The sequence below is a fragment of the Poecilia mexicana genome, unplaced genomic scaffold (assembly GCF_051168715.1).
Source record: "Poecilia mexicana isolate PSO_F unplaced genomic scaffold, ASM5116871v1 scaffold_21, whole genome shotgun sequence".
Classification (NCBI taxonomy): Eukaryota; Metazoa; Chordata; class Actinopteri; order Cyprinodontiformes; family Poeciliidae; genus Poecilia; species Poecilia mexicana.
In genome coordinates this window covers 23665181-23726128 of record NW_028263390.1, presented here as the reverse complement: position 1 = coordinate 23726128, position 60948 = coordinate 23665181, and the positions used below count along the sequence as shown (strand labels likewise).

At 40.8% G+C, this 60948-nt stretch overlaps 1 long non-coding RNA gene and 1 pseudogene across 1 annotated transcript; one reads left to right on the top strand and one right to left on the bottom strand.

The window, feature by feature from the left end:
- Positions 1-11974: 11974 nt before the first annotated feature.
- LOC148153164 (uncharacterized) lies at positions 11975-13749 on the bottom strand (annotated as a pseudogene).
- A 9227-nt stretch (positions 13750-22976) lies between these two features.
- LOC148153163 (uncharacterized) lies at positions 22977-25159 on the top strand. Its single transcript, XR_015761791.1, has 2 exons — positions 22977-24099; positions 24613-25159. It is a non-coding gene; the product is annotated as an uncharacterized LOC148153163 (long non-coding RNA).
- The last annotated feature ends 35789 nt before the right edge of the window (positions 25160-60948 follow it).

The window sequence follows — 60948 nt, the reverse complement described above, 5'->3', positions numbered from 1 at the left end:
CGGGAGATGAAACGGGCGCGCCGATGCCACACCCCAAACACCGCTCCAATCAGGGCGGATAACGCCGCCACCAACTTGAGAACAATTGTGCAGAAATCCGGGAGATTTACGTAGCCGGTGCAGAACAAAGCCGAACAGATCCGGGAAACAAACGCAGACAGAGCAGCAATGGTTCAACTGTGGGGAACCTGCTGATCCACAAAACATGCACACACACTCGCAGACCGAGGAAGAGAAGGAACGCAGCGCAGTGGCGTTTTACCACCAAAACATCAGCGCAACATGCACCAGCCAGCGATTTGTTGCTTTCTGCTGCCAGAGTCCACCGGACGCAAGCCGCACAGTGGGAGAACAAAGACGACCAGGCACGTGCAGATGGGGGGTGCTGGGGGTGCTTGAGCACCTGCCCTTTTTGCTCCTTGCCCCAAAGTGCCCTTTTGGTCAATTTGTTGTTGTTTTTTTTTTGGTATTATAATTGTCAAAGCCCTCTTCTGACACATAATAACATGCACTAAAATTATTATTTTTTGTTTTGTTTTGGTTTTTTGTAGAACATGATAAGCCTTCCGGTCACCTTGTTACCTTTGACCTTTTGCCCGTGATGCATGACGTAGTTGTCTCTCGCGCAGTGAGATAAGGCGGCTAACTGGAGCTCAACGTAGCAAACGTTCCAGATTACAGAACAGTTTTTGGTGAATTATATATAAAAAAATGTTTTTGGTGAATAAAGTGGATTAGACTTGCTATTTGTCAGATGACGGAAAACGTTGTAGTATCGCTTCTGCTTCAGCACGGAGTCGCGGTTTAAGCAGAGAGGTAATGAAATACAACAGACACTGACAGGCCTCTGCATCTGGCTTACTCTGAAGAACTACTGAGGGGAGGAGACAACCAGGTGAGGAAAAACTGTTATCTATCGATTCAGTATTTTTATCATACAGACATTAGGCTGCTGTTGTTGTGCTATTAGCTAGCTGCTAGCTAATGACTTTGCTAGCAAAGCTAGATAAATAAAAAGCTTCTTCCCTGTATATGAGGCACAAGCCCGTCCAAAACCGATCATCTCCATAATAGATATATGTCCGATCTTCTAATTTCCTTTGCTGCATAATGTACATTGCATTTATTGTGGCGTTAGGTAAATGTATCTTGAAGGAGAATAGCACTTAAATAAAAGTCCAACAAGGATATTCATTTAGAATTAAAAATAACTCACCCTGAATTACCATGATAGATATAATGTATGTCATTAATGAAGGGGAAAAAAACTCAACCCAGACTTTAAGTTTAGGGTCTGGTTCGCAGAGTATGTAGTTAAATGTTTTCCCCCAATTATTCAATGGGAAAAAATAAACTAACCTCAGTTAAGTAAAATAAAATTGTAATCAAAACTTTTGGAATTGTAATGATTTCTTTTTTAAAAACAAATTGTTTTGTTTAAAAAACTTTTTTTTAATTAAATAACTTGATGGGTATTTTTCCTTTTTAATCTACATAAAAGAACCACAGACAACGTATATGAATTTTATGGCAAAGCTTTTGCAAAAGGAGAAAAACTCCGTCAACTGCTCCTCCGAGCTGTTCACAGAGCGTTCTGCTCTCCTTCCATGTGAGCCCCTGTTTTATTGTCAAGGGGGCAGTCAGGAAAAACAACAGAGGTCGTAAAACCTCTAACCCAAACAACTAGCAACCCAGTTCCAGGTGTGATATCTGATCTATGGTCTGAGCCCGGTTCAAATCTCGGTCAAACTGTCAATAAAGAAGAGGGAAGATAAACATAAGACAACCTAAGTTAGGAAGTATTCCGGTTGATAAGAATTTAAGGTCTGAGAAACACAGAGTTAACTGTTTCACATGAAGATGAACAGACAGTCCTGACCTCCAGGTCAGTTCATACACATAAGGAAGAGAACACTTTAAACAGAAAATCACAATAATCTATAGACTGAATGTGAACTAAAGTAATAACAAAATGATAATACCAAAAAATCTCTAACATAACTAATTTTTGTCTTGTGAACTTTAAAAGTTATTTGCCAAACATAAACTTTTATTTGCACACATCAGAAATCTTTTGTTGCGATTTTGGGTCCTGCCCATGACGTCATGTGAGAATCACAAGCAAAACTTTGAGTCAAACAAAAACTTAGAATATCAAGAAAAGATTTCTGACATGCACAAATAAGTTTGTTTTGCAAAAAAATTTCCCTTCATGAGACAAATGTGTGATTTAAATGTTTAAAAAAGTTGTAAGCAAAACTCAGTAGGCTTTTCCCATAAATTGAATTCACAATTCAATTTTTGCTTTTGTTTTTTTCTTTTTTTCTGCAGTTCCACCTTAAAGTTTGATGCAGCTCTGCTTTCCTGAATGGACCATCTTCATCTCCACTGCAGCAAACAGGCAGCTCTTTTTTTATAGATTACAGTCACTAAAAGGTTGCATTGTGCCCTTGTTTATATTTTTAATAGTGTAATTCTGTAAAGACAAAATATGTCTGGTCTAGCTCTGATTTACATATCTTGCTAAATTGCGGGTTTGAATATTGCAATACTTTCCTATAACAAAATAGACCTGCAGAAAGAAATTACTAATAAAATATCTTACATATGCATAGTTGTATGCTCTGTATAGAGATTTACCTTAGCTTTGATTGTATATTTCACAATTTTGTAATTTATCATTGTTTATTAAACTCTGAAAGCTGTGTGGCTTTGTTAATATTCTGTCCTAGAATGCAGTAAGATGTACCCTTTTTTTTTTTTTTTTTTTTTGAGCACCTGTCCTTTTAGTGGTCTCTGCACCGCCCTGTTTAAAATATTAGTTGCCTCTGTTAGTCACTGCCGCTCAGCTATTTTTCTGTCCATGAAAACCCGCCTACTCCTGCCTGGGGTCCAATCAGAAACTGAAATTTTAAGTTAACTTCTGTTGCAATCAAATTCTGTCAGAAAGTTTGATAGTACCTGTAAGAGAGTTTGACTGTGAATGTAAGAGTTTGATAGTACGTGTAAGAGAGTTTGTAAGTTTTGGCCCATGGGGCCTCTCATATTAACCAATTCAACTGGAGAGCCGACACACGTAACAATAACTGACATTAGACAAGGACCCGACAAGAGACAAAGGACACAGGTGGATTTAAATACACAGGGAGAGTAATCAGGAAAACTAGACGCAGCTGGGATCAATCAACAGGGAGGACAGGGCATTACAGAGACTCACAGGGGAACAAGGATACAGAAAAAACCAAGAAATAAATACACAAAAACACAGATTGTCACATAAACAGCTTTACATACACATTAATATTCAAATGTTTCTATGAAAGAATTGAATATTAAATGTGGTGGGGGGGTTTTCTCACATGACTATATACAAACCAGACCAAAGATAATTACAAAAATTACAAGCAGCTCTTTGTAACAAAAAACAACTCTGCAAGGGATAATCATAAAACTGTAAATTAATTGAAAACAATTTTGACAATTATTAATGGACAGTTACATACTTTATTTTATATCTTTACTAGTATTAGGTGGTATCAGATGCTGTTTCAGGCATTTACAGAAACCATTTTGGATGTTGTTCTTCTTTTTTAATATTGTTTACTTTATCATAAATAAAAAAAGTCACGACGCTCCATTCAGCATCTGAAGAAATGACTGCTTGAATTGTTATAAAGAGGACTCTACAGATGATGTGAAGGAAAGATAAAGATGAAACAGAGATAAATTGGTAACTACAGCTGAGCAGTTTGAAATGTATTGCCAGTTATTGTTCTTAGCTCAAATGTTTAACAAGAAACTGGCAAACACAGGGAAAGATAAATTGAGATTTTAGGACAGTCACTGGGGCACTGAGACGAAATGACAGAGGAGAACACTTTTTACCTCTTGCAGAGAGCTGTATTGATTGGCAGCACTGCTCCTGATAGTGCATTTGTAGAAGATTTTCTATCACAGCGCAGATGAAGGAAAAAAGAACGATAATCCTAACAGCAACCTCACAAGCTGTGCTGAACACATCCTTCTTAAACCTACAGGAGCTGCCCCCTTTAGTTCCAGTGGCAGCCCCAGGAAAATGGTAAAGTACTCTGCAATGTGACAGCCACTCTCAATTGGACATGCTTAAGGACAGCTGCAGTGCAAACAACAAGGTTATCAACATCTTGCACAGACAGCCACAGGCATTTTGGCTCCTTAAAAGGCTGCCACTCTGACCTTGCCCTGACCACAATCCTATTTTTTTAGATGATCAGAAATGAGGAAGCAGGCTAATGGGTCCTCCACAGTGGTGAGATGTCTCCCTGTCACACTTCATCTAGAGTGATGCTTTAGGATTGTTTCACCGCTCAGGCCGAGCAATTACTGCCCAATTCCAATCTACTCCTCAGCACAGCTATAATGAAAAATAATTAAGAGGCTGAAAATGAGTTTTCGCATGAAATGGCTTCGGTGGTTGGAGACAATTGTAGTTGGCAGACAGCTACAACATAAGTGTGGTTTAATACAGTGAAGACACGTCATTATACCAGGTGCATTTGGCAACCTTCTGTGTCATTCCAGTCAACAGGACTGAACGCCAATACTTCATGGAGTAAAAACAAGATGTTGACATATGCCTTACCTAAAAACACATTTAATCATACTACTAGACCTTTCTTGTTTTAGGGAAGTTAGGCTTATATATTTTTTTCTTGCTGAATACAAAAGTAATAAACCATGTATTTTTAAGATACGCTTTTCTCATACTTTTTGCTCAAACTTGTGAGTTTACATTAATTTCCCTTGTATTTGGAAAGATTACCTTTCAAACTGTTTGACTTGGGTCATGTTTGGTATCCCTCCAGTTGCTTCTCACAAAAGTTTTCTGGAATTTTGGTTCCTTCTTACTGAACTTGAGGAACTGAGTCAGGTTTGTATGCAAACACCTTTTCAACTGTACACGCTAAAACTCCTCAAAGAATGAGTTTGAGGGAAGGGTTTTGCTTTCACTGAAACATTGATATGCTTTCATTAAACTACATTATGGCTAATCTGTGGCATGGTTAGGGTCATTGTTCCTTTGTAAGACTGTTTTATACTTTCTTGGCAGATGTTTTGAGGTGCTGCTTCAATATTTACATATGATATTGTTTCCTTGTGATGTAATCTATTTTGTGAAATACAGCAGTCCTTTTTGCAACAAAGACCGCACATCATGCTGACACTATGGTTCAGAGATGGGACGGTGTCCTCAGGCTCCTAAGCTTACTCCTTTATTTCTATAAATGTAACAATAATCATTATGTCCAAACTTCAGTGTTATCTCTAGCAATGACCTATAGTCAGTGTATGTAAATATTGAAATTGAAGAAAAATATAAATCTACTTTAAACATTACTCTAATCTCCTTATCTCATTATTTTTGTCAGACAGTGAGAAAAAATTATCTTTTATACAAAGCACATAAATATCAGTTTTAATTGTATAATTTGGGTTGTGCATGCAGCACAACTGTACTGTCTCATTAAATGCACACACACACACACACACATATATATATATATATATATATATATATATATATATATATATATATATATATATATATATATATATAATTCCCTTCTCACCCTCTGCGGGTGGTCTCTCCCTCTCATCCTCTGAGCTCGGGTCCTCTACCAGAGGCCTGGGAGCTTGAGGGTTCCTCCAGTATCTTGGCTGTGCCTAGAACTGCACATTTCTGGACTGAGATGTCTGATGTTGTTCCTGGGATTTGTTTTAGCCACTGCTCCAGTTTGGGGGTGACTGCCCCAAGGGCCCCGATGACCACCACTGTGGTCTTCACCTTCCAGGTCTTTTCCAGTTCCTCTCTGAGGCCCTGGTATTTCTCCAGTTTCTCATGCTCCTTTTTCCTGATGTTGTAGTCACTTGGTATTGCTACATCCACCACAACGGCTTTCCTCTGTTCTTTATCCACCACCACAATGTCCGGTTGGTTCTCCATTACCATCTTGTCTTTCTGGATCTGGAAGTCCCACAGGATCTTAGCTCGGTCATTCTCCACCACCTTTGGGGGTGTTCCCCACTTTGATCTCGGGGCTTCCAGTCCATATTCTGCACAGATGTTCCTGTACACTATGTCCGCTTCTTGGTTATGTCGTTCCATGTACGCTTTCCCTGCCAGCATCTTGCACCCTGCTGTTATGTGATGGACTGTCTCAGGGGCCTCCTTGCACAACCTACACCTTGGGTCTTGTCTGGTGTGGTAGATCTGAGCCTCTATTGCTCTGGTGTTTATGTCTATATATATATATATATATATATAAATAATCGGTGACATGCGGTGAGGTTCATTGCTGGTGAGGCACTGACATACGACTTACAGACACCTTGAATGTTATTGGACGCTGGGGGACAAAAAGACTAATCTTTTACATGTCATCCATAGCTGCGTTAACTCAGTGAAACTTAGAAATGTAGGTTTTAATTTCGTGCTATGATCCACAGCAAATCCGCCAACCTACACGCAGACTCATTGCCATAGCAACTGACAACAATGCTGCTTCATATTTTAGGATTTAACACCAAAAGAACATTCAAGAATTTTGCACACAGAACAGAACATTCAGTCTGTTGTAGTACGTTTTAGGTTTAATGTTTTATTAATAAATAATTGCTGTGGTAGATTAGCTACCGCTTCTACTTTACTGAATTACAGACATACAAACTGTAGCCCACAAAACGCACATTTCATTAAAAAAAAACTAAACGAAAACATCTTATTGCTGTCTTACCTTTACTTATCAATGAAATCTATGCACTGCTAATTCTGCACAAAAATATCCGTTCAACCAAAGCCAAGTCTATCCTCGGCATGTCTTTTCTGCTCCGTTTAAGAATCATCAAACTGTCTCGAAGCAAAACTTTCAGCTCCGGTGTTGGTCTTCCTTTAGTTATTATCTCCTGCTTCAATTGAAAATCCACTTTAGAAAACTGTTTAAGTGTAGAAATGTGGTCTTTCATGTTGACGTCGGAAGAGAGGAGAAAACAAATGTATCGCTGCACTTTACTTATTTACTGAATGGCTAGCTCCATGGCTAGCTCACTGTGTCTTACTCTGCAGTTGTGCAGTCACAATGTCTGGGATCATGAGCGCCCCCTGCCATGAGGCAAGAGAACTGCCTGCCTCACCTCAAGTCTTTTCTCTGCCGTTTCTTATCCGCTCCTCTGCACACAAAACACGATACACACACAGTTGGAGACAAAAAAACACTGTACATTATAGACATAAACTAGATTATGGAAAATCAGTCCATATATTAAATGTTTTTAGCCATTTTATTGCTGGCGTACACAGGGGCAGCTCTAGAAAAATATTTATGGGGTGTCAAGAGGGGGACAGGGATATTTTCAGTGGTGGCACCATATATATATATATATATATATATATATATGGTAACACTTTATTTGAAGGGGGTTGAATAAGACTGACATGACACTGTCATAAACACATGTCATGAACATGAATAAGCCTTCATGAATATTTATGACTGTTGTCATAAAGCGTCATTTGGTAAATTATGACACTTTTAATACAAAGTTGACATTATTCAAAATGTCTTTGTTATGACAACTTGACATTAACCAAGAAATCATTACTGATATAAATTTGTTATAAAATAATTACTGATTGTACTTTAAAAATTAGGTAACTTTATGTTATTAAAGATAAAGTTTAAACAGTAATGATTTCTTGGTTAATGTCAAGTTGTCATAACAAAGACATTTTGAATAATGTCAACTTTGTATTAAAAGTGTCATAATTTACCCAGTGGTGGAGAAAGTACTCAAAAAATGTACTTAAGTAAAAGTCAAAGTACCACATTAACATTTTACTTAAGTAAAAGTCAAAGTACCACATTAACATTTTACTTAAGTAAAAGTAAAAAAGTACTGGTTTTTAAAAATACTTAAGTATTAAAAGTAAAAGTACTTGCTGAATACATAACCTAATTGCTAATATCATTAAGTGAACTGATCGTATTTAATTTTAATACATAAGAAATGTGCCATTTTAATGAACAATGCCACAGATTAAACATGTTCTTATTGTGTTTATTCTCTGTAACAGTTTATACTTATGTGATTCTATTAATCATAATTTCAGGGATGGAAACATCTTGTCTCTTGTCCTAACATAGCATGAACTTCATTAGTGACATTTATTTATAAAGAAATGCAACAGAAAGGGGATGGAAAGAAGGTGGGTGAGGGAGAACATGCAACCAAGGAGCCACATAGCAGAGTTGTAGTCAAGACCACCGAACCCGAGACCAAGACCAGCGCCCTGCGCTACATGACACAATAAAATTAAGTGCACCTATCAAAATTGGTTCTCAGATTGATCTGAAAGATCCACATTCCCATAAAAACACCTAGATGTTAAATACTTAGAGCTGAAATTTATTTAACCAGTATCAATTAAAACTCATTTCATTCTGTTTTGCTTTTATCGCTATGCTACAATCCGCAGAGGTCTCCTGCTATCCCTAGAAAAATAACACCCCGGACGGTTGCCCATATTGCCCATGTCAGAAACCACAACTGAAACATCGCAATTAACGGTAAATAACGTTCAACTATGAACACTGTCCAACGGCGCAACAAGAAACCAAGCAGAAGGAGCACCGTGACTGTTCTCACCCTCCCTCCCACTGCGATGTTTGCCACCATGACAGGAGACGAAATCAATCAATGAGCATGCTCTGTGTTCGTTCAACTTTTACTTATTCGGCGATTAAATAAACGTGTGTATGTGTTAGCTACTGCAGTGTACACAAGAACAAAGAACGGCTCTCAGTGAGGCTTCAGTCCTTAGGACTTAGTAAAGATCCGTCCAGAAGAATCGGATCGTTCCTGAATGTCATATTACTATATTGCACTTTGGTCACAGCGTTGTCCCATATATGCGACACCTCAGTCAACACACAATGGCATGAGTGACAACTTTTTTTCATCGCAGATGCAACATGTGTCTCAGTCAGTACAGCTAGCTTTGCTAGCATCACGTCCACAGATCTTACCTTTCTGATTACATCAGTTTTTGTCGCTTGTATTTAGGAATTGCAGTGGCTGCAGTGCGCCACAATAAAGCTGATAAACAGGTGAAGAACCAAACTAGACAGAACACTTCTGATTGTTTGCCAAGCCAAACATCCAATAAAAGTTCCACCAAGCCACTACTGAGGCACTGGGGTCATGTTTCTCGACACGGGCAAAAGAAGGTTCAATGTCTTATTATTGATGTTCAATGTCTTAAACTTATTGATTGTCCTTGGTGATTTATTTTCCTCTTTTATAAGAGGAAAATAAAACAATTACAGAGATCAAACTTTCATTTGTTCTCATGCTACCTCTCTTGCTCTGGTAAAAACCATCGGCCCCAAACCCAAATGCCTGCTGGTGCTTCACCAGGCCCCTGCACTTATAGAAAGTGGACTGACCCACATAACTTCCTGTCTAAATTTAGAAAATAAATAAGAAAAATAATAAAACAAAAAATAAATAAAATCAACTTTTATCAACCTACAAATAAACTCTGTAAATAATACAAAAAATAGAAATTTAAGAATAAAGTAACAAAATTCAAATGGATAAAGAAAAAATAGCTCCAACAACTTCTATTCCTCCTTTTCTCGCTCTGTATGTCGGCATTACGCACGACCTGTTGCCATGGCAACCGACAAACCAGCTCAACGAGCAGATAGAGCAGAGATTACCGATCAGGGGAATCAACACCCAAAAGCAAACATTTCCCACACAAAAACGTAGCAAAAACACTAAAACATTACATCTAGTCTGTTACATTATGTTGTCGGGCTTAATGTCTATATTGTGATTATTAATAAGTTTTTGTTGGTACTTCTTCACCGGATCTCCTATTATTTCCACGAGAGTCTCCGGACCCTTCGTCATCATTTGTACCTCGTGAATACATCTTTGTATTAACTTACTTATGAAAATAAACAGGAGACAGGAGACATTATCAATTCAACTGGTAGCCCCGCTGCCTTGCTCTGCTACCGAATACACAGAACGAAAAGAAACAAGGAGGCTCCGCCTTTATTGTCTTTTTATAAGTGCGTAACCTTCCGCTTCACAAAGTAGTGCCAATACAAATACAATAGTGGCAAGCATCATATTCAACACCCCCACTCGATGATGCCACACATTCTAGCCCAGGGGTATTCAAGAAAACTGTGAGGAGGTCCAGTTCAAAGAAATTTCCTCAAGCAGAGGTCCGCAATATCGTCTATTTGCAGTATGACAATATCGGAATACATGGTGTTAAAAAAAATAATAATACAGGTTAAAATAATTTCAAAGAAGTTTATTAGCACTGAAACACAGGATAACATTGTGTGGCTGCAGTTTAAATTAAAAATAACTAAATTATGTATTCAAAAATAAAGTGCTTAAGATAAAATAGCAGCTTCAGTTTCCTTTTGATTGAACAATCTCAATATTTCTGCTCAACAAAACAACTCTCAAAACACCTGAACTATTTCTCTTACATCTGTCTTCCCCCAATTTCCCTTGCTCAGTGTGAGAATTGAGCTTTGGCTTGCCCTGCCAACATTTTAAATCTGGGCTTGAAGGAGGTCAGGGCCATTCTCATGCAGATACTTAGTCCCTTGTAAGTATCTGTACACATGCTTTAAAGCTGTCATATGTTTTTCTCTGGGATCAGACATATGTTGTGACAGTCTGCTTACAATCCAGCTGATATCAGGCCTAGTACAGGTCATGATGTAGATGAGGCTGCCTAGCATTTCTCTGTATCTTCTTTGATCAGTTTGTTCTCCTTCTGGAACCAGATCACATTTGATTTCACTAGGAGTGGCTCTGGGTTTACGCTCAGCCATACCAAACCTCTCCAGTATCTTCTCAATGTATTTGGATTGGCTCATTTTGATAGAACCTTTGTTTTGTGTGAAATCGATCCCAATAAAATGTGTGAGGTGGCCAAGACCTTTCATTTTAAACTTACTTTTCAGTTTCTCTTTGACCTCTCTTAGACACGTCTCATTGCTTGCAGCCACAACTATATCATCGACCCACACTAACAAAATCACTTTTCCTTCATCAGAAAACTTTGTGTAGATACAATGATCAGCTTGGCTCTGTACAAACTCATTCGACATCAGGAACTCATGGAGCATCATATTCCAGTTCCTCCCAGATTGTTGGAGCCCATAGATAGATTTGTTTAACTTACACACAAGTGGCTCACCATTTTTTGATTTAACCTGAAAACCTTCGGGTTGATCCATGTATATTTCATGGTCAATGGGTGCATGTAAGTATGCGGGTTTAACGTCCATCTGGTTCAGTGTAAGGTCATGTTGTGCAGCTAGCTGCATCAACACACATAGTGAAGTCAAGTTTGCAGTTGGGGAGAATGTCTCTGAATAGTCAAGTCCTTCTACCTGACTGTATCCCTTTGCTACATACCTAGCTTTATATGTCTCATTCCCCTTGTCATCCTTCTTGAGAGCATATACCCACCTTCCCCCCACTGTCTGCCTACCCTCTGGTAATGGTACCAGTGAGAAGGTGTTGTTCTCTTTAAATGAAGTAATTTCATCTTTCATTGCCTTTTTCCACATATTAGATTTAGGCAATGCCAAAGCCTCTTTATAGGTCTGTGGCAGCCCAACTGTAGCTCTGTAACAGTAGTCAATGGTTATGTTACTGCTCTGCACTGTGCACTCATAGTCCTCCAAGTATTTAGGTTTCTTTCTGACTCTACCTGTAGTACATGGAGTCTGTGCGCCAGTAGTTGGACCTGTGTCCATTTCTGTGTCTTTCTCGATGTCTGCGACCCCCTGTCCTGTTTCTTCAGTCAATGGTCGACTACTTTGATTAGGTGTAATTACCCACTCTATGTAGTGGTCCTCTGGTCGGTCCCAGTCAGTCTGTGTATGCCTCTCAGTCACATTCTTTTCAATGAAGTGGACCAGTCTGTGTTTCTGAACCTTGTTTGTTTCTAAAAAATAAACCAAATAAGCAGGTGAATGATGATCAAAACCAACAAAAATTCCCGTTTTGCCTTTTAGGATCAAGCTTCTTTTTGTTTTGTTCATACACCATACATTTGGAACCAAACTTTTTCATCTTTGACAGATCTGGTCTCTTTCCAGTGAAAAGGAAATAGGGTGTTTCCCCTGTTCTCTTACAGTAACACCTGTTCCTTATGACTGTAGCTGTCCTGGCTGCATAAGGCCATAGCTCTTTGGGTAAACCTGACTCAATCAGCATGCATCGGACCATTTCAAATAATCTGCGCCAATTTCTCTCTGCAGTCCCATTTTGATGGGGAGAGTAGGGCGCTGACCTCTCATGCTTTATAGCATTGTCCCTCAACAATGACTGGTACTCCTCTGACACAAATTCTGTCCAGTTGTCAGATCTCAGGCGTTTTACTTTACCATAAGGCGCTGTGTCTGCCAAGAACTGTTTGGTTGCCTCAACTGCCTTGTTTTTGTTCCTAAGAAAGTACACATAGGTGGCACCAGAAAAGTCATCAGTAAAAGTGATGGCATACTTGTACCCTTCAAATGACTCTGGTGAAATAGGTCCACCCAGGTCTGTATGTACTAGCTCTAATGGCTCTTTGGCCCTCACATCACTTTGTTTCTGCTTTGTGAAAATTTACCCTCTAGACAAATTTCACATTGGTTGGGTCTGGAAGTTTTGTCTTTGATTTTCATACCATTTACAACTGTTTCAAGTTTTACAATATCATCATAGTTGCAATGACCCATTATTTCATGCCATGTTTTTAGATCCAAAGATACATTGCAGGAATCCTCACCGTTTACATTTTTCTCTGTGACAATGTCCAAGTAGTACAATCTGTCTTTTACCTTCATTTTACATGTTGTGCCATCAGGAAAGATCATTTTGTTGTTATTCTTCTCAAAGTTGAATCTTGCTCCTTTCGAAGTTGCTGCATCGACCGATAGGATGTTTTGTGGGTATCCTGGAATCAGGAGTGCATTCGTGAGTTTTACACTCACAACTTTTCCCTCGCAGTTGGTCATCTTGATCTGCGCATCTCCTTTCCTCAGGACACTGCTGGTGATCCGTGTTCCATCTGCCAGCTGCATGATGTGGTTCTTGGGCTGGAAAGTCTCATCAAATTTGATGAAAGCACTCTCGTCAGTCATGATGTGGGCAGAGGCACCGCTGTCCACAAGTAGACCTTGCTGCTGTGTGCTGTGGGGTTGCCATTCACTCAACCGAAGCATAAGCGTCTCTACTTCAACCGTGGTTTTATGCCTGTCCTTAACACATACAGTTCCTTGTCCAGTGTCTGTAATGGCGGCCACCTTTTAACTGTTTTGAGTGTTGGTTCCTCTGCGCTGGGTTTTCTTCTCCTTGTTTCTGCAGTCTTTTCCTTTATGCCCCATTTTCTCACAAATAAAGCATTCTCCATTGAAATATTTCTTCTCTTTAAACTTAGGTTTCGACGATCTGTAATTTGCAGTCATTACTTGGTCTGTTTGTGGCCTGCTACGGTAGCGCAGTGTGCATTCAAAGCTCCTCAGTCTTGCCTTGAACTAGTTGAAGGTTAGCGTTTCTTTTGTCTGAGTGACATGCACAGAAAATGGGTTGTATTCATCCGTGAGACCTTTTAACACCATCGCCGTCAGAAGTGCATCACTAAGGGTCTCTTTAGCTCTGTTTAATGCGGCCACTATCTTTTCAACACAGGCTAGATAGTCCACTAAGGCTTCCTCTTCACCCATTAGCACATTGGTTAGCTCTGTGTATAGCCCGACAATTCGCGGTTTTTCTTCGGACTCAAAATGGTGTCTCAATATTTCTAGGCTTTTCTTGCCGTCATCTGGCGCTTCGTAGAGGATTAGCATTAGCGTCTGATCATCCGAACAACCACACAGTTCTGCATCTGCCAGTTCGTATTTCCTACCGATCTCCATAGCTTATTGTACATCAGCTCCTGTTGGTAGCTCACTTCCAAGGATAACTTCTTTGAGACCGATGGTTTTTAAGTACGCTAAAAACCTTGCTTCCCAGATGTGGTAGCGGGCTTCGTCTCCGTCAAACCGTGGCAGCAATCCCCTTCCGTGCACTGCCATACTCGGGACTTGCCTGGGCCCATAACCTGTTGGTACTTCTTCAGCGGATCTCCTATTATTTCCACGAGAGTCTCCGGACTCTTCGTCATCATTTGTACCTCGTGAATACATCTTTGCAGAAGTATTAACTTACTTATGAAAATAAACAGGAGACAGGAGACATTATCAATTTAACTGGTAGCCCCGCTTCCTTGCTCTGTTACCGAATACACAGAACGAAAAGAAGCAAGGAGGCTCCGCCTTTATTGTCTTTTTATAAGTGCGTAACCTTCCGCTTCACAAAGTAGTGCCAATACAAATACAATAGTGGCAAGCATCGTATTCAACAGTTTTCGCCTGAACACAGCGGTGGTTGATTAGCTGATTTAAACAGCTGCTCTAATGATGACTTGGTGGGCGGGTTGTTTAGTGCTAACTGAACCAAAACACACCGAATTGCACAGCACATGCTAAAGGTTATCAATGTCAATAGCAGGCCAGCAGCAGTTAGGCTAGTATAACTGACCCACTGCTGACTTGTTCAATGTTTTCTTTAAATTAAAACGTTTTCCTCACCTGTGAAATCTGAAGCCCTTATTACCGTTATCTATGGTTGACTTAACTGCTAAACATTGCGTCCGTTGTTCTGATTCTTTGCGTGATTGTAGTATTTTCCTGACCACCGATATTCCTGACTCAATGGACAGCAATGGCGCATGTGTGACTTACAATAAATCACGTAATGTCCAGTCCAGTAATATATATCAATGCTGCTGGGCTCTGTCCTTCTCTCGCACTTCCCGCTACTTAGCAGTGGGTGTCAGGTTACATTGTGTTGCATTCAATGTTGTCGGAAAAAAGAGTTTCATGCGCTTAATGTCCGATTTGCCATAGCTATTTATTGAATTCATTGTCGTTAGCTGGGGTGGCAACAAGGGTGGCAAGGCTCTCGTTTGGGGTGGCAACTGCCACCCCATGCCACCCCAGTAGATCCGCCCCTGGGCGTACAGACAGGACGAACATGTCCCCATAGAATGGCAGACAGCGCAGTTAGTGAGAGGTTGCACAATCCCAGGTGAGGCTCAGCTCGCTGCTGCCTCACCGGCTTCGCTTCTGAGCATTTGAATAGGAAAATGCGAAAATCCAGTGATTTTGAAGAAAAAAATAATCAGAATTGGTTAAGCTAAGTAAAAAATAGTACAAACCACAGGGTGAAAATAGCAATGTAAATGATGATGACAGGTGAGGCAGAGTCTCACCTGTCATCTTGGAAAAATATTATATAATAATAAAATCATTTATATTGCTATTTTAAAAAGAGGGCTACTGTTTTATATATATATATATATATATATATATATATATATATATATATATATATATATATATATATATATATTAATCAGCAATAAAGTAACTAGCAAAAGCTATCAGACCCATAAATGTTTGGTTTCTTTTTCCAATGGACCATTCCCTGCATGGGTGATGTGTTGGTGATGCAAATTAGCCATGAGTTCTGTTCAAATTTTCAGCTTATTGGCTGAAACCAATAATAGAAACATCTGCCCTTATTTTGAAACACTTATTGATTGAAAATGGCTTCTTGGACATACAGTATAAGTCCATCAATGAAGGGGGAGAAAAAAAATCAAATATTAAGTAAGTATCACACATATTGGCAGCCATGCTGTTAATACTTTGAAGCTTCATTTGAATGTAGGACTGACTCCAAGTTTTCCCCTGTGACACTTAAATGGGATACAGATGGAGGTGAAGAAGGAGGCGGAGACAGTCTAGAATCAGTCTATGAATTTAACAAGTTTCCATTCCACCATTCTTATGGTTTAAAGTAATTTTAACAAAAGGTTAACAGGAGTTTCTTCCAGCTGTTCAGAACATTGCTGGTCTAGTTGCCTTTCCACACTGGTTGCTGTGAGTTGCCAGTGTTTTGCTTCTCCCTTGAAGAAAGACAAATTCATCTGTTTGGGAATATTTTAGGTTGTGCAGACATAGTGACGACCCTTAAGGAGAGCCCACTTTCAGAAATACAAAGGTATTTTTATTTTAAACTTTTTAAGGCAAACTACAAGCCGTACATTTGTTTTGCAACCAAATGCAGGCATGCCTCATAAAACAGCTTGTGCTAAATTCCTGAGTAGACAACCAACTTTGTAACTAGCTAAAGTCAGCTTGTTTTTCTCTTGGTGTTTCTTAGTTGGTCTTCTATAAGAGCAGATTGACCAAAAAAAAAAGGAAAATATATGACTTAACGAAAACAGATTACTGTTTTCTTCCTGAACAGTGTGATGGTTGGACTTTCCAGGCTGTTCACACTTGCACATAGAAAATTCTAAAAGCCAGTAGTCATTAGCTGAGGTTTCCCTGGTAATCTTATAATCTTACAAGCTTTTAAACTTAAAGAAGGAAAAAAAAATCTTTATAAATTCTCTCTTTTATTTAGTGAATAAACATAATTTTGCTAATCCTAACTGACCGAAAAGGTTTAGTCTGATTTAATGTAATGACGTAAAAGGTAATGTCCGTTATAAGGCAGTGTATGTAAATATTTGGTTTTAACTGTTCATTCTTCAGTGATGGCTCTCACTGATAATACTCTTGATACTCAACAAAACAGTATTTTTAAACATTCCTGCCGTGGATTTATGGACATTTATTTGAACTCAATTCATTTGAAATCAATTCAACTCAACATTTACTTTACCCAGAGAGAAATTGGTTTTGCTGCAATACATCAGAAACAGACATTGAAAACATAAGACTATGTATCCTGTGTCCACATTGGAGGGGAGGGGGCTAACCAGCTGTCAAGAAAAAAAGTCAGAGAAATTTTTCCTTCTGAAAACTGACAGCATTGTATGAAATATGAAAGGAGGTGTTGTTTCTCTCAGAAAGAAAACACACAGCTTCAGGTTCTCCCATTCAGCGCAAAAAACTGGTGGTGGCGTTAATTAGCTCCTAAAAACTAATACAAACATTGTTCCTGATATTACTTCCTTATTTGGTGCTGTTTCAATTCTTTTTCTCTTTCTTTAATGTTGTATTTCATATTCATTAGCATTTTTTTGTAAATGAAGTAAAACTAAATCAATGTATTATTATTATGTGTTCTATAGATCATGCATTAAGAAGACACAGTATTTCTTTTGGTTCTACCGCAGATTAGTGTGAAAATCATTAAATACTTTAAGGAAAAACCTAAATAGATAAAAAGACAAACAATCTGTTGTCAAACTGGTTTGATAAGCCAATGTGCAAAATCATTAGAGCATTTCAGCTTTTAAAAACCTATTCCAGAAAGCTGAAGTTCTGATTTTGATGTGGTACCGTTTGCCTGACAGCAGCACCTCAGAACGCTCTGGAGACTTTCTCCATGAGTGTCAGAGTCATGAGTGTGTGGAGTGTCAGATAATATTCAGATACTTGTTTCTGCAGCAGCTCAGCAGCTGTTAGTACAACACACATTAGATGTGTTGTGCTGTTTTTTTTCTATGAAGATTTTATTTAATCTTAATTTTAGAAACATCTCACATTACTGAATTGTTAGTCAGTAATGTGGTGAGTTGAAATTACTCCACATTTGAACTGTGAACACAAAATTATTTAAAGGAGCACAAACAGCCAACATGCCATGGACACTCCTCTTTTTAAACATTTTGGAATAGAATTTCTCATGTCTGTTTGCTTTTTGCAATTTTCAAAACTTCACACAAGAATGAGAAAGAATACTGTTTTTAGTTTACTTCCTATTTTCTATTTTTTTGAACAATAATCTTTAAAAAAAAAAAGAAAATATGATTAAGACTAATAGAACCAAGGACAGAAAATGTGTAAAAAGGGAGGAAGTCACTTTATGTGGCGACTGACTGGGCATCAACTAAAGGAAATATTAGGTCCTCTTTTCATCTGTCACACCTTTGACATCTCTCCTTGAGATAAATGGACACCTTGACTTGAGGGAGAGTAAATTGTGTGCTGTTCTCAGCGGGCAGAGAGCGAGACAAACAGGAAGTGGTCTGCTGACAGAGCTGACAGCCACATCACTCCTCACCCTGGGCTCTCCCTGCAGCCCACAGGTGAAGATGTAACAACCTCTTTCTTAAAAATGGCACAGCAAAACCTGTTTGATGTAGAAACTCAGGACAGGAGAAAGATTTTCTTATTTAGTGACTTTTTTGAACCTTCAGGACACCAGACATAAATACTGCATCACAGAAGAATTCAAGATAACACTGTCTGCAAACAGAAAAGCAACAACTGATTTGTTCCCTTCCACATTGCAAAACCATAGCATCTGTGTTTATTTATGACAAGAAGGTTGTTCTGCTTTTCTTCAGACTGCAGCAATCACTCAGAGCTCTGCGGCATAGAGACGAGGATCCATCTGAAGCTGCTGGATTAATGTTTCCTTCACTTCCAGCAGATCAGCAGAACCCTGCCTTGTGCCCTCATTTTGAACAAAATGCTCCAAGGCCATGGGCTAAACAAACCTGTGTGTGTCTGTCTAACTGCTGTGACCTGGGTTTAACCTGAATTGACTTGAGCACAGAAAACTTGCTCCTGTCAGGCTAGTTTAGCTACATGAGCATGGTGGTCAGAGAGATATTGTTAATAAGGTCACACCAGGATCAGCATGTACATTACAAGCTTCTGGACTCAGCAGGCTACACATATTGACATATGTGATCTGTTATTAACAAAAGAAATAAACTAATACAAAACTTTATTATTTTTGTTATTAAAATAATTTTACTGCAAAAACAATATAATTTATTACTGGATCTAAACAGAAAATAAAAGCACTAATGCTGTGGAATTTCACCATTTCAGTTGTGATACTGACTGATGCCATTTTAGACATTAGTTAAGATTAGAATGTTGGGTAACACTTTATTTGAAGGGGGTTGAATAAGACTGTCATGACACTGTCATAAACATGACATAACACCTGTCATGAACATCAATAAGTCTTCATGAATAGTTATGACTGTTGTCATAAAGCGTCATTCGGTAAATAATGACACTTTTAATACAAAGTTGACGTTATTTGAAATGTCTCCATTATGACAACTTGTCATTAACCAAGAAATCATGATCTGACATAAATTTGTTATAAAAGCCTTACCGATTAAACTTTAAAAATTAGCTTTATGTAGTAATATTATAAAGCTCTGCCATGTTGTTTAGTCTTAATTTTCTTAATTTAATCAATCCAAAAGTTTTACAGCAAGATGTCTACAAAGCACTTATGAACTTAGCATTTGAAACATTATTTAAGGCTGTTTTAACCCTTATGCGTGCGAGGACTGAGGCAAACGTAGAGAACTGTGGCAAATGATAAAAGTTTTACGTGTGTGGGGTCGGTTGGTACGGAGCCCCCCAGGGGACATGGGGAATTTTTTTTCTTTTGCGTTCCCTCGCAATACTTTTGCGTTCCCTCGCAAAAGGTTTTGCGTTCCCTCGCAATAATCTACTGATCAGTTCATGCGGCATAATTGATACTGTAAGCCTTTTTTACGGTGGCCGCCGTACTTTCTGCTTTAATATAAGCTTATGAGGTTTTTCCATGGACTATTGAGTTATTATCGCGGGGTAATAAGTCATCTGATTGTGTCTCTATTGTGTTCGTGTCTGAATGGTTTAAAGCAGGGGTGTCAAACTCAATTTCACCGAGGGCCACTTCAGCATATTGGCCACCCTCAAAGGGCCACATTGACGGTACAAATCAGGAGTGCCCAGCTGCAGTCCTCCAGACTGCAACTTTTAGATGCATCCCTGCTAAAACACACCCCAGGCAAAAGGTTGACTTCCCTCATTAGCAGCAACTCAGTTCTGTAGAGCCTTATAATGAGTAAATGATCCAGGTGTGTTAGAGAAGGAATGCATCTAAAGTTGCAGATGGTAGCTCTGGAAAACTAGACTTGGGCACCCCTAGCATAAAATGTATGAAAATACAATGTTAAAAATAAATTGAACACCTCATATTGTTTGTTAAACAACTCTTTGGAGCTTCTGGTTAGGAAGCGCATTCAAAACCTTTGTTTGAAATGGCGCGTTAAATTCAAGTCTCCATTACAGACCAGAGAAAACTAAAGAGAATGCAACTTTGTGTTAATCCATTTGAGGAGCCGGCAGTTTATCTTGAGGAAATAAATGACGATGCAAAAGTTAATTAGATTGTAACATGCGCAGTGCGCTGCTCAACCACTGCGGAGGCAGTTACGTTACGCCACTGCGAAGAATTAAAAACTGCTGGGAGTAACTCATCCAGCGGATTTAACAAATGGAGCCTTCTGGGTTCACATTACCCAGGAGAGCTGCGTTCTGGAGGAGCTGCAGACGTAACATCTGTCCGTTTCGGAGAAGCGAAAAAAAAAAAAAAAAAATCCTTAAAGCGCACACCGGACCCCGCAGGGTAAAACACTCAGAGTTCAGTTGATCTGTTTGGATCAGACAGATCCAACTGACTGATGAATTAGCGCAGATTTTTCTGCAGATGGGAACCAGGAGGAAGTGCGTTCAGACCCCAGCGGGTGAAGTGATGCTAATTTAAGTGAAGTCGCTTAATTTAATTTATTAAAAGTTATTGGGGCCTCAGTTAGTGGTTTTTTTGTCACTACGGAGAAAAATGTAGATGCATTTATCTGCTTAATTTGTGATGGGATCAGGATTCACGGTGAATATTCACTAAACCGCATAAAATGCGGCTAAATAGCCGATGTTAATATGATTATAATTTCACGGATAAAAATAGTACAGGGCCAATTTTTTTTTTTTTTTTTTTTTATGTTGTCGGTCAAGATAACGGATAACAAAAAAAGTCTAGCGCGACCTGCCGCCCTGACACCAACTCACACACATCTTCATTCACAGTCTTACTTGTAAATCGATTTTTCTTTTCTTGGACGTTTTGATGTTAGCTTGTCGAAGTCTCAGTTTTATTCGCTGGTAAAATCAATAAGCAGCTTAAGGTGACTCTGCTGCTCTCTAGTGGCGAGAAGCCGTAATGTTGGCTGGTAACAATCAGAATGCATTATGGGAGATGTAGTTTGTCGTCAATTCGTGCTCAAAACCTATTTTAAGTCAATCATGGACCTATAAAACGGGGGGCCACATAAAATGACATGGAGGGCCACATGTGGCCCGCGGGCCTTGAGTTTGACACATGTGGTTTAAAGGGCTGCTTTCTGTGCCGTTCCATCTGAGCCTTAACAGACATAAACATGCAGTAAATAAATCGATTTTTCAATCAGTTTTTTGCACCAAAGCGTTAATAATAATAAACACGTTTTCACTGAGGCTCTATAAGAGCAATATGAATGAAATAAGTAATTATTGATATGACAGGAGCAGCAGCTTTGACACCTGGTGGTGGGCGTGTCGATGTGGGAGTGACGTCATCAAGTATGAATGGGAAGGTGACGCTGCTGGCTCTGTGTGTATGAGGCAGCAGGTGAGCTGGGGGGGTCAGTCCTCGCATAATAAAAATTAAAAAAATCGATAATTGTGACAGAACAAAGAAGAGGTTAGGAGTTGATTGATACACGGACAGATGAGATTCCCCGAGTTAATCCAGTGCGGCCGTCTACAACCATTAGTTTGCTGTGTTTTATAATAATAAAACGTGTTTATTATTATTAACGCTTTGGTGCAAAAAACTGATTGAAAAATCGATTTATTTACTGCATGTCTGTTAAGGCTCAGATGGAACGGCACAGAGAGCAGCCCTTTAAACCATTCAGACACGAACACAATGGAGACACAATCAGATGACTTATTACCCCGCGATAATAACTCAATAGTCCATGGAAAAACCTCATAAGCTTATATTAAAGCAGAAAGTACGGCGGCCACTGTAAAAAAAGGCTTACAGTATCAATTATGCCGCATGAACTGATCAGTAGATTATTGCGAGGGAACGCAAAACCTTTTGCGAGGGAACGCAAAAGTATTGCGAGTGAACGCAAAAGTTTTGCGAGGGAACGCAAAAGTTTTGCGAGGGAACGCAAAAGAAAAAAAATTCCCCATGTCCCATGGGGGGCTCCGTAGGTTGGTATGGACCCCCATAGACATAATATAAGCATAGACGCCTCATGGACCGCTCCAGCGCAGGAAATACGGCGGCCATCTTGGAGCGGTATACCCTCCTACTTTGCTCAATCAAAACAGCAGAAGATGCCTCAGCACTGAGGGATATTGTTGTTCGGATCTATGGATTATTGATGCGAGGGCTCCACAGACAACATTTCACAAGTAAGAAGGACATATTATTGTGTATATATTGTGATTAGAATATTACTTTACTGTATTTATGTCCACCAGTGAGATACCAGCTAACATTAGCTACGGTGCTTGGTGTAATACGGGTTCAGCCCCGCTATGAAGGCTAACTGAGATTCCGTAAATCTAAAAAAAATAATTATTCTCTAACATTGACTTAGATTATCAGACACAAGGGCCTATATTAGAAATGAAACAGTATAACACATATTATAAAACTTATATTATGTGTTATAACATTCACCGGCAAAGTTTACACAGGTGGTAAAGACTATTATTTATATTCTTTACTCTGTCAAAAGTAAGATACATCCTAAATCTTCCGTTTTTGTTTTGAAAGTTTCCTAAAGACACGATGTGAGGAAGAAGAGGGAGATATAAAGAGAGACGTATTCACTGCAGCACGGATGAATCTCACATCGGATTTTGGACTCGTCGGCTGAAAAACATATATGTACATGTATATATATATATATATATATATATATATATATATATATATATATATATATATATATATATATATATATATTCAGTATTAATCATTATTTATTTGTGTCATTATTAATCTTTATTTATTAGTGTTTGTATAGTTATATAAAATATGTATTGATATTACTAAATAATTTATTAAATAAATTATGAACGGGTGTGTGCTTTGTAATATGCTTTTCATACATCGATATCAGAATATTCCATTCCTATTCTATTGTTATAGCCACTAAGCATATTTAAATATGATGAACAAAACCTACTTAAAAAATACAATTGTTTATAAATGTTCCTTTGATAGATGTTTGAATATTGTTTACAGAAACAAAAAAGTGTGTTATGATCGATTAAATGCGCTGATACATCATTGTGCCTGCTAAACACATAACGCTGAGTGGAGTGGAGTACCGCTCCAAGATGGCCGCCCTAAATCTCGTCAGCGACAATAGGCGAGAGGGGTCCATGAGGCGTCTATCCTTATATTATGTCTATGTGGACCCCATTTCTAAACAAAGGACTAAGTAGTGCAATACACCATCTCCACCAGTGAGAGGCAGCAGTGCACGAACAGGCGTGCAGTGTGTTGGTGAAGAAGAAATCTTCCATATTGTGGCGCAAACCTAACACAAGTTATAACGGCCAGACCTCCTGTTTAAAAAGAAGCCGAAGTTTGATACCTAATACATATCAGGTATGTGTCTTATTAATTTTACATTTTCTTTGAGAAAATAACATTGACTATGTTCTCTTTCTCTGTAATGTTAGCTATAAGCAATTCAAGCCAATCCTACCTTGCTGTAAGTTAATGTTAGATAAAGTTATTAAACACAATTACTGTAACGTTAGCCCTTAATATTAAATATATTTTAAAGACAGGCAAATTGCTTTTTCCCCCTCCAATTTTAATCTAGCAAATTAAAAGCTAATATATTAGTCAAAGTTATCCTTCATGTGCATTATTTAGCGACTTGGCTGATGTGACACAGAGTTTGTGTTCTTTGCTTTGGCAAGTTTAGCCACATGAAGACCCAGGCTAGCCTAAGGACACATGGTGGGGAGGACAAAGTTGGCTAATGAAGACATGCTACGAGTGTGGAGGATGATAATAAGGACCAGCCACCAGAGAAAGAAGTTCCTATTTGACCAAAGAGAAAGAAGCAGATGAAATATTCCCCAAGAAAATTAGGTAAGTCGTTTTTGTGTTAATATTTTCACCATGTGAAGTGGGGTGGGACAGCCAGGTAAGTGGGGAATGGGGAGCAGGAATCAACATTCACCAGCTGAGTTAAGTTACGTTTTAGACAACTAAAACTGATGTTAAATCTATTTATTTATTAATAAGCTTCTTGCAAACAACCCTAAGTTAGAGTATCTGGTTAGAAATAATTTAGAATGCTCATTATGCATTCATGTGCCTAAAACTATATGTTAAATAATGCATTTGAATAACAGTGGCAGTCTGTCTGAACTTCTGCCAGACAAATATTTGATCAGAATAATTTTGTTCAGCTCCAGTTATTATTCCACTTGTATTAAGAAATAATTGTATTGCACTTTATAACAACCAGTCATGTTAACTAGGCATTTGTCTGCAAGTCTACCATTCTGACAGTGTGCAGCAAGGGACATTTTTGAAATGGTATTTAAATAAATGCTGGAATATGCTGACATTGTTTTTTGTTTTTGTTCTTTTTTTAAGTGACCACAATGAATTGAGTCATCACCAACTATGAGAATGTCCAGAAGAGATTCACCAAGTTTGAATTCATGAAAAGGCTTTCGCCATGATTAACTATTGCAAGAACAGCTGTAATTTCTGAGCATTTCTGGACACCTTCAAAGAGCTGCTTCCAGGAAATGAAGACAAGAAGAAGATCTCCTGTTTTCAGAGCATTACAGGAAGACTATTATGAAGGAGATGGCTGACATACAGCAAAAAATGTTACTGTTGAAAGAACCTATTTTCTTAAGTTAAAGAATAAGTAATTCTGTTTTAGTTTTTCAATCAGCATTTCAGAGTAACAATATACTGACCAGACGTTAAACCCTCTGTTGTCTTAGAACAAGTTTTTTTTCTTTTTTTTATTCCAATGTACAAAGGGTTTGTTCTACAGTTATGATGGTAACTGTAGAACAAACAGTTACCAGTAATCCAGTGTGTTTCACTTCATTTGAGGTAAGACTTAATATCAATAACTCTGTTAGCATTGCATTTGACACTGTAATACTAAATTACATCTTTATAATTGTTGCTACTAGTTTCAATTTACTTGAGGTAAAAGTTAATATTAATGACACCGTAGTGACACTTAATGACTTTGTCATAACTTTTGTAACTTGTTTCACTTTACTTGAGGTAATAGTTAATATTGATGACACTGTAATGACACTTAATGTTAGATGGAAACATGGAAAGTTGGAAAGTTAGATGCTGCAGCTTTAAGCAGAGGTTCGGTGTGAGAGTCACTACCAGGTGGAGCAGAAGCGAAGCTCCGTCTGTGAAATATTACTACCTGTAGCGTAGCAGCGGTTCAACAGCGAGAACAGAACCAGCGTCTTACATCACAGCTCGAAGACTTAAATAATTTTCCAGGTTATTTGTTTAGCTTTCTGACCGTCAGGCTAATCCGGGTGAGTGTTTGTAGCTGTGCGCTGCTTTACCTGCTATCTGATCGCTCCGTATGTCTTTTTTACTGCAGTGAGCCTCAATGTAGCCAAACCGTCAAGTATGGCATTGTTTTTATGCCATATTAGATTCGTTGTGTTGATGCATTTTGACCTGCTCACCCCACGTGCTTTAATTTTCAGCCGCAACACGCAAACTTCCCCATTCACTCAGTGCAATATAGTTCCACATCGCTTAGGATTTGTTGCTGCGCGTTTGCGCAGTGTGAAGGAAAAAGGATACCAGCTGCACAGGCAGGCTGCGAAATGAGAAGCAGATGATCGGTATCGGCAACAAGAGCCAATCATCACCGATCATGCACTTTTTCACGGAAATCGGCCCGATTATGATCAGTGACCGATCGATCGGCACACCTCTAGTAAAGACACTTAATGACTTTGTCATAACTGTTGGAACTTGTTTCACTTTACTTGAGGTAATAGTTAATATTAATGACATTGTAATGACACTTAATGACGTCTTCATAACTGTTGTTACTTGTTTCACTTTACTTGAGGTAACAGTTAATATTAATGACACTGTAATAACACTTAATGACATATTCATAACTGGTGCTACTTGTTCCACTTTAGTTGATGTAAAAGAAATTGTTAATGAGTCTTATTAAATCATTTGACCGTGCAATAAAGCTTAGTGAAATCTTTATTGCTTGTCTACTAGTTTTGCTTTATTTCAGGGAGTGGAAATATTAATCATTGTTTTGTTAAAGCTTTTGCTAGTGTAATTATTAAATCATTATGACTACTATTATGACAAATTTATGTTAGATCATGATTTCTTGGTTAATGACAAGTTGTCATAACAGATACAATTTTGTCTAGGTTAATGAAAAGTTGTCATAACGAAGACATTTTTGGCGAGGTTAATGACAAGTTGTCATAACGAAGACATTTTGTCTAGAATAATGTCAAGCTGTCATAACAAAGACATTTTGAATAATGTCAACTTTGTATTAAAAGTGTCATTATTTACCGAATGACGCTTCATAACAACAGTCATAACTATTCATGAAGACTTATTGATGTTCATGACAGGTGTTATGTCATGTTTATGACAGTGTCATTGTAAACGCCCTAAAGAAGGGGAGATTTTTAATAAAGAGCCGGACACGGTGTTTCTGCTCCAGCGATTATTAATATCTAAGGAGGAAGTTCCGGTGCTCTTCACTATAGATAGCGCAAGCGCTAGACTCCCCCTGCTGGTTGAATCTGACCACTGCCTCAGCCAAATCAAACTAGTCAAGACTCTGAAATAACTAAATTTCAATCCAATTTCAATCCATCACATACTCCCCCTCAAAGTTAGATGTTGTCCTCAACATCATTAAATACTTCTGTAAGGGCGGTTCTACAATAAGTCTTACAAACCTGAACTTATGAAACATACAATCTTTTGAGTCACATTTTGTCTCTCGAAACACTTTCAAAAGTTTCATAACACCGCTAAAGAACATCCAAATTTTAAATTTAAATCTCCACATAAGTGAACATTTCTTATAAAACATACAAAACAAGTTTATAATGTTCTCACTTCTGGTGCCTCAAGCATCCTCAAAACAAGTCTGTTTTCCTTTTCACTTCTCAAGTGCCTGTTTGGGAAAAGTCCACATTTTCATTTTACAGTCCATACAAGTAAAGGTGCTGGTTGTTGCATGGATGTACAAGATGCATCCAAGTTGGCTGTCTTGCATAAGAGGGAAGTGCAGCAATACTATAACACGACGGAGAGCCCATTTTATCGTATCTCAGTGTCTTTGGGGGTCGACGCAGTCTTTGTGGTCGGTGTGATCTTATTTCCATTTCACATTCAGAAGAGCAACAAGTGTGGTCAGTTGGGGTCATGGACGTCGCTGCACCAGTATCAGATGAGTGTTGAGTTTGAATCACTTGGTTTCCTGACTGATGTTCAGAATCAAAGTCAAGCTGATGAACTTCCACTGCGCGCTCCACTGGTGCTGGTTCCAAGGAGTCGGGTGTAGTTACAGGTGCCTCAGTTGCTTATGTCATTGGCTGAATTGATGAATGAAATAAGTTCATAGGATAATAATCATCCTCATCTTCATCATCCTCACATTCTTCCCTTGCGTCCTCTTTTTCCGTAGCGTTTCTTTTACTTTTTACAGGTTTGTTTGTCCTAATGTCCAGTGGTAAGTGATTACAAGGCAAGATGTGATTCCTGTGAAGTGTCCTGGATCTTCCTTTCCCACGTTCAGGTTTTAGTTCATACACTGGCACATCCTTTCCCACCTGGCGGACAACGGTATGTATGACGTCCTCCCAATAATTCCTGAGTTTACCAGAACCACCACGAGGAGTCAAATTCCTCACCAGCACCCGGTCTCCTGGAAACAACGTGGAGCTCCTTACTTTTGAATCATAGATTCTTTTGTTTCTTTGGGCAGATTTCTGCGCATTTTCTTGTGCAATGGCATACGCCTCCTGCATCCTTTCTTTCCACTGTTCAACATAAGCATGGTGATCGTGATTACCTGTTTCTGCCGGTAAACCAAACAACATGTCAATGGGCAGTTTTGGGGAACGGCCATATAACAGATAAAATGGCGAGAATCCTGTCACCTCTGTGCGTGTACAGTTGTAGGCAAAGACGAGTTTATTCAAAGAGTCTTTCCAATTTGTCTTGTCCCTGTCTGTGAGGGTTTTGAGCATCTGAATCAGTGTCCGATTAAAGCGTTCGACTTGACCATTTCCCTGAGGGTGGTATGGGGAAGTCTTTGATCCTGCCATACTGCAGTATTTGGAGAACTGAGAGAAGAGTTGGTTTTCAAACTCGCCACCTTGGTCATGGTGGATCCGTGCTGGAAACCCAAATCTTAGTGCATAATCATTGAATATTTTGTCAGCTACCGTTTTTCCAGATTTTGATGTTGTAGGGTATGCCTGTGCGAATCGTGTGAAATGGTCCACAATCACAAGTATGTATTCATACCCACCTTTACACCTATCTAGATGGAGAAAGTCCACTGACACAAGTTCAAAGGGCTGTGTGGTGACTATGTTTACAAGGGAAGCCCTTGTCCCACGACTAGGTCTTTTCTGTTTCAAACAGGTACATTTCATTACATACTGTTCTATTTCGCGCTGCATGTAGGGCCAGAAAAAACGATCCCTGATCAATGACACTGTCCTATCGGTGCCCTGATGGCCCATCTGATCGTGTAGGTCATTTAGGACCCTTGCTTTGTGTTGTTCTGGAAGAACCAATTGCTTCCTGTGGGCAGTTCTTCTCCAAAGCACCCCATATTCATCCAGCTCCAATTTATCCCATTCCCTTACTAAACACCGACCCTGTGGCCCAAGCCTGTTTAGTTCATGTTGTGGAGGTCTCACTCCAGACAATTTGGACTGCAACACCACCCCAATAAGTGAATCATCTTTTTGATCTTGTTTTACAGATGCTGGGGCTAATGAAACAGAGTTCCCCTGCGTGTCTAGCACACTGTAAATGGAGGTAGGCATCGGCCAGGAGGCATTTGGCTCAGACTGTGTCTCTACTGCCATTACAGTCGCTCCTACAGCATCATAAGACATCTCCTCCGTGCACCCAGCCATCAAGTTCTCTACATCCAATGGCATCCGAGACAAGCTATCAGCATCAATGTTTTCTTTGCCTGGACGATATTTAACTGTGAAATTAAAGTCGGCGAGCTCTGCAACCCATCTACTCCCTGTGGCATTCAGCTTTGCAGTTGACAACACATAGGTTAAGGGGTTGTTGTCACTGTAAACGGTGAAAAAGGGGGCGTAGTACAAATAATCACGAAATTTCTCTGTGATGGCCCATTTAAGAGCAAGAAATTCTAATTTGCCTGAATGGAGATTGTAATTTTTTTCTGATGCTGACAGTGTTCGCGATCCATATGCAATAACGCGCAACTTTCCGTTTTGTTTTTGATACAGTACGGCTCCAAGGCCCCTACTGGATGCGTCCGTATGAAGAACGAATGGGAGAGAAAAATCTGGAAATGCCAGTATGGGTGGCTGAGTCAGACAATTTATCAGTTGCTCAAGAACTTGTTGGTGACTGTCTGTCCATTCAATTGGAGTGTGGGATGGCACTACTTTTGCATTCGTGCAGTTTTGTGACTTCCTACCCTTACAGAATGACTGGTTCTGATCTTTAATTGGCCCCTTGGTTAGGTCATACAGAGGGGCAGCAATGCGGGAGAAATCTTTGATGTACTGGCGGTAGTAACTTAACAGTCCCAAAATTTGCCTTAACTCACCGACTGTTTTTGGTTCTTTGTCTTTTAAAACCTGGACAGCTGCAGTGTCAGAAGGATCTATCTTATTTCCCTCTGCTGATACAATCCTTCCGAGGTAGCGGATTTCAGTCTTAAACAGCTCACATTTGCTGGGTTTTAGTTTTATTCCATGTTGTCTGAGTCTTTGCAAAACGTTTCGAACATCATTAACATGACTTTCAAATGTTTTACTAAAAACTAGTGTGTCATCTAAATATGGTACACATATTTTGTCACGCAGCCCTTCTAGGCACTCTTCCATGCAGCGTTGGAAGGCTGCTGGGGCATTCATGAGCCCAAATGGAATCCTAGCCCATTCATATAAGCCCCAGGGCGTAACAAAAGCTGTCAACTGCTTACTGTCTTTTGCCATGAACCCCTGGTGGTACGCCTTTCCCTGGTCAAGCAGTGAGAACATGGTATTTCCACCAAGTCCATCCATAATATCCTGAACTCTTGGGATTGGCTGTCGATCAGGGAAAGTTTTCCGATTTAGTTCTCTGTAGTCGATGCACAAACGCAACGAACCACACTTTTTCCTAACACAAACAATGGGTGAAGCGTAGGATGAGTGAGACTTCTCAATCCATCCTTGTGCAATCAAATCAGTTAGGTAGTTTTTCATTTCATCATACAAGGGTTTAGGAACAGACGTGTACGTACGAGCAACAGGTTCAGAATCTTTCAGCTTAATTTTTAACTGTAGTTTCTCTATACAGCCAATATCACTGTCTGATCGGGAGAAAGAATCTGACTCCTCCCTTAGCATCTCACGTACAACCTGTCTTTGAGTCTCATCCAGGTGACTGAGATCAATTGGTGGATCCCAGGGTTCTGTGGAGGCGTCATCTTTGGTATGGTGGATCTGAATCTGATTTACAGAAACAGACAAATGTGAATTGTCGCTTAGACTGAATGGATACACAGATGTGACTGACTGTGCTGTCCCTATAACTACTCTCAGTGGGGTTTTGTACACTAAGGATAACATTGGGCCGTGCACCTCTGTGTACCCGAAATAGTGTGTCACAAAACTGAAGTCCCTCTGGCCACAGTGGGTTTTCATCTGGCTCAAACACTAGAGTTGTGTCCTCTTTGAAAGGTCGAACGTTTATACTGCATTTTACTTGGGCGATACTACGGCTTGGTACACTCATTCTCTGACATGCTGTTTTAACTAGGTACTCACTTGTTCGCTCCCCACTCACTGCTTTAATGAAAGCTTCTTCATTCCCTTTTTTCAGGTTTGGGAAAGCCATGTTCACTGTTTTTAAAAGTTCCTCTTTCTCTTCATAGTTCATTTCTTTCTGTCTGTTAGTAATAATGCGCTCAATAACATTAAAACCTATTATGGGACGGGGAAGATGGCTGCCTCTCATAACAAGCATTGGAACATAGAACTCTTCAGAATCAGTTGCTAGTTTAAACAGTACTTCTACCCATCCTATGTATGGCATTTCTGTGCCATTAGCAGCTTCAAGTTGCAGAGGATCACCTGGATTAATTTCTGCTATGTCTCGAAGTTTCACATCCGGGATGTTCTCCGCTTTCCATGCTTCATCAACTGCAGAGACCTGCGAACCAGTATCCCAGAGCGCCTGTGTTTTCTTCTGCTCTAGAAAGCACCTAACAAGACACTTCTTACCAACCAGGTCAACTAATGTAGAGTCTTTCTTTGATAGTGTGTTCTTTTTCCATGTCCTAGTTGTGCATAGATGTATGTTTTCAGAAGTTGTTTTAGTGTTTGTGGGTGGCTGACAGGTCTCTTTATGTTCTGGCCAATGACTCTCCTGGCACTCCTTGGAACAGTAGAGTACTCCTTTGCACACTGAACACTGCCCAAACATTTGGCATCCTTCCATTCCTCCACAATTGGCACATCTTTGGGACGTTTTGGTGGATGTGGTTACTCCCTGTCCCTCGGGGGCAACCCTCCCTCGTTTAAAGGGTGTTCTCTTGCAGTGGTGGGCGTGCGTCGATATCCTCTACATCCAGCCTGGAAATGTTCGTTGCTTCCACACTTGTAGCAGTGCTGGCAGAAATTTTCTCCCTGCTGCTGACATGCAAGGCACCTTGGTCGGGAACTGGGTATCTTTGTGGTGCAAATCTCTGTTGAAATTGAGTAGTTCCTCTAATTGACCTTGGATCATAGGTACCTTGATATTCCTGCAGAGGCCCACTCTGATGATAAACAGCTGGACCTTCTGAGTTCCAGGGAACAAGCTGTGGAGTAGCATAAGCCCTGTGGTAGGGAAAACCATATTCTGCTTCTTGACGCACAGCAGGTTGCAATTTAGTTTTATCTTCTTTGTTGTAAATGGATTCTCTGATTTGTGCAACTTCAGTTTTGAGATCTTGGAGCAAAACCATATCTGCTTTGATTTCTTTCAGGTCAGACAGCACATCTGAGGGGAGTGCAGCGACATTTTGGTGTCCCCCATGTCTCCTTTCATTATTTGAATCATTAGACTGAACTGCGTGCACACCGGTAGACCTTTGTGTTGTGTTCCTCTTCTTATCCTGTCTCTCTTTGTCATTAGCACAGGCAATATTAAGAACCTCAAGGAGCAGCTCATCTGAAGTACTTGATTTCGACAAGTGAGGCTGGAGATCAGCCTTTATATTATCACTCTGAAGACCTGTGAGAACCGTGTGCAAAAACATGCTTTGCACTAATGCAGGATCGTACTTAAGGCCAGATTCAGACTCTTGTGAAGCGAACAATATTTTTTGGCGTAAGTCCATTGCTCTGATCACAAAATTCTGTGCCGTCTCCCTGCTACTCTGCACTTCTGTGGTAAGTTGTTTATATAACTCAGTTGCGCTTCTCTCTTGATAATGTGAACGAAGAATTCTCCTAAGAGTGGGAAGGGACAGGTCACTCTTTCCTTCTAAGTAGCTGCGCAGTTGTAGGCCAGGTACTATTGCCCTGATAACAGCATCCACTATCTCCGATTCAGGGTAACCTTTGCTAAGACCGTTGTCTATTTGGCGGGCCAAACTGGAAAATGTTAACCTGTCCTTTTGTCCAGGGTCGCCAATTTGACCTGAAATCTTAAATTCTTTTCTCCATGGGAGGTTGTTTTCAGGAACATGGGAAGCCTGGGCAAACATTGTTTTAACATTTGTATTTTTGTCTGCCAGGGTTTTCATTTCAGTTTCTTTCTGTTGAACCATGAGTTTTAGTTGTTCCAGTTCTCTGCTCAATTTTTCCTCTTCCTCATTTTCCTTTTCTGCTGTGCTGTTTCTGACAACTGTCTGCACTGATTTTATCATGTCCATTAAACTCAGCAAAGCTGACATTCCTTCATCCTCTAATTGTCTCAGTTCATCACTCTCAATGTATTTGCTGATCAGTGAAACAAGAATATTGCGAGTTTTGCCTGCAATATTTTCTTTGCTTGTTCCTGAAATTCCAAGGAAATCACATATTTCGATCAGCTGGTCACTGGTAAGTTGGAAGAGGGCTCCTTTAATCTCAAACTGTAGAGTGTCCACTTCTGAATCCATTTTTTTTTTTTTTTTTTTTTCTAGGTCAGTGGTAAAATGTGCTGAAGAATAGTGTTTTGCCAGTTACCACAGAACTGTTGTTTCCTAGTAGCTTTTCTGCACCTCAGAATACACAGTCCTCTCGTTTGGGCGTCACCTTCCTTTAGCTGCACTACCCACTGCCTGGGTTTTGATAAAGGGATGGTTGATATGGGGCGTTCTTCTCTGATGTAGGATTCCCGCGCCTCACGATCACCATCCCAGCGGTGCCTCCAAATGTAAACGCCCTAAAGAAGGGGAGATTTTTAATAAAGAGCCGGACACGGTGTTTCTGCTCCAGCGATTATTAATATCTAAGGAGGAAGTTCCGGTGCTCTTCACTATAGATAGCGCAAGCGCTAGACTCCCCCTGCTGGTTGAATCTGACCACTGCCTCAGCCAAATCAAACTAGTCAAGACTCTGAAATAACTAAATTTCAATCCAATTTCAATCCATCACATCATGACAGTCTTATTCAACCCCCTTCAAATAAATTGTTACCGAATGTTGACATCTGTTACTGTAATACTTTGGGACAAGAGCTGCAGTGTGCATGCCATTCAGTCACTGCTGTGGGTCCAACTCAGCCTCACCAACAATCTACCCTGAACAAAAATATAAAAGCAATTCTTGTTTTGGCTCCCTTTTTTAACGAGCTGAACTTAAAGATCTAAAATATATTCTTTATATACAAAATAACAATTTCTCTCAAATATTGTTCACAAATCAATCTAAAACTGTGATACTGAGCACTTCTCCTTTTCGTAGATAACCCATTCCACATTGCAGGTGTGCCATATTATGATGCTGATTAGACAGCATGATTATTGGATTATATTGCGCCTTAGGAATGCGCGATATGTTCACTAATGTAACATAGTTAAAATGGTTCAGGTTAAATCCTGCTAAAATGCACCATCTGCTGGTAAAAAGTTGTATTGCATTCACCTAGAAAGAACGGGGTATTATGGGTAATCCTCAGAGCCATGAGGATCACCGACGAGGTAAGTGTCTCTGCCATGTGATAAAGAAATATTTATGCATTTTGTGAAGTGTGTTTGTGGTTTTCGTTTTTGCATATTGTTGAAATATGTTCGGTCTGGGCCGCGCTAGTTCTGTTATGACGTTTTTGAGAATGTTTAGTTCGTGGGAAAGTGCAGTGGGAATTTCCCACGCGGTAACATTATGGCTCCTCCTTGCAGGAGCTTGTTTTATGCTAGAGACTGACCTTACCTCCATGCCCGTTCTGTGAAATGCAGGTATGTTTTGCCAAATCTCCTGTAGCAGATGGTTAACATGAGACTGAGTTTTATTAATAGTTTTATACAATGATATGGTTAATTTATGTTTCTGCATTGTTCTAAAATGCAATGTTATATAACCTAAAATATAAAAATAACATCCAGTAAATAAAATGTCAGCATTTTATTTTATTTTTCAGAACATTTGAATTAGTTACTTTATTTTCTCTAAAAAAGACACTCTGGTTGTTCTTTTACTGTAAAACAAAATCCACTATGCGATCACTGTAATTTGACATGATTTTATTGTGGTTACTGTATTATGGGTAATCCTCAGAGCCACGAGGATCACCGACGAGGAGCTTGTTTTATGCCAGAGACTGAGCTTACCTCCATGCCCGTTCTGTGAAATGCAGATGGAGAATTAAAGAAACAGCTGATGCCAACTTGAGCAGCTCCTTGTCATTCATTGACACACCGATAGAAGCCACCAAAACCACTTAGGCCACATTGGTGCCATGACTCGTCGAGAACTACAACAGACCGGGCTGGTGACTTCTGATCCTCACGTCGCTGGAGCTCTACTGTGTCATCTGGGTTTTCAACGGAAGTCTAAGTCATCTGGGTTTTCAACGGAAGTCTAAGTAGCGCATCTGAGTGTTTTTATAAATCCTTGTGAAAGGACATTTCTTTTGAATGCTCTTGGATTTTTGTCAAAATGAGTTTCAGTAATTTTGGACAATCAAATGTGACTCCACTTTGTATTGGCAGAGGTAGAGGGTTCTTTAACACCCCTGTTCAATTTTCATTGGGTGACCAAACATTGGGTAGTCCATTACTTGATGTACATACTGTAAATGACTCATTGGTGACTGGGGAAACTGTTACACCCAGTAGTCAGACCTGTCCTAATATTCAACCTCCTCAGTTTTCTAGCACATCTACTCCAGATTCTCATGTTAATAATTAGAGGTGTGCCGATCGATCGGTCACCGATCATAATCGGGCCGATTTTCGTGAAAAAGTGCATGATTGGTGATCGGCGATCATTGGCTCTCGTTGCCGATACCGATCATCTCATTTCGCAGCCTGCCTGTGCAGCTAGTCTCCTCTTTCCTTCACTCTGCGCAAACGCGCAGCAACAAATCCTAAGCGATGTGTAACTATAACGCACTGAGTGAATGGGGAAGTTTGCGTGTTGCGGTGGAAAATTGAAGCAGGTCAAAATGCATCAACACAACGAAGCTAATACGACATAAAAACAATGCCATACTTGACGGAGATTGGCTACATCGAGGCTCACTGCAGTCAAAAAGACATATGGAGGATCAGATAGCAGGTAAAGCAGCGCACAGCTACAAACACTCACCCGGATTAGCATGACGGTCAGAAAGCTAAACAAATAACCTGGAAAATTATTTAAGTCTTCGAGCTTCTGGTTCTGCTCTCGCTGTTGAACCGCTGCTACGCTACAGGTAGTTAATATTTCACAGACGGAGCGCCGCTTCTGCTCCACCTGGTAGTGACTCTCACACCGAACCTCTGCTTAAAGCTGCAACATCTAACTTAAAAAATAAATTTTACATACTTATTAAAACTTTCGCTGTCCTAACATGAGACAGATAATCTCTAAAAAAATTATCGATCTCCTCCCTGTTCTGCATAATTACTCCGCTCAGTCAGAAACAGCCACTCAGAGCTAGCAGTAATCATCTAGCCGCTATGCTATCAGGAAGTTTTCATTCAGTAACTCTGGATTGTTTATTGTAATGGAACCTGTTTTTGCCTTTGAATGTTAAGTTTTATACTTGAATTTTTTTGGCAATGTTGAGAGGTTTTATTTTGGCTCTTTGTATTATTTAGCCTCTTCAGAGCCTTCATATGTTATCAGTCTGTTCAAGATAGTATTATCAATAGCAGTACAATTTGCACAATGCCTGTTTTGTTTAGTTTTCTTCTTGGAAAAAGTTATTAAAAACAAGTTTTTGTCTAAATTAAGGTGAATTCATGGTTCCTTTTTCCACATAATGTAACCGGTAGTGTTTATGATAAAATAATAATAATAACAATTATGTGATCGGTATCGGTGATCGGTATCGGTGATCGGCCCTCATGGGTGATCGGTATCGGGAGGAAAAAACCTGATCGGCACATCTCTATTAATAATGCAGGGTTAGTTGATCAGATGAGCACTATTGTCCAACAAATAGGGCAACAGCTGGCTGATAGTGTTATGGCACACCTGAACTCAAGCAGCCCAAGTGGAACTGCAATTAACAAGGATCCATTCGAATATTGGCTAAGATTGAATGGAGCAGCTGATGTTGCTGTTAACCTACTTAAAGAACAGGGTAAGACCTTTGACAATCCAAGTGTTGAAGTTACTCGCATGTTCATCAGAAACTGTCCATGTAAAGATTTAGCTTTCACCTTCAGATCCAAGACCATAGAAAAATGGTCAGCACAAGATGTTCAGGAAGTGTTGGATGAGTATCATATGGAAAAGGGACTACGGTCTGCTGAGAAAGAAACCAAAATCAGTGTGAACCGAGCAGAGGTGGACTGCACAGCGCCCATATCTGTTCATAAGCAGGAACTGCAACAATGTGTAGCCCCAGACAATTCCACTATGGAAAGACTGATTGGCATGCTGGAGAAAATGCTACTTTAAGCCCAATGCAACTCCCAGTCCAGCAGAAGGCAACTTGTTAAAAGCCATTTGCCATATTAAAGGACTGAATGACATACCATGTTCTGTGTGTAATGATAATTCTCACACTGCACGTACGCACTGCCGATAGAACAATCTGCTTCTTCTGTCATCTTCCTGGCCATTCAAGTCGAAACTGCCGTCAGAGAGACCAGCTACCTTCCCACAACCAGCAGGAAAACTGAAAGATCTGCGTGGAGGGGAGGACAGCGCAGATTGTCTTAATGACACTCCCACCTTGGATTCTTCTGATGATGACGACTGTGAGACACTGTACATTAATTACAGCAGCAAGGTTCCACCACAAAAGACACTGATTGTGCAAGCCCCTCAGAGACTTTCTAAGACTGACAGCTTGTTCTACACGGATGTGACTGTTGGAGATAAACATCCCCTCAAAGCCTTGGTTGACAGTGGATCAATGGCATGCACCATGAGTGAGGAAGCTGAAGCAAAACTTTCAAGCTATCTCACGAACCTGGATAAGAAACCAGCTGCTGATTTTGTTATTGTTGGATGTGGAGGTCATGTCATCACACATTTATGAACTCACTCTAACAGTTTTTGGCTTTATGTCATGATCCCTGTTTTAGTGATTCCGGGCCAATCTGATGAAATGATATTGGGCAGTAATGCTATCAGGTGGCTGATTTCACAAATGAAAGTCTCTTTTGATGAGACAACTGACTGTTCCTCTCAGAGAGGCATTCACAAAGACAATTTGCCCTGTTTAATGTCTCTGCTGTCAGTCTCGATGTCCTGTGACCCAGGCATGAAACCCATCAAAGTGGGCACAGCCAAACTCAAAAGGTCTGTTGAGTAACAGCCCCTAACTGAACATTTAGTTTGGGCTAAAATTGCCTACAGCTGATGTTTCTTTAGTTGGATGTTCAGTCATCATTGAACCAACTCAGTCCAAGTGCAGACCCAGACAAATTCTAGTGGGGAGAGTTGTAGCGTCACTGTATGCTGATGGTTGTGTTCCTGTCAAGATTGTATATCCAACTGAAAAACCTCTCACTCTGAGAAGAAATGCAAAAGTTGCAGATGTGTCCACTTGTGTTTCTGTACATGACTTCACCAAACCCGAGTGCATCCAATCCAACACACAGTACACCAAAGACCCTGTAAAGACACCAGTAACTGACGAGGAGATGTCTGATATTCTGAGTGACATTGGACTCCAGGACTTGAACCTCTCATCTTGTGAAGTCTCCCTTGAGTGGAAAAATAAGTTACTGCAAATCATTCGGCAGTATGAATAAATCTTTTCTCGGCATAAAATGGACTGTGGGGATGCTACAGATTTTGTGCACAGAATACGTCTGGTGGATGACAAGCCCTTTAGGCTACCATACAGGTGTGTTCTGCCCTGCCATTATGAAAAACTACACACTGCTCTCAGTGAAATGGAGGAGTTGGGAATTATTCGTAAATCACAAAGCGTATATTCCTCTCCTCTGGTTCTGGTTGTTAAGCCGAATGGAGATCTCCGCATCTGCAATGATTTCAGATGGTTGAATGCGCGAACCGTTAAAGATGCGCATCCATTGCCTCATCAAACAGATGCCCTTGGTGGGAATATATTCTTTTCCACCATGGACCTGACTTCAGGGTTCAATAATGTGAGACTACACGAGGATGACAAAAGGTTTACTGCCTTTTCGTCTCCTTTTGGCCTGCATGAGTACAATAGAATGCCTCAAGGCTTGAGCAACAGCCCTGCGACTTTCATGCGGATGATGATGTCTATTTTTGGGGACCAAAATTTCACTAGCTTGCTATGTTATTTGGATGATCTGATGGTCTTTGCCCCATCTGAACAGGTTGCGCTTGATCGGTCCCAGATGGTTTTCTCTTGTCTGGCTGCAATTAACTTAAAACTATCTCCCAAAAAGTGTCACTTCCTTTGTAGGTCAGTGAAATTTTTGGGTCATGTGATAAGTGAGGATGGTGTAAGCACTGATCCTAGTAAAGTTCAGGTTATCAGTGAGGTTCAGGAAACTGATCTTATGGAGACTGACGGTGAGAAACCATGTGCCAGGAAAATTAGATCCTTTCTTGGGATGGTACTTTATTATCATCACTTTATTGGGAAGTGCTCTGTCAAAGCTAAACCACTCTTTAGCCTTGTAGCTGAGCCTGGAGTGATAAACAAAAAGGGGCAAGGCAACAAACCCAAATTCAAAAAGGGTCAGGTTAAATCCTCCCCATCTGACTGGAGTGCAAGGAAGCATTTAAAACTTTGAAAAATTAGTTGATATGTAGTGCCACCTTGGCTCATCCAGATTTTAATGCTCCATTCATCCTTGCAGTTGATGCCTCTTTTGATGGCATTGGAGCTGTTTTATCACAGCTTCTTCATGATGGAAAGGTGGCTAGACCAGTGGCTTTTGCCAGTAGGACTCTCACGCTCTCAGCTAAACTATCCATCACATCGCTTGGAATTTCTTGCTCTTAAATGGGCAATCTGTGACAAGTTTAGCCACTGGCTAAAAGGGTGTCATTTCACAGTCTGGACAGACAACAACCCATTAACATACATACTAACCAAACCAAGGTTAGATGCGTGTGAACAGCGGTGGGTTTCCAGGCTCACTGCCTATAGCTTCGATCTGAACTATGTTCCTGGCAGCAAAAATGTTGTTGCTGATGCCTTGAGTAGAGAACCATTTGTTCAGTCATGCATGAGTCATCGCATTGTAACTGAACCATATACCGCACTATTTAACCAGGTGAACGGTATGGTGGACAAAACGGTCCAAGATGAGTTTCGTTGTACGACCAACTGTCAGTTGGTTGTTGAGTGCGCGGATGACAATGTGCCCTCACCGACTCCCCAGACATCATTAATATTGCAAGATGTGTCGGCTGTTCTTGAGACACATGAGTCTGGAGGTTTCAGTCAGATGAGAGTCACTGATCCAGCTGTCTTGCAACTCAGTGACACTGATCAATCTGCCTTGCTGCCAAAGAGTGATCTTGCTAATTTACAAGGTCAGGATGGTGTGTTGGGCAGACTTTTCTATTATTAGGTACCGGCAGCGATGCTCTTTCCACCCAGGAATGGGAGAGAACGCATGCTGATCACAGAATATGCCCTAACTTCCCACCATCAAAAGTCCTTTTCAGAATATTTTTTTTTCCAAAAGCAACACTGCTGTGTTAAAGTTCATTGATTTTCCTTTCCAACGATACCAGTTTTATGTATGTTTAATTAAATAAAACACTTTAAATTTTCCAGTATTTTTCATAATTTTTTTGAAAAGCCGCATTATTTATGCCAATTCGAACGCCCCTCCTGAAAGGCGCTGAAACATTGTCCAAGAAAATCAGTTCGGGCGTCACGAACACATCACCAAATGAGACAACAGTGATATCATATTAATCCTTAAACTATAGGCTTTCTATACATACCCGGTTTGTCAAGGGTTATTTTTTTAGTTTTTTTGTAAATCATAAAAGTATCAAAACGTTGTCAAATAGCGAACGAATTATAAAAAATAAACCCGACAAAATGGGTATAAAAATAAAGGTTAATTTGTTAGCTTTAATATAATACTGGAACCACACTTGCAGAATCAATGTGCGTGACGCCCCACGCATATCAACACACGAACGGACCTCCCCTGAGGTGCCCCTTCCAGCTTTCGCTCTTTCTGTAAGCTAAATGTGGCTACGTGGTGAAGCTAGCTAAAAACGAATAACCAGAGTTTTAAGCATCCGGTAGTTCTAAGAGCGGATCGAGTGAACCCCTCCTCAGCTTTTTACCGTGTGCACGGTCTAGCGGGGACCTGTTTTAACAATTTTTTTTGGTGTTTTTTTTAAAACTGAAAAGCGGACGGATCGCCCGGCTGGCTGATCATGACATCTACCGCGCTATGCCGAGCTCCACCGCGTTCTAATGCGACCTGCCGGAGCCCCGCACAAAGACTGCGGGAGGAGTTAAATCTAAAGTTAAATCTAGTCGAAACTTTTGTAAAAGAGGAGAAATTAAGCAAACATGGTCCCTTCCCCTCCTCACCTGAACGTGGGGTTATTCATCCTCCTCCTTCCCCTCCCCCTCTTCCACAGGTATGCTTTGTCCTTATTATTTAATAATAATAAAAAAGCGGATTAGATCCGCTGTTTTTATGGGTCACGGGAATTATGCATGATGATCTGTATTTGTATGGCTTAGGTTTGTGCTGATTTTGTGCGATTTTTGAAACAACGACATGAAGCGCGTTAGCAGACGTGCTCAGTGGCGGTTTCTGATATGGGAGGCATGGGCAACCGCCCAGGGCATCATTATGTGGGTGGCGGCATGATGAAGTGACTGTATCTATATGTATCTATACTAAAATGATAAATTCTAGACACTTTTTATAATAAACTGTACTTTCTTTGGCACTTTTTCAGATGGTCAATAGTAGGGAATTTTCCATAAAGAAAGAAATCTAAAAAAAAAAACAATCTCTATTTTCTGCCAACAGTGTAGAAAAAAACTACTAAAGATAGCCATAAATAAATGTTTTTATATGATGCTGCAGCCTAATTGACATCTAGGAAGGAAGTTTCAATGAAATGCATTAAAAAAGAAACATTTTTGGTGTAAGTCAAAAATTCTCTAAAATTAGATTTTTAAAAAAACAAACAAATGATCCCTATTTTCTACCAGCAATATTAAGGAAACTATTAAAGATGGCCAAAAATGGATGCCTTTATGTTATTCAGCAGCCTAATTTATCTGTAGTAGAGAAGTTTTATTGAAATCTGATGAAAAATACAAGTTTGGGGAGTGGTCAAAAAATACTTAATTTTGTCAATTTTTGAAATTTTTTTCCGTCGGTCAAATTAGCTTTGGAAGCAGTTTTACGGCCTAATAAATCTTTATTGAACAGTCCCAGACCCCTACAAAAAATTGAGCCTGTTAAGACCACATAGCAGGACGGGCAAAATAGTTTTTGGGGCTTGGTTTCAACTTATATTTTTTAATATAGTATCCCAAACATGCCATCTCTGCTGTCAGGGTAAATATTGAAATTTGTTTTATTTTTAAAAATTACATATTTTAAAGAACCTTCATTTTAAAAGTAAACTGTTTATACTGTACATATTCATGTTTTTCAATATGATTTATTTCTATTTAAAGGATGTCATTACAAATAAGTGTCAAATTTATTTATTTTTTAAGTAATCGGCTTTCAAAAACCCCATCTTTTTCTACTCAAAGGTGGGTTTGTGGCAAGGTACACCTACCCCCCAAAATCTTGGAAACCGTTAGAGATAACGGGCTGAATTTTTTTCTGCTCTTTTCTGGTAATGCACTTAATAGAAAAATGCATTCAGAGTACAAAAAATATAAAGAAAAAAAATTGGTTGCCGGTACCTACTATTATATGCAGCGTAACAGGAGACCCACCAGACGTGAACGAGCAAGTGAATTTACCTGGTGTTTTGAACTTGCTGAGACATTGGCCTAAGCTGATCATTAACGATGGCCTGATTTACAGAGTTAAGGAAGACAAACAAATGAACATGACAACTCAACAGTTTATTGTCCCTGACTCTTTAAAAGCCAAAGTCCTCCAAGGAGTGCATGATTCAGCTGGTCATCAGGGCCAGGCCCGCACGCTGTCTCATCCCAATCCAAAAGAAGTTCTTTTGGATTGGGATGGAACGTGACATCATTAACCATCTGAAGTGTTGCTTTGGATGTGTGGTTGGGAAAACTCCAGAACCTAATGACAGAGCTCCCCTTGAAAGTATTCAGACCTCTGAGCCGATGGAACTGGTCTGAGTTGACTTTTGGACAGCTGAGCTCTCAGATAAGCGTAGTGTGGATGTCCTAGTTGTAACAGACCACTTTTCCAAGATGGCACATGCCTTTCCATGCAAAAATCAGTCAGCCAAACAAGTTGCTCGTTGTCTGTGGGATGACTTCTTTTGCATATATGGATTTCCTAAACGCATTCATTCAGATCAAGGAGCAAATTTCGAAAGTCTTCTCATCAAAGAACTTCTGGAAATGGCTGGCATACAAAAATCCCACACTACACCGTACCACCCGATGGGGAATGGCATCGTTGAACGTTACAATAGAACCTTAGGAAACATGATACGTGCACTTCCTCCCCAGTCCAAGGCAAGATGGCCTTAGATGCTCAAAATGCTAACATTCTGCTACAATTGCACTGAGCATGAAACAACTGGAATTGCACCGTTTTTCCTTATGTTCGGCAGGATCCCGCGCCTGCCCATTGATGTGGTTTTCCAGCATGCTCTGTCAAATGGCCCAGTTGTAGACCATCATGAGTTTGTCTCCCGCCTCAAACATGACCTCTCTGTGGCTGCCCACATTGCCCGACAAAACAGTTCATCAGAACAAGCCCACCAAGCAATGTACTACAACAGCAAAGCTAAAGGTTCTCCTCTCGATGTGGGTGACAGAGTTTTGGTTGCTAATCGTGGCGAGCAAGGGAAGAGGAAGATTGCAGACAAATGGGAATCAACAGTATATGAAGTGGTGCCTGGGTAGAGTAGTCATCTTGTGATCGGAAGGTTGTAGGTTCGATTCCAGCTTCCTCCTGCCACATGTTGATGTGCCCCTGGGCAAGGCACTTAACCCCAAATTGCCTACCGATCTGCGTATTGGTGTATAAATTTGTGAGTTCGAATGGGTATAAATGTGTATTGCATCAAAGACCCTGTCACATCAAGGACAAAAGTTCTCCACAGAAATCTTCTCCTCCCTGTCAACTTTCTCACTGCTGCTGCCGTTTCTGATGATGTGGACAATTCCTCTTGTGCCTGATGAGGTACAGGACAATGAAACTAAAACTGTGAACTGACTTTTGCAGATGGACAAAAATGGTTGTATGACTGTGCTTCTGACATTCCAGTATATGGTTCTTCAGTAGACATTGTGTTTCCTGTCTCAAGTGATGTGACCAAGGATTTGCCTGAACCTGATCTCCCTGAATCTGTTGCACTGTTGAGTTCTCCTGAACTTTACAACTGCAGCTGTCTACTCTGAGCTCATTCAGCATGATCTTTCAGCTGAACATAATACAGACACTGGATTTGCCCGTAACTGATGTTGTTTGCATTCAGCCTTCTCTCGGCTATGCACTAGGTCGGTTAGGCCTGTTAAGCCTCCAGCCAGACTTACATGTGAAATGAATGAACAGGTTGTGGATGATTTAATGTCGACTGTGGACTCTCTGTTTTCCTTTGTAAAGACCATGTTTGCTGGGTAGATTTCAAAGTTTTTTTTGGTGATTGCCTTGTAGAGCAACAGTTGTATATCAAAAGGTGTAAATGGCATCTTTTGGGTCTGTGTTGGTAAGAGTATTGGCCGCACTCTTGCTAACATTATTCCTTAGCGGAAGTTTCGAACTGATTTGACTACTATGTGCTCTCTTTATCGCACTTTTATTTTAGTGCTGTGTGTGCTTGTTTGATACCCCATTTTAGCAGAATGTAAGGGGGGTGTATGTAACATAGTTAAAATGGTTCAGGTTAAATCCTGCTAAAATGCACCATCTGCTGGTAAAACGTTGTATTGCATTCACCTAGAAAGAACAGGGTATTATGGGTAATCCTCAGAGCCATGAGAATCACCGACGAGGTAATGTGTCTCTGCCATGTGATAAAGAAATATTTATGCATTTTGTGAAGTGTGTTTGTGGTTTTTGTTTTTGCATATTGTTGAAATATGTTCGGTCTGGGCCGCGCTAGTTCTGTTATTATGTCGTTTTTGTCGCGTTTGAGAATGTTTAGTTCGTGGGAAAGTGCAGTGGGAATTTCCCACGTGGTAACATTTTGGCTCCTCCTTGCAGGAGCTTGTTTTATGCCAGAGACTGACCTTACCTCCATGCCCGTTCTGTGAAATGCAGGTATGTTTTGCCAAATCTTCTGTAGCAGATGGTTAACATGTCACTGAGTTTTATTAATAGTTTTATACAATGATATGGTCAATTTATGTTTCTGCATTGTTCTAAAATGCAATATTATATAAACTAAAATATAAAAATCCACTATGCGATCACTGTAATTTGACATGATTTTATTGTGGTTACTGTATTATGGGTATTCCTCAGAGCCATGAGGATCACTGACGAGGAGCTTGTTTTATGCCAGAGACTGACTTTACCTCCATGCCCGTTCTGTGAAATGCAGATGGAGAATTAAAGAAGCAGCTGATGCCAACTTGAGCAGCTCCTTGTCATTCGTTGACACACCGATAGAAGCCACCAAAACCACATAGGCCACAACTACATGGAAGAAATTATGTAACTTTGGCCTGCAATAGACATCAGTAGCTTATTGGCTAACTGCAGTAATGCTTTTTGGTGACGTAACCAGTCTACAAAAGACAGGTGAAAAAACATCTATTAATCTGGACCTGGTTTGGGTTTAACCTCCCACCATCTTAGCGCAATGCTAAGGAAAGCCCATAATGCCCAGGGTCATAACTTCGCTAGTCTCAGACGATCCCGGATGTGAACATGTTTCATGTTCAGGTCTTGCGCTTCCTTCTCCAAATGAAAGGGGAAACTGTTGGTGGGAGTATAGAAACCTCCTAGGTAAATTTAGCAGATTCTGACAAAGCAGTATATGTCATGGAACATCTTGTCCCTGATTTTTAAAAAATAATATTGCCATAACTGAGGATTTAGTTTTTCTGTTTGTCAATTTACTTCCTGTGTTGTCTCATCTCCCCTTGATTGCTCCCAGCTGTGTCTCGTGTTCGCTTATGTATTTAACCGACCTGTGTTCCCTGCTCCTTGTCGGATCCTAGTCGTGTCTATACTGTCATGTCAGTCGTCCATGTTGCATGTCTTTTTGTTCGCTGTTGTCTACTCTGTTGCCAGTTGCTACAGGCGACTGAACTCCTTGCCTCTGCTCACTTGTACTGCCTTGATTATGTATTTTGTTATTCATTAAAACAATATATATTAACTCAACAACCTGGGTCCACTGTGTCCACCTCACCACCTACAACCTCAATTCATGACAATAACAATGGCATGCATTCGGTAGCATGTAAAAACCCATGGGTCGAGTTCTAGCAGTGCAATAAGGATATGTTTGCCTTTACTGAGGGTTGGAAGGTGTTTCGCTGTTTTATTTGCTTAGACAAGTAATGTCAACTGTCCTATACTGCAGTAAGCAGTCATGATGAGAGAACCAATGCAGTCCAAGTCCCTGACAATATTTCTTTACTACCACCTGGTACATACCTTCAACCTCATCTCACATCATGATCAGCTGCAGTGGTTACAGGCTACACTTCAAGGAGGTCAATGGGGCCAGTGCCTGTAGATCAGTGGTTCCCAAACTTTTTCTCCTGGCCCCCTTCCCCCCCCAGTGGTTTCCAAACTATTTCTGGGCCCACCCTATGGCTTACAAATAGCTGTCTGGTTGAACGATGTGTGTGAGCGAAGGGGGTGGGGGCTGGATTCTTAGAGACTCCCTGTTATACTCAGCCCTGGCTCCAGATGAACAAGAGAGAGGGGGGGAGGAATCAACTTTTTGGGGGGCAAAATGAATCGTAGCTGAACATAGACAACAACATCAGTAGCCTACAAGCTACTTCTTAACAAGCTTAAGGTGCTGTATTGATATTAGCTAGCTAGTCATCTTTTAGCTCACTTTACATCCAACAGCTTTACTCAACTCAGTCGGTTAGTTTGGAGGAAAAACTGTGAAAAGTTCTTTGCATCTTTGCTGGTTTTCTGCCATGATTCTAACACACCTGCGAAGCTCTGCACAGCAGCAGCAGGTCTCCTTCACTGCTGCACAGGTGTAAACCCAGCGCGTGTGTCGTAGCTCATGTTGTGTTTAAAGGCGGCTCGGAAAAACAGTTTACGACATGTTAACAACGGATTAAACAGTTTTAACTGCTGATAAAAGTGACAGAGGACACAGATATGGGAAGTGTGGGAGCCCCTATTGTATCAAATTTACAGAGGAATAACAGAGAGTTGGCCATTCTAAGGTAAAAACCCAGCGCATACAGTGTTCATGGGTTTTTTTTTTTATCCAGACGGCTTCCCTTGCCCCCCCTGCAATGGCACGCCGCCCCCCCTGTTAAGGAAGAGTTTCTCTGAATTAATCAACCTTGGAAAAAGTCTGGCTCTCTCTTCCTCTTGGACCCCAGGTCCTCTCGGCGGGCCGCGTGTAGCCACAAGGAAAACAACAATGCGTGTTGACGTCTCAGAATTACAGAGTTTAATCCAATAAAAGACAACGCATAAAATTACAACAGAAACTGCAGAACAACAGAGACATACATTCGTTTACCTGACATAAATGGAAAGAAGAAGAAGGAAAGAAAGAAAGAAAAGCAAAGATGTCTTTGGAGAATTGCAATAGCAAATCTAATCTGTTCTGTGTAGAAAGGTTTTTAGTGAAGGCATATTCTTATTTTTAATTTATTCAAATAAGGCGTATCTTTGCTCCTGAAGCCAGGAACTCCTGCTTCAGGAGTTCCTGGCTTCAGGAACTTTTCACAGCCAGAACTGTGAAAAGTTCTGGCTTTTCACAGATGAGTGTGAAAAGCTAGAACTTCTACTGTATTGTTTTCCCACAGACAAAATGCAGTTCAAATGATCCTAGCAAACCATCTGCTGCAACTACAGGTAAAATAGGCCAGAATACGTTACTGATTTTAAAACCACAATTAGGCTTTTTGAATCAAGACATGTTAAGTTTTAAAACTAGCTTATTTTAAATTTATTTTCTTAACACCCCCTAGGGGGCATGCCCCACAGTTTGGGAACCTCTGCTGTAGATGAACTCTTCTCTGATGATGTGAATCACATGTGAAAGCACATGATATGTGTGATTTTGGAAAGTTTCATGGTAAAACCCCATGTGATTCCCATGTGATCACATGTGATACACGTTTTCACATGTGGAAATATGTGATACACATGTAATCCCCATGCAATACACATGTGATTGCCAGGTCATTCCCATGTGACACACATGTTTCCTCGTGCATATCACATGTGATACACACATTTCCACATGCGGAAATATGTGACCCCATGTGAATTTCATAGGATATTTTTGTAAGGGAATGTAGATAGTTATCAGCATTTCCTGTATGCTTGCCTTTGTTGTTAAATGGACCTTCTCCTCCTCTTTTAATGTATTTTGTTAAAAAAAAAACAGTATGGAGGACATATGGAGGGCCAATACTGACATACGTAAAAGTGAATGAAATATATGAATGACCTCATAAAAAAAATAATGCACACATACATATGTGTGAGTGCACCTCAAATAAGTTTCCAACCACTGTTTCAAAGAAATTTCTAAAGCTGAAGTAGGTGCCATAGTCTCTAATATAATATGGAGGTATATTCCACGAGTATATATATATATATATATATATATATATATATATGGCTGATTTCTGTGAAAAAATATATGATCGGTGATCGCTGATCACGGTCTCTTGTTGCCGATCACACAAACCGATCACCTGCATCTCATTTTGCAGCCTGCCTGTGCAGCTGGTCTCCTCTTTCCTTCACACTGTGCAAACGCGCAGCAACAAATCCTAAGCGATGTGGAACTATAACGCACTGAGTGAATGGGGAAGTTTGTGTGTTGCAGCGGAAAATTAAAGCACGTGTGGTGAAGCACGTCAAAATGCATCAACACGAGGAATCTAATATGGCATAAAAACAGTGCCATAGTTGACGGAGTTTGGCTATATCGAGGCTCACTGCAGTAAAAAAGACATACGGAGGATCAGATAGCAGGTAAAGCAGCGCACAGCTACAAACACTCACCCGGATTAGCATGACGGTCAGAAAGCTAAACAAATAACCCGCAAAATTATTTAAGTCATCGAGCTGCGATGTAAGACGCTGGTTCTGCTCTCGCTGTTGAACCGCTGCTACGCGCTACAGGTAGTAATATTTCACAGACGGAGCTCTGCTTCTGTTCCACCTGGTAGTGACTCTCACACCGAACCTTTGTTTAAAGCTGTAGCATCTAACTTAAAAAAAAATTAATTTTACATACGTATTAAAACTTTCACTGTCCTAACATGAGACAGATGGTCTCGATCTTCTCTGCCTCCTCCCTGTTCTGCATAATTATGTAATTACTCCACTCAGTCAGAAACAGCCACTCAGAACTAGCAATAATCAGCTAGACGCCATGCTATCAGGAAGTTTTCATTCAGTAACTCAGGATTGTTAATTGTAATCAAACCTGTACTTGCCTTTGAATGTAAAGTTTTATACTTGAATTTTTTTGGCAATGTTGAGAGGTTTTATTTTGACTCTTTGCATTATTTAACCTCCTCAGAGCCATCCATCCATCTATCCATCCATTTTCTGCCGCTTATCCGGTGTCGGGTTGCAGGGGCAGCAGCTTCAGAAGGGAGGCCCAGACTTCCCTCTCCCCAGCCACTTCTTCCAGCTCCTCCGGGGGAACCACAAGGCATTCCCAGGCCAGCCGAGAGACAGTCCCTCCAGCGTGTGCTGGGTCTTCCCCGAGGCCTCCTCCCGGTGGGACGTGCCTGGAACACCTCACCAGGTAGGCATCCAGGAGGCATCCTGGATGCCTCCTGGATGCCATCCTGGTCGTCCCTCCTGGATGACCAAGCTTCTCACTCTATCTCTAAGGGAGAACCCAGCCACCCTGCAGAGGAAACCCATTTCGGCCGCTTGTATCCGTGATCTCGTTCTTTCGGTCATGACCCAAAGCTCATGACCATAGATGAGGGTGGGAATCTAGATCGACTGGTAAATTGAGAGCTTCGCTTTTTCACTCAGCTCTCTCTTCACCACGACGGACCGGTACAGCGCCCGCTTCATGGCAGACGCTGCCCCAATCCGCCTGTCAATCTCCCGCTCCATTCTTCCCTCAGTTGTGAACAAGATCCCCAGATACTTAAACTCCTCCACTTGAGGCAGGACGACCCCCCTGACCCGGAGAAGGCACGCTACCCTTTTCCGGCTCAAGACCATGGCCTCGGATTTGGAGGCACTGAGCCTCATCCCGGCTGCGAACTGCTTCAGCGAGGGCTGCAGATCACGATCTGATGAAGCCAACAGAACCACATCATCCGAAAAAGCAGAGATGCGATCCCAAGGCCACCAAAATGGATCTCCTCAACACCTCGGCTGTGCCTAGAAATTATGATTTAAAAAAATAATCTCAGCTCGGGTCCTCTACCAGAGGCCTGGGAGCTTGAGGGTTCTGCGCAGTATCTTGGCTGTGCCTAGAAATGCACATTTCTGGACTGAGATGTCTGATGTTGTTCCTGGGATCTGTTTTAGCCACTGCTCCAGATTGGGGGTGACTGCCCTGAGGGCCCCGATGACCACAGGCACCACTGTGGTCTTCACCTTCCAGGCCTTTCCCAGTTCCTCTCACCCTCCGTGGGTGGTCTCTTTCTCTTATCCTCTGAGCATGGATCCTCTACCAGGACCCTCAAGCTCCTTGGCCTGGGAGCTTGAGGCTTCTGCGCAGTATCTTGGCTGTACCTACAACTGCACATTTCTGGACTGCAGAGATGGGGACTTGAGTCACATGACTTGGACTCGAGTCATTAAAATCAAGACTTGAGACTTGAACTGAAAAAAATGCTCAAAGACTTGGACTTGACTTTGACTTTCACACCATGGACTTGGGACTTGGCTTGACCTGAAGCTCTTTACTTGAAAAGACTTGATATTTCACTCAAGTCAAAAATTTAAAACACATTATTTATAAAGTGACCGCATTAATTAATTTTACTCATTCCGTATTAACAGGCGCAGACCTACCTTCTTTCTCTTTTTCCACACTCCGTATGTATAGTGTGTAAGCTGCAGCACAACCAATCAAATTAACAGGATTTAAAAATAACGGGGGGAAAAATGAGAGACGAAAAAATGCTCAAACCAGATATACTCCTGAGTAATTTCTTTTGGGTACATCAGTCATGAAATATCCAACTAAAAATGGAGTGAAATATGCAAAACCTGCAAGACCAGGATCTCGGATGGCAAAACAACTTCCAACTGTTGACATTTGAAGTTGCACAAAGAATGGTAAGCTGTACTTTTCTTTGAGAAAACTGATGTCGTGTTAGCAACTCTGGGTTACTTTGGTGATACCGCTTATCTTTCACTTGTATGCTATGTTTAGTCATGCTGTATAAATCCGGTGCTTCAAATGTATCCACAAATAATGTGCACCATGTTAACTCAGGAACCCAGTGGATAGTGAGCGGGGTCAGGATCAGATAGCAGGTTCTCTACCTGAACTCAGGGAAGAGATTTTGTCTCTGTCCAGGGTCGCAACTACATATTATTTAGGTGGATGCGAAAACATAAATCCCTCCCACCCCCCAGGAAGGTACGTATAGGTGAAGGAGCGTAGAAAACATACGCTCGCTCTACCCATTTTGCCTGATTTGAAGAAGGTGGGGGGGCTGGTTGACCTTGGATGACCTCTAGAAACATCTCTTTATATCTTTAAAATGATAGCGGCACAAACGGAAATTTTTGCTGCACAAACCAGCACAAATGTAGCACAAACGTTTGACACCAATTTTGTCCGATTTGAAGAAAGTGTGGGGGCTGGTTGACCTTTTGACCTTTACACTTTCATTAATATCTTCAAAGCCAAAGCAGCACAAACGAAAATTTTTGCTGCACAAACCAGCACAAATGTAGCCGAGTTGATTGACACCCATTTTGCCTGATTTGAAGAAGGTGGGGGGGCTGGTTGACCTTGGATGACCTCTAGAAACATCTCTTTATATCTTTAAAATGATAGCGGCACAAACGAAAGTTTTTGCTGCACAAACCAGCACAAACGTAGCCGAGTTGATTGACACCCATTTTGCCTGATTTGAAGAAGGTGGGGGGGCTGGTTGACCTTGGATGACCTCTAGAAACATCTCTTTATAGCTTTAAAATGATAGCGGCACAAACGAAAATTTTTGCTGCACAAACCAGCACAAACGTAGCCGAGTTGATTGACACCCATTTTGCCTGATTTGAAGAAGGTGGGGGGGCTGGTTGACCTTGGATGACCTCTAGAAACATCTCTTTATATCTTTAAAATGATAGCGGCACGAACGAAAATTTTTGCTGCACAAACCAGCACAAACGTAGCCGAGTTGATTGACACCCATTTTGCCTGATTTGAAGAAGGTGGGGGGGCTGGTTGACCTTGGATGACCTCTAGAAACATCTCTTTATATCTTTAAAATGATAGCGGCACAAACGAAAATTTTTGCTGCACAAACCAGCACAAACGTAGCACAAACGTTTGACACCAATTTTGTCTGATTTGAAGAAGGTGGGGGGGCCAACTTCACTCAGGTGGGGTGGCAGTATATATATATATATATATATATATATATATATATATATATATATATATACTGCCACCCCTCTTGCCCTCTGCCCCCCTCTTGCCACCCCATAAATATTTTATATATATATATATATATATATATATATATATATATATACACTGCTCAAAAAAATAAAGGGAACATTTCACTTTAATTTTGTGTGTGGCTCCAAATCCAGGCCTCCATTGGTTAATAAATTTGATTTCCATTGATGATTTTTGTGTGATTTTGTTGTCAGCACATTCAACTTTGTACAGAACAAAGTATTCATTCATTCATTCAGATCTAGGATGTGTTATTTGAGTGTTCCCTTTATTTTTTTGAGCAGTGTATATATAAAATTCCCTTCTCACCCTCCCAGGTGGTCTCTTTCATCCTCTGAGCTCGGGTCCTCTACCAGAGGCCTGGAGCTTGAGGGTTCTGCGCAGTATCTTGGCTGTGCCTAGTACTGCACATTTCTGGACTGAGATGTCTGATGTTGTTCCTGGGATCTGTTTGAGCCACTGCTCCAGTTTGGGGGTGACTGCCCCGAGGGCCCCGATGACCACATGCACCACTGTGGTCTTCACCTTCCAGGTCTTTTCCAGTTCCTCTCTGAGGCCCTGGTATTTCTCCAGTTTCTCGTGCTCCTTTTTCCTGATGTTGTAACCACTTGGTATTGCTACATCCACCACAACGGCTTTCCTCTGTTGTTTATCCACCACCACAATGTCCGGTTGGTTCGCCATTACCATCTTGTCTGTCTGGATTTGGAAGTCCCACAGGATCTTAGCTCGGTCATTCTCCACCACCTCTGGGGGTGTTCCCCTGTTAGCAGAATCACTTTTCGGCACAGCGTTCAACGTGACACCATGAGACTCACTCGGTTTGGCTTTTGTGTTGTTCCCCCTTTGTTTGAAGGACACACCCTTTATTGTACACGAGTGTGTTCAATTAGACAAGTCACGTGATGTGACGCACAATAATCCAATAATGATAAAAACAACAACAAATGAGAGCACAAAACATTCATAATGTCAACACCCCCACTTGCTCACATTTGGGTAACTTCCTCTGACTCTTAATATTTCAACCAAAATACATTCATGATACACCAAACATAAACATTTCATACTTCCGTAACTTAATCTTTGTTGCTGGTTTAGTTAGTACATCTGCAACCATTTCATTGGTTGGACAGTACTCTAGAAAGACTTTTCCTTCATTTACAACTGATCTGACAAAATGATATTTAATATCAATATGTTTACATCTTTGTCTATATACAGGATTTTTGGCTAAGGATATGGTACCCTGATTGTCTTCATAAATCTTAGCTAAATAATCCAGACCATCCATGTTGAACAACAGTTGTTTCAAGTATAAGCATTCCTGTACAGTAGCAGCTAATGCCATGTACTCTGCTTCACTTGTAGATAGAGCTACTGTAGGCTGTCTTTTGGTCTTCCATGAGACTAACGGACCATCTTTATTTAGACTCATACAGTAACCTGTTGTACTTCTTCGATCTGATACATCACCTGCCCAATCAGCATCACTGTATGCATATATAACCGTGGTCCGCAACCAACGGACCTCGGTCCGGATACGGACCCATATGCCATCCCATCCGGACCCGGAATAAATTGTTAAAATATTTGTCAATTTTGATGGGAGAATTAATTTTAAACCGGAGCATTTATTTTTTTCCCTATCTGACACCAGTGCTTTTACCAGCACTGCACTGAGCAAGGATTGGAAGCTACAAACCTATCGCGTGCAAGTCATACTAACCACGTGGTTCAACTAGCGAATCAAATTGCCAGCTTGAACTCAGAGCGAGTTGTATGAGCAAACCGAAGCAGAGGTTTGTAGCCAGGCACAGACATCCACGCAGTGTGATATAAGGAAGAGGAGGTGAAAGGCGAGCGAAAAGCGATTGAAGCGAGAAACGCAGGGAGGTGATACAGGAAGACAGGGTGTGAATTACAGTCAGAAGAGGTGCAAACACTATGGCGCTTTCTAAAAAGAGAAAAGCAGATGCCGAAAATCGAGCGTCCCAACACGGAATGGACTGATGCATACATGTTCATTCTTCCACCCGCGAGCACGAAACCAGTGTGCCTCATATGCTCCGAAACCGTGGCACTTATTAAAAGTGCCAATGTCAAGCGTCACTATGAGACTAAGCACAAAGCATTTGACCAATCATACCCCCCTAAGTCCGAACTCCGGACGCAGAAAATTCGAAGTCTCACTGCCCAATATGATCAGTCCACCAGGGTATTAAGCCATGCTTTCAAAACATCATTCCAAGCTCACCAATGAGCATCTGCACATGTGCATGAGAATGGCCCTGACCTCCTTCAAGCCCAGATTTAAAATGTTGGCAGGGCAAGCCAAAGCTCAATTCTCACACTGAGCAAGGGAAATTGGGGGAAGACAGATGTAAGAGAAATCTGTAAGAGAAATAGTTCAGGTGTTTTGAGAGTTGTTTTGTTGAGCAGAAATATTGAGATTGTTCAATCAAAAGGAAACTGGAGCTGCTATTTTTTCTTAAGCACTTTCTTTATTTTTGAATACATAATTTAGTTATTTTTAATTTAAACTGCAGCCACACAATGTTATCCTGTGTTTCAGTGCTAATAAACTTCTTTGAAATTATTTTAACCTGTATTATTATTTTTTTTAACACCATGTATTCCGATATTGTCATACTGCAAATAGACGATATTGCGGACTTCTGCTTGAGGAAATTTCTTTGAACTGGACCTCCTCACAGTTTTCTTGAATACCCCTGATATATAAGGTTATCACAGGCACCCTTTTTAAAACATAGTTCTTTATCTTGTGTACCTTTTAGATACCTGAAAACATGCTTTACAGTATTCCACTGCTTTGCGGTTGGGTATGCAAAGTACTGTGCCAGTTTACTTACTACATAGCTTAAATCTGGTCTTGTACATGTTGACAAATAGATTAAGCTTCCTACTGCCTCCCTGTATTTTCTGACATCACTCATTACTTCAGCATTATCAGCATAGTTGAGTTTCTGCTCACAAGGGGTAGTTCGTGGCTTACAGTTCTGCATGTCAAACTTTTCCAATATTTTCCTCACATACTTCGACTGTGACATTTTAATACTGTCAGCATCTTTCTCAAAGTCAATGCCAAGTAAATGTGTCAACTTTCCTAAGTCCTTCATCCTAAATTTGGATGCAAGTTTCTCTTTTACGTCTCTAAGGATATTCGTATCACTGGCAGCAATAATCAAATCGTCGACCCATATAATGATAAACACAGTTTCAGTATCAGTGATCTTTGTGTAAACACAATGATCAGCAAGGTTTTGAACAAATTTGATTTCACATAGGTAGTCATGCAACATTTTGTTCCAGTTTCTGCCCGACTGTTTAAGTCCATAAAGAGATTTTTGCAGTTTATACACCAGTCTTTCATTTTCTTGAGCTTCCTTCTTGTAGCCCTCTGGTTGTTCAATATAAAGTTCACATTCGATTGGAGCATGTAAATATGCTGTCTCTACGTCCATCTGGTGAACAAACATGTTCTCCTGTGCCACCTTTTGCATCAACACTCTGATGCTCGTCATGCTAGCAGTTGGTGAAAAGGTTTCATCATAGTTCATACCTTTCTTTTGACTGAATCCTTTAGCAACATATCTAGCCTTATATTTGTCTGATCCATCACTATTCTTTTTGATTGCATACACCCATTTACCCCCCACTACATCTTTACCCTCAGGTAAGTTGGTCAGGGAAAAAGTAACATTGTCCATTAATGACTGCATTTCCTCATCCATTGCTGTAACCCACTCTTTTGCATTCACAGATGTTACAGCTTCTTTGAAGGTTTGAGGTACTCCACTTATCAGTCTGTAACAATAATCAATGTTAGCTATCTGCTCTTCATCATCAATGCTACATACATAGTCATCCAAATAACCTGGTTTCCTTCTTTCTCTGACAGGGTATCGCCTCTCAGGTTCTTCATGTTTTGTTGTGTGACTGGTACTCGCCATTGGTTCTTCTTCTGTGCTCAGTTTATGGGCAGAAACATTTACTGGATCAGCTTCTGAAGTTTTGGTTGCTCTGGGACTAATTCTAATCATATCATCATCATCCAAAGTTACATCCGTCTCATTTTTCTCTCTGGATACAAATTTCACAAGCCTGTGTTTCTGTTTGGATAGTAGACCATATATGCTGGACTGTTCTTGTCATACCCTATAAAAATGCCTTTTTCACACCTTGAATCCAGCTTCCCTTTCTCTTGTTTGTAAGTGTAACAAACGCATCCAAACTTGTGCATCCTAGAAATGTTAGGCTGTCTGCCTGTCAACATGAAGTAAGGCGTTTGCTTTGTGCGATTATTAAAACATCTGTTTCGCACTACAGCAGCTGTCTGAACTGCATATGGCCATAACATTTTTGGTAACTCACTATCGATTAACATACATCTAGCCATGTCAAATAAAGTTCTCCAGTTTCGTTCTGCCGTACCATTTTGATGTGGAGAATATGGTGCTGAGGTCTCGTGTCTGATACCATTTCTGCTCAGTAATGCCTGATACTCTTTTCCTGTGAATTCTGTACCATTGTCTGACCTCATACATTTAATCTTTCCATGTGGAGCCATGTCGGCAATAAACTTTTCAGTAGCTTGTACTGTGTCACTCTTGTTTTTCAAAAAGTATACAAAGACTGCACTGGAATAATCATCTGTGAAGGATAATGCATATCTGTGACCATCTTTAGATATTGGGTCTATAGGTCCTGCTAAATGTGTGGACCATTTCTAGTGGTTCTTTAGCTCTTGCATCTGGCTCCCTGTTCCTAGTTTGAACAAATTTTCCTTTTGTGCAGACTTCGCAATATGGCATTAGTTCACCTCTCCCTTTAATTTCCATGCCATGAACAACATTTTCTAGCTTCAGTACATCTCTGTAATTGCAATGTCCAAGAATCTCATGCCAACTTTGTAAGTCATAACATTTTTTACACTGATCACCACATTCACTGTCCATCATTTGTAAGTAATACAATTTGTTACATACGTGAATGGGGAACTTGGTATCGTCTCCGAGAAGAACGTTCTTTCCTTCTTTGAAGATCACCGTTGCTCCGCTGGATGTTGCAGCTTTCACTGAGAAGATGTCTTGCGGATATGAAGGGATGTACAATGCGTTCCTCAGCACCGTTTTAAGAGGTCGACCTCTGCTGTCGATCAAACACACTTCCGCGTCTCCTCGTTGCTTAGCAACCCCAAAACACCTAGATCCATCAGCCAATTCCACGCAGTGCGTCTCGGCCTGGAAACTTTCATCAAGCTTCCGAAACTTCCTGATGTCGGTGATTATGGGCGACGTCGCACCAGCATCCACCATCAGACCTCTCCTCTTGATGTCGTCCACTTGCGTGTCAGCGTCGCTCACCCGGAAAGCAAACTCTTTGTCGCCGCCCGTCTCTTCGGCTACTTTCCGTGCGTTGTCCCGTTGTTTTCTCCGTCTGCAGGTTGCGTTGCTGTGACTGTTATTCTTACAGTAACTGCACCACTGCTTCCGCTGGCAGGTTCTACTTATGTGGCCTTTCATCCCACATTTAAAGCACACGATCTCAGAACTTCCTGCTCCATGATCATTTGCACCTCTTGGTGCGCATTTTGTGCCAGAATGTGCTTTAGCTTTCATCACATTGTCCTCAGATACTGTGCCACGCATATTTTCAATGTCCTCAAAACTTCTGAGTTTAGTCTTAAACTCTGCAAAAGTCAACGTATCACCATCTTCGCTTTGAGTGATATAAATAGCAAATGGCCTAAATATCTCTGGAAGTCCTTTCAGGACCATGGCGATCAGAAGTTTGTCGCTCAGCTCCTCACCTGCACTCCTTAAAGCGGTGATCGCTGTCTCAGCTCTGATGATGTACTCGGTAACCGACTCACAGGGTGATTTCTGCAGTGACGTCAGCTCAGTATACAGGTTAATCACTCTGGGCTTTCCTTTACCGGCGTAATGGGCCCGCAGGATTGCAAGCGCCGCACGTCCGTCGTCTGCCGCGTCATGCATGATAAGTGATAGACTCTTGTCATCCAAAAACTGAATGAGCTCTGCATAAGCCTCAGCGTTTTTCTTCGCGTCTTCCTCTTCATCGTCATCATCGGAGGGGCTTGTCAAAATTGTCTGTTTCAGCCCTTGCAATCGAAGATGTTCTGAAAACTTTGTTTCCAATAGTTCGTAATTTTTCTCGTCTCCATCAAAGAGAAGTCTTGACCAGCGGCTGTGTGCCATGTCTTTTTCTCTTCTGTTCATTTTCCTTGTTTACTTACACAACAGGTGTTCACTGTCTGTCGGGACATTCACCCGTTTCTTCATTGATCCTGGGCCCATAACCTGTTAGCAGAGTCACTTTTTGGCACAGCGTTCAACGTGACACCATGAGACTCACTCGGTTTGGCTTTCGTGTTGTTCCCCCTTTGTTTGAAGAACACACCCTTTATTGTACACGAGTGTGTTCAATTAGACAAGTCACGTGATGTGACGCACAATAATCCAATAATGATAAAAACAACAACAAATGAGAGCACAAAACATTCATAATGTCAACTTCAATCTCGGGGCTTCCAGTCCATATTCTGCGCAGATGTTCCTGTACACTATGCCCGCCACTTGGTTATGTCGTTCCATGTACGCTTTCACTGCCAGCATCTTGCACCCTGCTGTTATGTGCTGGACTGTCTCAGAGGCCTCCTTGCACAACCTACACCTTGGGTCTTGTCTGGTGTGTAGATCTGAGCCTCTATTGCCCTGGTGTTTAGGGCCTGTTCCTGGGCAGCCAGGATGAGGGCCTCTGTGCTGTCCTTGAGTCCAGCTTTCTCCAGCCATTGGTAGGATTTCCTGATATCAGCCACTTCAGTTATTTGTCGGTGGTACATCCCATGTAGGGGCTTGTCCTCCCATGATGGTTCCTCCAGCACCTCGTCCTCTGTTCCCCATTGCCTGAGACATTCGCTGAGCACATCGTCCGTTGAGGCTTTTTCCCTGATGTATTTATGGATCTTGGAACCAACTGTCAGAGCTCCTAAGGGGTGCAATGAAAAGATCAGTACCCAAGAAGTACAGCCAGATGCCCATACCTGAAGCACTCGAAACTGCCAAACAAAGGTTCCGAGCCTTGGCCAGCCGCCTAAAGAGATACACAAGAGAGAATGAAGCCAGGAGGATTAACTGGCTCTTCTCCACCCAACCAGCTAAAGGGTACTAATAACAGAGCAGACCCGCCAAGGCTGACAACACAGTGGCTACCTGTGTTGTGGGACCTCCCTGAACAAGCCCCGGTAACCATCCCTGTGGGAGATGTCCAAGAAAGAGTCTCAGGTATGAAAAACTGGACAGCACCAGGGCCTGACATGATCCATGCCTACTGGCTAAAGAAATTCACTGCCCTCCATGAGCGACTGGCAGTTTTGAACCAGCTGCTACAAAATGAGTTCTGTTCTGCATAGGCCTGAACCCCCTCAGCCAAATCATCAACAAGACTGGCTACGGATACCGACTCAAGAATGGGGCCACAATCAGTCACCTCCTCTACATGGATGTCATGGGATGCCTACATTGGGATGTCATTCGGACTAGAGAAGTGTGGTCGGATGGTTACAAAGAGAGGGAAGGTCGTCCGCACAGAAGGGGTCTCACTCCCAGAGGGAACAATAGCAGACATAGAGCACAGCTACAAGTACCTGGGAATACCACAAGCAAATGGCAACCTCGATGAGGTCACAAGGAAAGGAGCCACAGCCAAATACCTCCAACGAATAAGGCAAGTCCTGAGAAGCCAGCTCAATGGCAAGAACAAGATCCGTGCAATATATATATATATATATATATATATATATATATATATATATATATATATATACATATACACATGAAATATTGTTTTTAACTTGCAATGTTTCAAAATGAGCTTCATGTAGCACCGAGGCTTAAATACAATTTCTTAATGTAGTATAGTTAATTATTTTAAGTAATTAGTAAGTATTACTGGACTGGACAGCACCTATTGGTCGCTATGTGATTCGTTGTGTCCAGAAAACCATTTTATCCCAATACAGGACAAGGAGAAATCTGTCACGAAAATATTAGACCAATCATTTGTTATTAGATATATCTATTAAATACAACTTAACGATTAGAAAACTGATGTTTGATAAATTCTCCATGATACAAATCTATAAACAGTTTAGTTT